Source organism: Bubalus bubalis, chromosome 3, assembly GCF_019923935.1.
Source record: "Bubalus bubalis isolate 160015118507 breed Murrah chromosome 3, NDDB_SH_1, whole genome shotgun sequence".
Classification (NCBI taxonomy): Eukaryota; Metazoa; Chordata; class Mammalia; order Artiodactyla; family Bovidae; genus Bubalus; species Bubalus bubalis.
The window spans coordinates 22,463,373-22,527,630 of NC_059159.1; the positions used below are offsets into that span (position 1 = coordinate 22,463,373).

The window sequence follows — 64,258 nt, forward strand, 5'->3', positions numbered from 1 at the left end:
GGGTGATGGAGAGAAGGTCACAGGTCCACCAGCAGCGATTGTAGCAGTTTACGGATCTTGGCAGTTATAAATACCAGCTATTCAGAGCTCCGGGGAGGAAAAGGGGACTTGGAAAGACGCCTCTTGATAACAAACCTGTCCCCTTCCCCACCTCAGTCCCAAAGTAGTTTCTCCCCTCTGTCTTTCACTCTAGGCTTTCGAGGAGAGAAAGAGGAACTGCCAAGCCTCTTTGTCTCTCAGATGAGGCTGCCTGCAGAGCCCAACCACCCTCAGGCCCAGTTATCGTCCTTACTGAACAAAGCTGCCCCACGTACAACCTAGAAAAGCGCGGCATGGGCAAAGAGACCAGCTGGGGCCTCCGGTTGGTAAGAGTGACTCTTCTGCCCAAGGACGTGAACAAGGGCCTGGCACAGGCACGTGAATGAAGGTGCACTGGTTTGGTAGGACCTGAGGTGACAAGGTGACAAGGTAGACTGAGGCGGCCTCCTCCTTCCTCAGGGAGCAGCTGGTGGGGGCAGACCTGGGGCAAACCTTATCTGCCTGACTCTCCATCTCAGGGCGGAAGGTGAATACCAGAAGTGGACTTCTGACAGTGAGGGCTACATTCTCACTTCTTCCACGCAAGGCCACTGAGAATAAAGATTCCATTCCCAGGCTTCCTTGTGGAGGGAAGGCCAATGATATGCGAGCAGGTGGGTCACGTGGCAGCCTCTCGGGACTTTTTACATGTTCTTGCGCCTGTTGCTGCCACCTCATCGCTTTATCCTTCCGCTGCCTGGAATATGATTGATAGATTCTGTGAATCCTGCAGGAGGGGGCTACACCCCAGGAGGGGTTTGGAAGGAGCCGACTGCCCCCTACTTAGGACTTTGGGGTGCAGAGCTGCTCTGCCAGTGCTGAATAGCCCCCACCGTCCTTTTATGTGAGAAACAAGGTTCCCTCTGGTTTGAGCCATTGTTTAGTATCTTTGCTCTTAGAGCCAAATCTCATCTTAAGTAATTATAGAGCTAAGGGAAGAAGTAAGGCTGGACAGGGAAGCAGGTCCCAGCTGGTGATAAATCACAGAGCCTGAGGGGTCTATGGTGAACCAAAGGCTGAGGACAGAGGAGAGGAGGCAGAGAGCTGGGGCGACCAGTGACCAGAAGATCATCTGGTCTGGAGGCTTTTCAGACCAGCCTGGGGACCGGCTCAGAAACGGCACAGCTCTGCGGGGGAGGGGCTGCAGCGGATTTGAAGGGAGTAATCAAGGAGAAGCGGCCGTGCCCCCTGCCTCTCACCCACTCTTCCTTCCTGCTCTGTTTGAGCTGGGGCAGATTTTCACCATTAACCGATTTTGGAGTTTTCTTTTCTACCCAAGACTGAACAATCTGATTGCCGATCTCAGACTGGATATTCACTTAAGTGATCACAAGCCCTGGAGGAGATCAGAGGGAACAACGGAGCCGTGGGACCCAGCAGCGTCATCCTCTTGAGGCAGAGAAGATCTGCACCCTCTACAACGCTTCCACCCCAATTCACTTATTCAGCCACCACACAGATCTACTAAAGTGCCAGGAACTGTCTAGGCATTGAGGGCAGGACAGTATATAAAGCACCAAAAGTTTCTGCCCTCCTGGAGCTTCCATGCTAATAAAGGAGACAGATGCCACACAGAATAAATAAGAAAAATATAAAGTATGTTATGAAGTGGTCAGTGCAAAGGAAATAAAGCTCAGAAAGGAGATAGGAAGTCAGGGGTTAAATTCCAGTTAGGGCAGCTAGGAAAGGCCTTACTAAAAGGCAGCATTTATGTAAAGATTTTTTTAAATGTTAGAGGGACACAGTGGAGAGAAAATATAGTTGTGGGTTGCCGATGTCATGGGTATTAATTTACCAACATGAGTGTGCCTGCCTATGTGTGTTCATGTGTGAGGGACATCATGTGTGATGGACATCATGTGTGATGGACATGGGAAGTTGTTCCACAGTCCAGCGGACCAGGGTGAGGTGTCTGGGATGGAGACCAAGTGTGAGCCAGTCTGAGCCCAGCCCCAGACCGCAAGTTGGGCCAAGAATGGGGCCAAGTGCCACCAGCTCTGGGCAGCATCAGTGACACCTCCTCCCAGGCTGGCACTATCTGAGAAGGAGGATGGGCCCCAGAGATTGCTGAGTCTCCTGTGTCTGGCCCTGCAATATCAAGGGCTGGGCACAGTGCAGGGGAACCACGGCTCCATGGCTCCCCCTGCCACCTCTGCCATTTTCCACTCTCCACAGGCAGATGCATCTGCTCTGATGAGGATTTTTCCAGGCTGGGCTGGTGGGCTGACCCGGCAGTGGCCATGAGGTCAGGGCAGGGACTATTCCAGGGGCGATGAGGTGTGTCCCTGGGCCCCCATGGCTGGGGGCAGGAGTCATGGGTCAGGGAGCAGCTTTGCCAGGAGCAGATGGAGGTAGGGAATGGGGAGGTCACCAGTGCTCCCAGCCCACATCCTGTTTTTGGAATGGGCCCCAGCATATGCTTTCCTTTGGACTTGATCCAGGCTGGTGTCTCCCCACCCAGGCCCAGGCCCTAGGGAACCCCAGCACTCCGGAGCATTAACCTAGGGTTTTTCCAGGCAGGGCTGGGCCGGAGCCACTGTGGGTGAAGGCCACATTTCCCACCCCTTCTTGAAATCGGACCAGGGGTCCCCATCAGCACATGGAAAACCAGACAGGCCCCATGGCTGGAGAGGAGAGAAAGTGTCACCAAAGAGGTGAGTCCTGGCATAGCTGCCGCCAGCCCCACACAAAGCCCTAGGGACTGTCAGGCCCTGGGAAATCCAGGCAGGCTGGAACCGGAACACATCTACCATGAGCTTCAGAACGTGGGCTCCAAACCAGTGAGGCCAGGACCCTCTCTTTCTTACTGCGTGACTGTGCCTTAGACCCTCTGAGTCTCAGCTTCCCATCCTTGTCAGGAGGATGAAATGAGCTAATTCTTACGATGAGTGGGGCCTGGGGCCCGACCCAGAGCAACTGCATAGGCGAAGGAGGAGAATGGTGTGGGCCCAGGCTCCTGGAAAGGCAGAGAAGACAAATGAGCACTTAAGCTGGGAGTGTCCCCTCCATGGCTGCTCAGGTCACCCTTGGTCATCCTAACTGCCCTTCTCTATGGGACAGCTTCTCCGGCAACCTAGAGCAGTAGAAGGTGGCTCAGTTCAAAGCCTTGTGAGGGAAAAGAAACCTTTCTTTTACTTTTCACATTATAAAATGACACGCTCATTACAGTAAATCTGGAAGTTACAGAAAAGCAGGAAGGAAGCAAAAGCTTTTATTTAAGTCCCAAGGCCAGAACACCCTTGAAACCCTAATGTTTTTCCAAAAGAGAAATTTTTCTGGGCTTGGGTTTTTTGTTTTCTGTGACATGGTTGGGACCTCAGCATTAAGATGCAGAGCTGGAAGGGAACTTGGGGATCAGCTGGCCCAGGCTCCTCAGCTGACAAGCCAGGAGACTCTGGCCCAGAAGAACTAAGGGACTTGTAATATCAGAGCTTGAAGAAGAGTTAGCAAGTGTCTGCTGCTGCTTAAAATACCAGTGCCACCAATATCAGCATCAAACCCCACGCCAGCCCTGAAGACCACCTTCAGGGGGGATAGTCCCTTGATAGTGGATCTAAGCCTTCCAGTTAGGAGAGTCTGTTGGAGATGGGCTTCCTTCAGCAGGGATGTAGCTCTGGGTAACCCCTTTCCTCATTTCCAGTGGGGGACTCAGCCCTGGGAAGGGGGTGGGGGTGGGGGGATGAGGGGATGTGAAGGGAAGGCTGGCAGAGTCCAGCAAGGGGCGTGGCCCTGGGTCTGTTCCCAGGGGTGGAGCCAGTCAACAGGGTCACCCTGTCCCTTTAAGAGAAGGGGGAGCACTGGCCCCTCTCAGCCATCCTGTCTTGTCATCCATCCTGGCCAAATCCAAAAGGGAAAATGAAAGAGGGACCAGGAGGAACAGGTCCCAACCATCTCCCAAGGTTCTTCACTCGGCTTTGACATCCCAGCGCCAGCTGCAGCGTGAGTGGTTACGGGTGAGGGTCTGGGGGCCTGTGGGAGCTGTGAGGGGGGTATTGGGGAAGCTGGAAGCAGAGGGACACCAGGGAGGAGATGGGAAGAGTGGGCCAGCATTCCCACCGCACAGATGGTAGGGGACACCTAGGACAATGGATCCTGATGGAAGTGGGGATCCTTCCCTTTGTGTCCACTCCCCAATTCTGAGAGGAGTTCACTGCAGTAAAAAAAAAAAAAAAAAAAAAGGAGGGAGGCAAGAGAAATGGTGGGCGGAGAAAGAAGAAGGTGAATCCTTCTGGGTCTGCTGGCTCCATTTCACCCAGAAGTACCAAATTGGGTCAGAGCCTTGGGTTCAGGGCACCACTCTTGCCCACAGAAAGCATCCTGGAGCACACGAGGGCACTGCTGGGTTTCTGGTTCCACACATGTAGTCAGGGGCCGGCAGGGCTCATGTCCGACGTCTTTTCCCTCCAACCTGGACTCGGAGGAGCAGGAGCGCAGGATCCAACCCAGCAGTTCCATGGGTGTCTGACCAGAGCACCGGGGCGGAGCTCCTCCCCAGCGCCCGAAGTTGAGACTCATCTGAGTCCCCCTAAGCTAAGCCCTTTGTTCCCTCAAAGTCCCTGCTAAAGCCAGGTCTGGCTGAGCCCCTGGCTCACCTCGAAGTTAGAGGCGGTCCAGCTGATTCCACCCCGATGGGCGGGCGCGGAGGGTTGGGACCCTGATCCTTCGGCCTTTTAACTGCCCGCCCCGCGTCTATCTCCAGCGCCATGGGGGAGTGGGCGTTCCTCGGCTCGCTGCTGGACGCCGTGCAGCTGCAGTCGCCGCTCTTGGGCCGCCTGTGGCTGGTGGTCATGCTGATCTTCCGCATCCTGGTGCTGGCCACGGTGGGCGGCGCCGTGTTCGAGGACGAGCAGGAGGAGTTTGTGTGTAACACGCTGCAGCCTGGCTGTCGCCAGACCTGCTACGACCGTGCCTTCCCCGTCTCCCACTACCGCTTCTGGCTCTTCCACATCCTGCTGCTGTCGGCGCCCCCGGTGCTCTTCGTCATCTACTCGGTGCACCGGGCCAGCAAGGAGCCGGGCGGCGCGGACGGCGGGGCGGGGGCCCCGGGGCGCCCGGGGGACCGCCGCGCGCGCCGCTGCTACCTGCTGAGCGTGGCGCTGCGCCTGCTGGCTGAGCTGGCCTTCCTAGCGGGCCAGGCGCTGCTCTACGGCTTCCGCGTGGCCCCGCACTTCGTGTGCGCAGGTCCCCCGTGCCCGCACACCGTGGACTGCTTCGTGAGCCGGCCCACCGAGAAGACTGTCTTCGTGGTCTTCTACTTCGCGGTGGGGCTGCTCTCGGCGCTGCTCAGCGTGGCCGAGCTGGGCCACCTGCTCTGGAAGGACCGCTCGCGTGCCGGCCGCTGTCGCCAGGCCGCCGAGCGCGACAACCGCTGCAACCGCGCGCACGAGAAGGCGCAGCAGCTGCTCCAGCCGCTGCCGGCCCTGCCCACGCGGCGACCGGGCACCGACCCCTACGCCCCACCGGCTTATGCGCACGGGGCGCCTGCCGGTGACAGCGAGGGCGGCAGCGGCCGCAGCAAGGCGTCGCTGGCCACCATCCGTCAGGACCTGGCCATCTAGAACTGCCTGGGGCAGGAGGTGAGGCCAGAGGCCGGACCCCACCATCCCGGAGCAAGAAATGTCTCCTCACCCACTGTTGGCAGGGTTTCCTGCCCCAGCAGATGACACGCAGGGCGCATGGCCCTCCAGGCAGCACCCACACTTCCCAGCGGAGCTAGGGACATTGAATCAACTAAGGCCTGTCCTTGGTGCCCTACTCCAGGCGGAAAGGAAGGAGGCCAGGGAGGCTGAGAGAAGGTGGACCAGAGGAGGGCAGAGTCAGTGGAGAGTGGATGTTCTGGAGGAGCCCTGGGTGTTTTACTGGAAAGGAAAACACAGCTGTGATACCAGCATCCCCCGGGCCCTCTCCTTGTTCAGATTGAGGTGTAGCCTCTGCTAAGGCTCTCTGTGTACATGCACAAACACGGGTACACACATTTGGTGTGAGCATAGGTGCCCTCGCATGTGTAAAACCTGTGTAAGCACTTTGTGTGTGTGTATGCATGCATATATATCCTGTGTGAGCTCTGGATGTGCACACGTGTGCATATGCACATGTCCATCTTGTGCAGGCTTTCTGCACACACGTGTACCTACCCCTGTGTGCATTCTGCATCTGTGCGTGTGACGGTGTGTCCTGTGTGAGTTGTGTGTGTGATCTGTGACATGCCCGGTGTGGGTGGCCAGGATCCAGGGCAAGCAGCAGCCATGGTGGGTCCTCCCATTCTCAGGAAGATCTCCCCTCCTGATCGAGCCCGCGCAGGAGGGGCGCTGGAGGGGAGGCAGTCCTTCACCCTGGGCAGGCCTCAGTCCAGGTACCATCTGCACTCTCAACTTTGTGGCCTGGGCATGGTGGCTGGGCCCTTCTTTCATGAAGACAGAGTGGGGCTGGGGCTGGGGTCAGAGGGCAGGACTCTTTTCTAGCTTCCTCCTCCTCACCCTGCCGCTGTTACCCCAGCCCATAAACATCCTCCTGGCCCTGCATTTTCTTCCTTCACTTCTTCCCTCACTCCAACCCTCTGGAAATACAAGGAACTGTCTACAGGGCTGCCTCCTATTCATTCCTGCCTCTCCTCTGCCCCTATCAGCTTCCTCCTTCACCACACCCATGGGGATGCTGTCCATAAGCAGCCAGCACCTAAGTGAAGGGCTTCTCTGGTGGCTCGTACAGTGAAGAATCTGCCTGGAATGCAGGATACCTGGGTTCGATCCCTGGACCAGGAAGATCCCCTGGAGAAGAAAATGGCAACCCACTCCTGGCAAATCCCATGGACAGAAGAGCCCCGTGGGCTACAGTCCACGGGGTTGCAAAGAGTCGGACACTACTGAGCAATGAACACACACACACCCCTAAGTGAAAAATCCAGGGGTCACCATCTAACCACACCTCTGGACCATCACCAGACTCTGCTGAGCAGGCTGCCAGGGCCCCACTCTGCACGATTGTCTTCTATGCCTCTGGTCATTCCCTATCCTCCATTCCTTCATGCCTCTTCCTCAGCTTTCCTGCCTGGACTGCACATAAGCAGAGGGAAGAGTCTTTCCAAACAGGTACCCCTGCTTACTCTTTGGGGCTCCCCTGTCCTCAGGTAAGTCAAGCATCTGAGCGAGGCTTCTGAATCCCCCACGTCTGGCCCTGTTGCATCAGGTCTTCTCCAGCCCCTTCACCTCAGCTCCTCCAAAGTTTCCATGCTCCAAACTGATCTAAACTTTCTGTTCCTACCAAGCTGTACCAGATTTGCTTCTAAATGTTTCAACTGGCTGTTCCTTTGCCTAGAGCAGCCTCCCTCTCTGCCGACCCCCTTCCTCTAGTTAACTCTTCCCTGCCTTTTGGTCTCATTTGGGAAGAAAATGGATGCCTTCCTGGACAGACAGACCAACCCCACAAAACCAGAGCTAAGGCCCCAAGGCAGCACTTCTGTTGGACGCATAGCTCTGTCCTCCTTGCAGGCCCATAGTAGGTGCTTGGTAAACTCGCGCTGGGGGGCTTCCCAGGTGGCGCTAATGGTAAAGAACCGGCCCGCCAATGCAGGAGACATAAGAGACATGGGATCAATCCCTGGATCGGGAAGATACCCTGGAGGAGGGCATGGCAACCTACTTCAGTATTCTTGCCTGGAAAATCTCATGTAAAGAGGAGCCTGGTGGGCTACAGTCCAAAATGTTGCACAGAGTCGGACACGACTGACGTGACTTAGCACGCACACACACAAACTTTTGTTGGACGTGTTCTCCAGGCCCGAACACTTATCCACGCTCACAGAGTGTGCCGCCGTCTCTCTGCCCAGGGTGAGTTCTGTGTCTGCCTCCCAGACCCTTCCGCACAGACTCAGACATGAGTGTCCAACTGTTTCCCATGTATATTCATTCAACAAATACTTTTGAGCACATACTATATGCCAGGCACTGTTCTGCAGAAAGAGGACGCGAGCCACCTATGTCATTCCAAGTTTTCCATTAGTCACATTACAAAATGAAAGGAAACAGGTGAAATTCATTTTCGTAATGTATTTTGTTTAACCCAATACATCTAAAATATCATTTCAAACATCAGTGTCAAAAAAAAATCACAGAGATGCTTTACATGTTTCATTTTGTGCAAAGTCTGGTGTGTGTTCTGTGCTTGAAACCCTTCTCAATTTGGACCACCCACATAGCTCAGGTTCGGCTGTCATCTGTGACAAGTGGCTGCTGTATTAGCAGATCCTCGTGTGAAACTTGCCCTCTCAAAGCTCACATTCTGGTGGAGAAGGCAGACAATGAACACAGACTGTGCTACCAGCCAGGGTAAGAGTCAAGGAGAGAGCGCGGCCCCTGGGGAGTGTCGGGGAGAAGAACTAGCAACAGTCTAGCTGGACGTCTCTCCAGGAAGAGCATTCACGTTGGAGGAAATGGCAAGAGCAAAGGTCCTGAGGCAGGAATAAGCTGAAAGTGTTGGAGCCCCGAGAAGAGACTGGTGTGGCAGGAGTGGAATGAGGGGGCAGAGGGGGTCACCAGTAACTGAGATGGCATCTCAGCTTCCTTAGCTCTCACTTCAGTTGCTGGGGCCCAGGCACCCCGGCCATCTCCATCTGCTGTTGCCATAGCCTGTCTTCTGCCCGCCTTCCGCATCCTGTCAAGCATCTGATCCTCTCGTTTCTCCACCTAAGCATTTCCTCCCTTCGTCACCTGTTTAGAAGCTGCCCAGGAGCAGCCGTCACCGATGGCCTGGTGTATGCCCTCCCTCAGCCTCTGCTCCGGCCCCTGTGATTCTAACCTGAACACTTCACTCACCAGCTTCAAACCCTTCACTGCCGGGGCCCTCAGGATCCAGTCCCACTCCTGAACTAGCTTTGTCCTGATTCTGTCCCAGCCTCTACACCCTCATCTCTTTAAATTTATTTTTTTAATGGAAGGATAATCGCTTTACAGAATGGCATTGGTTTCTGCCAAACGTCAACATGAATCAGCCATAGGTATACATGTGTCCTCTCCCTCCTGAACCTCCTTCCCACCTTCGTCCCCATCCCACCCCTCTAGGTTGTTTCAGAGCCCGGTCTGAGTTCCCTGAGTCATATAGCAAACTCCCATTGGCTCTCTAGTTTACATATGGTAATTGTTTCCATGTCACTCTCTCCATGCATCCCGCGCTCTCCTTCCTCTTCCCCCCAGTTGTGTCTGCAAGTCTGTCCTCTGCGTTTCCATTGCTGCCCTGTAAATAATTTCATTGGTACCACCCTCCTAGATTCCATATATATGCGTTAATACATGATATTTGTTTTTCTCTTCACTGTGTATAATAGGCTCTAGGTTCATCCACCTCATTAGAACTGATTCAAATGCATTCCTTTTTATCAGCCTCACCTCTTTTACCACTTCAACCAAAGCCCAAAATGGTTAAAACACAGAGCTGGGGATAATGGCTGAGCCCAGAAGCTTTTATTACCTCTGCATCCCACCTAGCTAACTCGTCCCCTTACAGATTTAGGTGGGCAGCGGGGGTACCTCTTTCAGGAAGCTGTCTCAGCCCTGCTCCAGGTCTGGTTAAATGTCTGAGTCTTGGGTTCCCGTAGGCAAAGCACATGTCAGCCATTGATGACCAAACTCCACAGCAGTGGTTCTCAACTTGGGGCGATTTTGCCCCCTAGGGGACATTCGGCAATGTCTGGAGACATTGATGGCCCCTCACGACAAATAATTCCCAGTGCAAAATGTCCCTTGTACCATGGATGAAAACCGCTCTATGGTGATGCACTGCGAACCATCCAGAGCTTCCTCAGACCCCAAAGGTTCTCAGCAGCAAAGTCACTATCCCAGGGTGGGCGCTCTGTATGTTTGGGGGTCACTGACTTAGTCATCACAAGGAGGGGGATCCTGCTGGCATTTGGTGAGCAGGGGCTAGGAATACCAGTGTCCCCCCACAATAAAGAATTGTCACACACCCCTTTAGAATGTCCCACTGACATTTACATAGTGAAAAACCTCTTTATAATTACCTGAGCCGGAAACTTGACTCTGTTTTACATACAAAATATTGAGGGTTTAGTTTGTTTGTTTGTTTTTTCACATGGTTGTATTATTCATTATCTGTTTTTATTTCAACATACACCCATATTCTTTAACTTTCCTGGGCTTCCTATACAGAATAACTTCTGACCTTCTTCTTTTAGATCCAAATATTTGTTAAAAATAGAAGCAAACACAGAACTGTGTCCTATTGTCTGGTGATTGTGCCCATGCATTGACATATTGAAATTCACAGTTCAGTTCAGTTCAGTTCAGTTGCTCAGATCAGATCAGATCAGATCAGTCGCTCAGTCGTGTCCGACTCTTTGCAACCCCATGAATCGCAGCACGCCAGGCCTCCCTGTCCATCACCAACTCCCGGAGTTCAATGAGTCTCATGTCCATCGAGTCAGTGATGCCATCCAGCCATCTCATCCTCTGTCGTCCCCTTCTCCTCCTGCCCCCAATCCCTCCCAGCATCAGAGTCTTTTCCAATGAGTCAACTCTTCGCATGAGGTGGCCAAAGTACTGGAGTTTCAGCTTTAGCATCATTCCTTCCAAAGAAATCCCAGGGCTGATGTCCTTCAGAATAGACTGGTTGGATCTCCTTGCAGTCCTAGGGACTCTCAAGAGTCTTCTCCAACACCACAGTTCTAAAGCATCAATTCTTCGGCGCTCAGCCTTCTTCACAGTCCAACTCTCACATCCATACATGACCACAGGAAAAACCATAGCCTTGACTAGACGGACCTTTGTTGGCAAAGTAATGTCTCTGCTTTTGAATATGCTGTCTAGGTTGGTCATAACTTTCCTTCCAAGGAGTAAGTGTCTTTTAATTTCATGGCTGCAGTCACCATCTGCAGTGATTTTGGACCCCCAAAAAATAAAGTCTGACACTGTTTCCACTGTTTCCCCATCTATTTCCCATAAAATGGTGGGATTGGATGCCATGATCTTCATTTTCTGAATGTTGAGCTTTAAGCCAACTTTTTCACTCTCCACTTTCACTTTCATCAAGAGGCTTTTGAGTTCCTCTTCACTTTCTGCCATAAGGGTGGTGTCATCTGCATATCTGAGGTTATTGAGATTTCTCCCGGCAATCTTGATTCCAGTTTGTGTTTCTTCCAGTCCAGCGTTTCTCATGATGTACTCTGCATATAAGTTAAATAAACAGGGTGACAATATACAGCCTTGACGAACTCCTTTTCCTATTTGGAACCAGGCTGTTGTTCCATGTCCAATTCTAACTGTTGCTTCCTGACCTGCATACAGATTTCTCAAGAGGCAGATCAGGTGTTCTAGTATTCCCATCTCTTTCAGAATTTTCCAGTTTATTGTGATCCACACAGTCAAAGGCTTTGGCATAGTCAATAAAGCAGAAATAGATGTTTTTCTGGAACTCTCTTGCTTTTTCTATGATCCAGCGGATGTTGGCAATTTGATTTCTGGTTCCTCTGCCTTTTCTAAAACCAGCTTGAACATCAGGAAGTTCACGGTCCACATATTGCTGAAGCCTGGATTGGAGCATTTTGAGCATTACTTTACTAGCGTGTGAGAGGAGTGCAATTGTGCGGTAGTTTGAGCATTCTTTGGCATTGCCTTTCTTTGGGATTGGAATGAAAACTGACCTTTTCCAGTCCTGTAGCCACTGCTGAGTTTTCCAAATTTGCTGGCACATTGAGTGCAGCACTTTCACAGCATCATCTTTCAGGATTTGGAATAACTCAACTGGAATTCCATCACCTCCACTAGCTTTGCTCGTAGTGATGCTTTCTAAGGCCCACTTGACTTCACATTCCAGGATGTCTGGCTCTAGGTCAGTGATCACACCATCGTGATTATCTGGGTCGTGAAGATCTTTTTTGTACAGTTCTTCTGTGTATTCTTGCAACCTCTTCTTAATATCTTCTGCTTCTGTTAGGTCCATACCATTTCTGTCCTTTATCGAGCTCATCTTTGCATGAAATGTTCCTTTGGTATCTCTGATTTTCTTGAAGAGATCCCTAGTCTTTCCCATTCTGTTGTTTTCCTCTATTTCTTTGCATTGATTGCTGAAGAAGGCTTTCTTATCTCTTCTTGCTATTCTTCGGAACTCTGCATTCAGATGTTTATATCTTTCCTTTTCTCCTTTGCTTTTCGCTTCTCTTCTTTTCACAGCTATTTGTAAGGCCTCCCCAGACAGACATTTTGCTTTTTTGCATTTCTTTTCCATGGGGATGGTCTTGCTCCCTGTCTCCTGTACAATGTCACGAACCTCATTCCATAGTTCATCAGGCACTCTATCTATCAGATCTAGGTCCTTAAATCTATTTCTCACTTCCACTGTATAATCATAAGGGATTTGATTTAGGTCATACCTGAATGGTCTAGTGGTTTTCCCTACTTTCTTCAATTTAAGTCTGAATTTGGCAATAAGGAGTTCATGGTCTGAGCCACAGTCAGCTCCTGGTCTTGTTTTTGCTGACTGTATAGAGCTTCTCCATCTTTGGCTGCAAAGAATATAATCAATCTGATTTTGGTGTTGACCATCTGGTGATGTCCATGTATAGAGTCTTCTCTAGTGTTGTTGGAAGAGGGTGTTTGTTATGACCAGTGCATTTTCTTGGCAAAACTCAATTAGTCTTTGCCCTGCTTCATTCTGTATTCCAAGGCCAAATTTGCCTGTTACTCCAGGTGTTTCTTGACTTCCTACTTTTGCATTCCAGTCCCCTATAATGAAAAGGACATCTTTTTTGGGTGTTAGTTCTAAAAGGTCTTGAAGGTCTTCATAGAACCGTTCAACGTCAGCTTCTTCAGCGTTACTGTTTGGGGCATAGACTTGGATTACTATGATATTGAATGGTTTGCCTTGGAAAGTAACACAGATCATTCTGTCATTTTTGAGATTGCATCCAAGTACTGCATTTCGGACTCTTTTGTTGACCATGATGGCCACTCCATTTCTTCTGAGGGATTCCTGCCCGCAGTAGTAGATATAATGGTCATCTGAGTTAAATTCACCCATTCCAGTCCATTTTAGTTCGCTGATTCCTAGAATGTCGACATTCACTCTTGCCGTCTCTTGTTTGACCACTTCCAATTTGCCTTGATTCATGGACCTGACATTCCAGGTTCCTATGCAATATTGCTCTTTACAGCATCGGACCTTACTTCTATCACCAGTCACATCCACAGCTGGGTATTATTTTTGCTTTGGCTCCATCCCTTCATTCTTTCTGGAGTTATTTCTCCACTGATCTCCAGTAGCATATTGGGCACCTATTGACCTGGGGGAGTTTCTCTTTCAGTATCCTATCATTTTGCCTTTTCATACTGTTCCTGGGGTTCTCAAGGCAAGAATACTGAAGTGGCTTGCCATTCCCTTCTCCAGTGGACCACATTCCGCCAAATCTCTCCACCATGACCCGCCCGTCCTGGGTTGCCCCACGGGCATGGCTTAGTTTCATTGAGTTAGACAAGGCTGTGGTCCTAGTGTGATTAGATTGACTAGTTTTCTGTGAGTATGGTTTCAGTGTGTTTGCCCTCTGATGCCCTCTTGCAACACCTGTCTTACTTGGGTTGCTCAGTCATGTCCAACTCTGCCACCCCATGGACTGCAGCACACCAGGCTTCCCTATCCATCACCAACTACAGGAGCTTTCCTTTACCGGACGGTGTGACAGCATGGTGATTTTTTTAAAGCATGTGTTTGGTATGTTATATTAAATTTCTGTCTAGTTCATAAAGAAACCTGATGGGAAGTGTTAGAAAATATTTGCTAGAGGAAGAGAACCTCTGTCCCACTCCAACCTAGGCCAGACTGTGACATAAGTGAGAAGCTGGCGCCACCTGATGGCTGAGGTAGAAATGGCAGATGGTCCCCCACAGAAGAGACTTCCCACACAGGAATCTCATCCTGCAGGGGCGCCTGCTAACCTTCCCCAAACACAGCCTCTCCTGCCAATTCCCTAGACCTCCCCCAGGCCTCGGTGCTTGACGCGTCAAGGGCTTCAGAGATCCAGGAAAGAGCTCTGGCTGAGAGGTGGGAGCCCTACTGTTGCTCAGCTGTAAGTCGTGTCCAACAGCATGCCAGGCTTCCCTGTCCTTCACTGTCTCCGAGTTTGCTCAGATTCATGTCCATTGAGTTGGCGATGCCATCCAACCATCTCATCCTCTGTTGCCCCCTTCTCCTCCTGTCTTCAATCTTTCCCAGCATCAGGGTTTTTTCCACTGAGTTGGCTCTTTGCATCAGGTGGCCAAAGTAGTGGAGCTTCAGCTTCAGCATCAGTCCTTCCAATGAATATTCAGGATTGATTTTCTTTAGGATTGATTGGTTTGATCTCCGAGTCCAAGGAACTCTCAAGAATCTTCTCCAAAAAAAAAAAAGAATCTTCTCCAGCACTACAGTATCAGTTCTTTGGTATTCAGCCTTCTTTACAGCCTGTCTCACATCTGTGCATGACTCCTGGAAAAACCATAGCTTTGACTACACAGACCTTTGTCCACAAAGTGATGTCTCTGCTTTTCAATACACTGTGTAGGTTTATCATACTTTTCTTCCAAGGAGCAAGCGTCTTTTAATTTCATGGCTGCAGTCACTGTCCACAGTGATTTTGGAGCCCAAGAAAATAAAACCTGTCAGTTTCCATTTTTTTCCCCATCTATTTGCCATGAAGTGATAGGAGCCTTTACTACTGTTCCCTGATCTGCCACTTATTTGTTGGGTGACCCTGGGCAAGGGCACTGCCCTCTCTGGACCTTGATGTCTAGTGTGAGGGGGTTAAAACTGGTTTCTAAGGACCCTCAAGGCCTATCACACTCCACTCTCTCAATCAGGAGCATCCAGGTGCCCTGTCACCTGCCTGTCCCCTGTGCCTCCTGTCCACAGAGGTGACGTTAGGGGTGGGACAGGGACAGTTCTTCCTGGAGGTGGAAGAACAAGTGGTCCAGCCTCCCAGGTTCCATCCCAATCCTGAGTTCTTCTTAGATTGCAGTGAGCGAGCCCCTGGCCCAAGTCCCCCAGGCCAACTGCCACTCTTGCTGTGAAGGTCATCAATGGTCACTAAAGATAGAACTCTGCCACTAAATGATTTGGCTCTGACTCAAGCTCTAGCTTTCCAAGGGCTAGGGACTCTCAGAGAGCTGAGGTGGCTTTCTCTTTCGGGCTGGGGACTCCCTGAAGGCTGAGGCGGTCTCTCCCTCCCACCTCTCTACATGGGTCCCTGACAGGCTGTGAGACCCCTAGACCAAGAGCTTCCTAAGGGCAGGCCTGTCTCCTCCCAGTGTCTCCAAAGCTCTGAGCACAGCAAGGCAGGTCCCGAAGGCAGCTTGGGCCCCAGTCCCTGCCCGGACACCAAGAGAAGGCGGCAAGGCAGCGAGGCTCTGAGGCGCGTGTAGAATAAATATAACTTTATTCTTTATCCAGTAGATCTCAGTGGCAAGTCCAACAGTAACAGGTGCACCAGCGGGCTCTGAGGGGGATGAGACCCCCAACCCCAGGGCAAGGAGGGCAGGGCAGAGCCAGCTCCCCCAGCCCCAGGGGAGCAGGGGTGACGTGAGGGGACCCCCTGTAGGCCCGTCCTGCGGGGCAAGGAGGGGGCACGGGTGTGGGGTGAGGTGGCAGGTCAGGGAAATGGAGGAACTCAGGCCATGTGTCTGTCGGCCTGTCTGTCCACTGTGTGTGTGTGTGGGTGTGTCTGTGTGTGTCCGGGGGCCCTGTGGGCAGTGCTGGTGGCCATGAGGCTGGAGGGCAGGGGAGCTCAGACGCCCTGGCCAGCCCCTTCATGGGAAGGGGAGCGCTGGAGGGCTTCGATGACGTGGGCTCTGATGGGGAAGCAGAGGACACAGGGCGGATAGACACACGCCTGGAGGTCCTGAGGCCCCGGTGCTCTGCCCCCAGGCCCATCCCGGGGGTGAGCCACTCCTCCCAGGGGTTGCCAGGAAACTGTCCTTGCCCAGTGGTTAGGCAGAGAGAGAGAGGAGAGGGCAGGCCTTGGAAAGTTAGTACTTCACAGTTTTAAAGAGAAAACTGAGGAGGAAATGGCTGGGGAGGGGGCCTTGGGGGGCACAGGGACTTGGAGAGACAGGGGAAGCCCCTTTCAAGCCACTCCCCTCCCCCAGGGCCCATCCCCCCCTCCAGCTCTGAATCCAGCTCCCCCCAATACACAGCACACTTCAGTATAAATGTGCTTAAAATGAAAATTCTTATTTAAAAAAATCAAAACCAGAAAAAAAAAATTAAAATAAAAACAAAACCAGCGAGAATTAATACCTGGGGGTTGGTATGGCAGAGTATGTACAGGGGATCCCCCCACCCCGGCCCACCCCCTCTGTCACCAACCGAGGCAGGGGGGGTTCCCCAACCGGGGGGCAATGGCTTGCAAGTTCTGAGGATGGGGGAGCCAGGTCCTGGCGTTTGCTGGTGATGAAGATGTGGCGAGGTGGGCAGAAGGGTGTCTTGATGAACACAAAGCCCCCAGGCCCCATCCTGAGGCCCGGGACCAGGGGTCCTCACTCAGTCCATGGCCACAGCCCTGACGTCAGCCCAGGCTCCAAGAGCGGGCAGTCCATCGCAGGCCCGGGCCTCTGTCCGAAGAGTCGCCGCCACCTCCTCCCTCCAGCCCCCCGGGCAAGGGAGGGCAGGTGGGGCGCAGGGCTGGTGGGGGTTGCATGGTTGGTAGAAAGGCAGAGAAAAGCCAGGGCACGGGGTGAGGGCTGTGTCCATGGGGCAAGGGCAGTCACGGGGAGTGGGTGGCCGGGCTGCTTCTGTTTGAGCTGGGGCTGAGGCTGGGGCTACAGCTGCCGGGCGGGGGAGCCAGGCCACCCCCGTCCCGACCCCCACTCCCCGCTTGTCCGCTCAGAGTGTCCAGGCCCTCTGAGTTCTCCAGCATTTCCTGGATGAGAGGTGGCATAGAGCCCGGGATCTCCATCTTCAGCGTGATCACCCGCTCAGCCCCTGCAGGAAAGGAGGGACAGAGGTCAGAAGTGTGGCCACCTTGCTCCTCTAGCCCTGCATGCAAGCGTGGCCCCAGGAGGGAGTGTGTAAGGGGTAGGAGGATCCACAGTACCAGTATCAGCTCCCACCACACACCGAACCCTGCGCTCAGTTTCCTGACATAAGCCAGCTCTCCTAAGCCCCCACAGCTGAAGGGCAGCAGGGCAAAGTGCCTCCCAACTCTGGCTCTGGGGTCACTGGGCTTGATGCCAGGCCCTTCCTACGTGCTGCTGACTCTCCTACTGACATCTCAAGACAGCTCTGTAAACGTTATCCCTGCTCTGCAGATGGGTAACTGAGGCTCAGAGCCGTTGTGTGACCCGCTCAAGGACACACGACAGTCTGGTTCCAGAGCCATGCCCTGAACTAGCATGCCAAGATGACACTGCCATCTTGGGGCTCACAGGCAGGGAGGTCACCTGGGCACGGTGAGGTCCAGGTGAGTGGGGCATCACAAGGACACAAAGATGTGGGGTACTGGCTCAGACACAGGAGGCCTGACTCTGGACATGGATGGCAGACACACAGGGAGAGAGCCTCACCCTTAGCACTGATGCTCCGCAGGTCTGTGATCTTCATCAGCATCTTGGGGAACATGTGTGGGCGGCTGGGCCTCCGTTTCCGCACATAGACCTTCAGTGCCTCAAGCAGCGGCTCCTGCAGCATGTCCACCCTGTCTGGCTGCTCCAGGTCCTGCCGGTCTGAAGCAGCAGAGAAGCCCTCTGTCTGGTGAGGAACACAGCTGCGGGCCCCATCGTGACCACCAGGGGGCGCACCTGTCCAGGCCTTGGGCAGAGGATCTTTGCTCCTCAGGCCTCCCCACCTGGCCCTACTGCTGCTGCTGCTAAGTCGCTTCAGTCGTGTCCGACTCTGTGCGACCCCATAGACGGCAGCCCAACAGGCTCCCCCGTCCCTGGGATTCTCCAGGCAAGAATAGTGGAATGGGTTGCCATTTCCTTCTCCAATGCATGAAAGTGAAAAGTCAAAGTGAAGTCGCTCAGTTGTGTCCGACTCTTAGCGACCCCATGGTCTGCAGCCTACCAGGCTCCTCCGTCCATGGGATTTTCCCGGCAAGAGTACTGGAGTGGGCTGCCATTGCCTTAGAGGCTCTCAAATGTGAGCAAAGAAGGGCTGGGGCACAAGGGTGTCCGAAAGCTCGCCCTGAGAGCCCAGTTCATGGAGGTCACACCCCTGAACACAGGCAGTGCCATCTTAAGCAGAGCCAGGTCTCCCACTCGAGCTGGTTATTCTGGACACCAGCCCAATATGGCAGAACTCATGACAATAAAATAATAACAGCAGCCAGCATTTATACTGGGTCTTACTCTGGGCACACTGTGCCTTATTTATTACCTCCTAATCCTCCCATCAACTTTATGAGGTGGAGATATTACTGCCCCCATTTTACAGAAATGGAGGCTCAGAGAAGTTCAGCGGCCTGCTGAAGGTCACATGTTGTCCAGGATTTGAACCTGGGTGGTCTGACCTCCAAGTCCTCACTCTTAAGCCCCCTGGAAGGAGCACTGCCTGGAAATAGGGAACCAGAGCTCAGGTCTCCATCACTGTTCCCTTGCCCTGTGGCCACAGACCAGACCCTGCTCCACTGGGACTTCATTTTCCTGTCTGACAGGGGCCTTTCTGATCAAATGATCCCCCAGCTTCTCCCTGGGAGAGGCTCCGCAAGCCACACCACCACCCCTGGGCCTGGCCCCCAGACCCAGGCCCACAGCCCACCTCCACAGATGAGGCAGATGGCGCTGAGCAACCCAGTCTCAGCGTCATCCATCTCCAGGGGCAGCAGCTGGTTGGCGAAGGCGAAGACCAGGTCCGTGAGTGGGCCAAAGCCGGCGTTGTGCATCTGGGTCCGGTTCAGGGTCAGCCCGTCCGAGAAAGTCATTGTGTCCTGCTCGGGCGTGTACCTCGTGCAGATCCTCAGGATCTGGGTGCAGAGGGTTCTCAAGTTCAGGAACTCACATCCACCAGCACTTCCGGCACCAGCATCCCCCCCCAGGACCACCTGGCCGGCAGCCAGACCACTGCTGTTCTACAGAACCTTCTGTGCGACACAGTAGCCACCAGTCACACTGGTGACCGCTGGGCACTTGAAACATGCTGAGTGCAACTGAGAAACTGAATTTAATTTTAATTAATTTCAATTTAAAACAGCCATACATGGCCAGCGGCTACTGTATTAGACAGTGCAGATCTACAGCATCCTGCCTCCACACAGAGAATTAAGAGGGAAACAAAACATTTCCAGGAAGGCCAAAACCAAAGTGGATTTCAGTCTATGGTTCCCAGGACTGGGGACAGAACAAGAGCTCAGTAAATATACCTCATCTTCAGCTCTCTCAAACCCTGACCCTGCCTCTTGCATCTCCCTTCCACCAGGAAGAGCAGCTTGGTCACACCCCAGGTTCCCGACCTTGGAGGTGCCCGAGAAGGAACAGGAGGGCTGAGGAAGACAGGGAGGACAAGCCTCCCTCCAGCCTTGGAGTTGACAATCTCATCTGCCCCCATCCTGCCTCAAGTCCAGCCCACCCTCTGGCCCCACCAAATGCCCTGCAGTCCCCTGAATCCCACTGGTCCCACGCCAGCAGGCCTTTCACAGACCGTTCTACACACCTCTAGAGGACACCTCCTCTGGGGCTCTTCCCTAGGGCCCAGCAGTGTGGCTCTCTGTCCTGCAGGGAGGGGACAGCCCTCCCCCATCTGCAGCCAGCACTTATCACAGTTTTGCAACCTCTGTTTACCTATCTGTTGCCTCCACCAATGGAAGATTCTCGAGAGGGGACAGTGGTGTGTTCACCTCTGTTCTGACACCCAGTTCAAGGCCTGGCCACACAGGGTCCCAGGTGAACCTTTATTAGACTGAATAGATGGGAAGATGGGTGGGTGGACGGAAGCACTGAATCAAAGATGGGCTGAGGGTGGATGAATGAGAGTAGAGGTGAATGGGTGCACACCCGGGTGCTGGGTGGCTAAGCAGACAGGTAGACACTCGGGGGAGAGGAAGGGTGGCTGTTCGGGTGGGTGGGCGGGCATTTGGACAGGTCGACTCCAGAGGGATTTTTAGGAAAGTGGTTATTGAAGCGGCAAGACATCCTCCAAGAACACAAAGGTGCAGACCCTCACCAGGATATCCAGGCAGGCAGCCTTGAGGAGGGTGATCTGGTCCGCAATGGTGAGGGTGGTGAAGCCGGGCAGTTGCTTGGCGAACTCCACAGTCTTAATGATGCATTTGGTGGAGAGTTCACTGAACTTGTCCCAGAGGTCAATGTCCAGAGAGACACGCTGTTCTGAGCTGTTGTTCTGGGAGGATGGGGGAGGGGGGGAGTGGGAGGAGAGTGAGGGCCTTCCCCTGGTGGCACCCTTCTGGGCCTGGCTCTACCTGCCCCCACCCGCAGGCCTGCCCTCTACCGGCCTTCACTTCCTGAGAGGCGGGGAAGGGGTGGAACAGGCAGCCCAAGCAGGGTTGTGGAGGGGCAGGCCTGAAGAAGCAGGGGTGCCCCTGGGGGGCTGTACCGAAGTGTATTTGCCCAGCTGGGGGGAGGGGAGGGGCAGGCCTGACAGCTGAAGGGGTATGAGGTTGCGGGGGAGCGGGCCATACCGTAGTGTATTTGCCCAGTTGGCAGAGAGCAGGGAAGGTCTCCTGATGCGCTTTGCGCACCTTCTCGATGAGCTCCCCCACCTCCGGCGTCAACGTGTAGCTCTCGGAGCACTCGGGCTTGGGCACCTCCTTCTTCTTCTTGTTCCGGTCATTTCTCACGGCTGTGGAGGGCCCAGGCCTCACAGTGAGAGGGCAGGTGGGGTCAGCGGTCCATCCCCCAAGCCGTCCAACCCCAGCCCAAGCTCCTCCCACCAGACTGAGAGCTGCGGAGGCCACCGGGTGTGGTCAGGCACGCACGCAAAAGTGCACACGCACGTGAGTGCACAGACAGGCGGGACATCCACACACAGCCGGTCCCTCGGCCCCCCTCTGCGGTGCCCACCCGGCCCACACGCCGAGGCCTGCCCCAGGGCCTGTGACCACAGCATGCATGCCCCAGACCAGCTCGCTCTCCCGGCGTCTACTCCAGCTCACTCTCCAGGGTGAAAGCCTGTGCGCAGGGTGTCCCAGGTCTGTGTTCTCAGCCTCCCCGCCCCCTGCTACTCCGGCCTGCAGGGAGAACCGACCCAGCCCTCCCGGCAGTGTTTGGGATGGGCTCAGAGCAGCTCCCTGGGCGGGCAGACACGGAGGAGGGCTCCCCAGCCCGAGAGTGGGGGGCCGGGTGGCAGAATCTCTCGGCCCATTAGCCGGGGGAGCTGACAAATCACCGGGGGCGCTGAGCCGCACACACCACTCGGCTTTAAAGAAGCGATGGGGTCGTTACCAGCCGATTATCCCAGACACACAATCATTCACAGGGCCAGTGGTGGCGGCTGCTGACGCTGGAGGAAGAGAGGGTGGGGGGTGGGGGACCCAGGGAGGGGGTAGCAGGGTGGGGGGGGGAGCTGGCATAATTTGGAGATCACTCATGTCGATTCTGCAAATTCAATAAAGTGCAAGGGAGAGAAGGGAGAGGGAGAGGGAGAGAGGGGGGATAATTTGGGAAGAGAAAATTGCAGCTGTGACAAGACGTTTATCATTCGGAAGCTTTAATTCTATTGAAATGGCAGCTGCTCAGCTCCGGGGCACAGAGCAGCCAGAGAGGAGAAGGAGGGAGGGGAAGGGGGAGTTGGCAGTGGGAGGGAGAGGGGGCCCCACCCTGGTCCCCCTGCCATGAAAAGCTCTGGGATCGGAAGGTGGCAGAAGCAGAGGAGGAGGTGTTGGGCCCTGCGGGGAAGGGTCCCAGGCCTGCAGGTCCCAAGTTGTCACCTGCTCTGCAGCGTGGAGCCACCACTTCCTACACTACAGAACAACACAGCCCTTCCTCCTGAGGCAGGAGGTGGCTGGGTACTTCAGGGTTCCTCTACTCCTGTCGCCCCACCATGTCCCCTCCCCACTTCCTTCTTCCACTGCCCTGCCCACAAAGGGCTAGAGGGTCCGGCAGCCCCCTCCCCCACCCCATCCCCCAAGGCTCGGGCTCCATGGCAACGGCCACGCAGACAAGGAGGCGTCTGTCAGCGTCATTTATCTCTGACATCATCAATCACCGGTCACCAAGGCAACACCCATGATTCAACACAAGAGGGTCTCCCTGTCCAGCCCTCCTTCTTTCCCTCCATCGGGCCTCAGCTGAGCCCAAACTGGAAACCCCCATTCCTCTGGGACTGGAGAAGTCCCAATTCGCTCTTCCAACTCCAGGTCCCAGGCTCCACCAGACAAAGGCTCTTAGATCCCGGTGCCTGGAGCAACCCTCAACACATGCACACAAATACCCAGCAGCACCCCTGTCCTCAGATGCATGATCGGGTGGGGGACTCAGGGATGCTTCTGAGCCCCGCCCCAGAGCCAGTCAGAGCCTGGAAGCAAGCTGGCAGGGGCAGACACGTGCATACACGTGAGCAAGCACACACAGCCTGCCTCACACGAACAGGAAGGGCTGTCCGCCCATGGACACACAGATGGTGAGACAGACAGGTCCGTGCAGCTATACGTGAACTGTCCTCAACCATGAACCAGGGCACAGCATCACGGCAAGGTCCATTTGCACCCACACGTTCACCCACATGCCCCTGCTCCTCTGGCTTTAGGGGCCAGGAGCTCACACCCTGCCCGTGCATGGGGCGGCCCCGTCGGTGGCACTCACACTCCTTGGACATGCCCACTTCGAAGCACTTCTGCAGCCGGCAGTACTGGCAACGGTTCCGGGTCACCTTGTTGATGATGCAGTTCTTGTCCCGGTGACACGTGTACACCATGTTCTTCTGGATGCTGCGGCGGAAGAAGCCCTGGGTACAGAGAGCAGGGAGTCAGGTCAGCCACACCCACAGTCGAGCAGTGCTGGCCTGTAGCCGCAGTTCGAGGGCCGAGGGTCAGGCGACTGCTGTCCCCAAGCCTTTAGCCACCCCCTACCCGAGAAGGCCAAAGAAGACGGAGAGAAGGGTACGCCTACAAGTATCCCCCGGAAGAATCTGAGTATCTGCCTCCACACTGGGGTGGAGAAAGGGCTTCCCCCACCCTGCACACATAGACCTGGGTTCCCTGCTCCTGGGGAAGGGGACCGCAGGCTGCAGGTGGGTCAGGAAAAGCAGCAGACGGGGCTAGATGGGAGCGAGACAGAGCTCTAGAACCCACAGCCCCGGACTCAGAGTGCAAGAAAAGGAGACAAGCAGGAGGGGCCAGAGAGATACACACACAGGCTGGCCTGGCCTGACAGGTGGAGACATGAGTGCTCACAGGCAAGGCAGCAAGACACACGTTCACTAACCAGGCAGATGAGCACAGATCACAGGGTGACTAGGTTGGGCAGAGGCTGCCCATGTGGGCTAACAGCGAGACGGACAGACGCCTGACCAGGGCAGACCACAAACAGCTGGTCTGGACAGGACAGGCAAGACACAGAGAGTCCAAGGCCTTGTAATTTTTGCCCTTGACCTCTGCCCCACACCTGATGGCCACTCCACACTGAGGGGGAGCGTAGGGCCCCAAGCCCCGAAGCTGTGCAGCTTCTGATCCCCAATCCCTGGAGAAAAAACAGGTACAGACAGACTCAAGCCCTGGGGAGAGGAAGCGGGAAGGCCATGCCCACAGCTTCCGGAAAGGTGGCAGTCCCTCCTGCACCCTGGAGCCTAACGTGGGCATGTGGAAATCCAGCCAGAAGCTGGGGAGCCCCAGCCCAGGCACCTGAAGGAGAGGCCAAGGCAAGGCGCCTGCTCCTGACGGCCTCCTGCCAGGCTGCCATGGCGAGGTGCGGGCAGGCCACCAGGGGCAGGCCTCCTGGGTCCCCAGCCAAGAGCCAGTCGGTAGCCAGTTCACCATGGCAACACGGGCAGCGGGAGCAGAGCGGGTGTGAGCCCTGCCAGCTGGAGGATGGAGATGCTGGGGGAAAGAGTCAGGGCTGGAGGAAGACCTCCGGTTTGGGGGACCCCTGCTCATCTATGGTAAGGAGGTTCTGCTGAAGGCTTCCTCTCCTCCAAGGCTACTGCCACCTTCCACACAGAAGTTAGAGCAGCAGCTTTAGGGACACCCCCACTGCCGGTACAGTCCCCAGACCCGGCGGTGGGAACATCCCACTTTAGCTAATCAGGACTGTCCTTCCCCACGACCCCCTGGACTCACCTTGCAGCCTTCACAGGCGCTGACCCCATAGTGGTAGCCGGAGGATTTGTCTTGACAGACAAAGCAAGGCTTGTAGATGCGGGGGAGGGGAGGTGGTGAGGGGGGGCTGGGCACGATCTCTTCAGAACTGCTGCTCTGGGTCTCAATGGCTAGAGAAAGGAGAAGGACCATTAGAGACCCAGGCCACCACCCTCAGCACAGTGCCCACCTGGCCTCCAGGTCTCGCCCAGGAACCTCTCCCAGCTGCCCCAGGGCTGCCAGATGTCAAACTCTGGGGCAGGGGCAGTCTTGGGAAAGCTGGCACTTCCCACAGCCAGACTGCCAATGATGCCTCCAGCACCCCATCAGTCCTGCCTACTTCCCCAGGACCCCACCTTCAAAACCAGAAACATCACATAATAAACCATCTGATGTGGCTATACTGGGCGGGTGCCAGGTGTAGGTATCAGCACGGGTCCACAGCCCTGGACCCTGGGCGCCGGGTCCCACCTCCCCCAAGTGAGGAAGGGGTTAAGGCCTGAAGGAGGGAGGGGCCAGGACACAAGCTGGGGGCAGAGGAAACTGGGGTCAACAGGATATTCAAAGTTGGCCACTCCCCCACCCCTTCTGCTTCCGCTCCCCTCTCCACCCCCACTACCAGCAGCGACAGCCCCTCCTCCGCCCAAGCAATCCCCAGGCCAGGGATCCAAGGCTGGGTGCAGTCACAAATGCTGGGGTACAACAGGCAGGGACTCCCTCAGAGAAGCAGGGGGACCCTGTAGAGACAGAGGGAAGAGTCCCTGTGGGCCCCGGAAGCCCATGGCTCTGAGTGCACCCTGGCTGGGGGGAAAAGCATGACAAAGGGGGTCTGTTCCCATCAATGCTCTGTCTGTCTGGCCATAGAGTCCATAGTATGTCCGGGTTACTGTCCCCCTCCCCTCCTGTTATTCAGCTCCAAGAGGGCAGCCAGGAGGGTGACCCCGCCAGCAGGGGCAGCCCCCGCTAGTGGAATCCTCCCCAGTGCCTGGCCCCATGCCCATCACCCAGGCAGAACAGGGCAGGGCTAGGTGGGGGCTGTCTGTGCCCCAAGCAAGGGCAGCTGTGGGTGCACTGTACTAGATGGGAACTGTGACCCGGTCACCCCCAGATTCCCAAGGGGCCAGTGGCAGCCTCCTGAGGCCTTCGCCAAGTCCACTGGTCCAAGGCCAAGGATGCCTCCCTGAGCAGATAGATCCCTGCCTCCTCCCACACCCCAGACTCCTACCTAGCCTCACCCCAAACCCCAGCACACAAGGTTCTGGAATTCAGCGGGGCCCAGAGTTCCTGTCCAAGCACCTCATAGCGGCTCATGTGGCCCCAAAATCCAAGCACAGAGAAAAGAAGCACTCAGATGGGGGGCTGGCAAGCTGCAGGCTACCACCCTCCCCCCTTACCTGCAGACACAACCAGAGACTGCCAGGCGGCGGATGACAGGGAACCAGGCCAACAACCTTGGCAAGGCTTTCCTGGCTCTTAGTTGGGCCCGGGCATCACTTTCCTGGTCAGCCAGCTGACCAGCACTGCTATGGCCCCACATCCCTGTCCCTGCCCAGAGAGCAGCCTGCAGCAAAGGATCAGTGGATGCTCACACCACACCCCCAGAGATCCAGACTCTGCTGACCCTCCCCCACTACTCTGCTCCTCACCCCAAATCGAACTGTCCTGGCCTGGTTTTCCCCCACCTCACTCTCCCGGAGGCCAGACAAGCAAATCAGACAGGCGAGAGGCCTGAGAACAGCTGCTGGGGGGGGGAGCAGGGTTGGGGGGCCTGGGTGAGGCCAGGAGGCAGAGGGGTAAGTGACAAAGGAGCCCTTTGTTGTGCTAACTTTTTCCAAGACGTAAAAGGAGTAACAATAGACAATCCAGACTAGTGGGGGGGGGTGTTGTCAAGGACAAGGGGATGTGGGGGGGACCGTGGCCTAGAATCCCAGTCAGCGTTCCAACAAACAGGGAACCCAATAAGCAGGGACTGGAGGCACTGACCTACCCCCCTCCCATCCGCTCCTATCCAGTCTTTGCCCTGGGCCCACCCTCCCCCAAGTCTCAAAGCTCTCCAATGGACCAGAAGGCAGGGGGAGAAAGGACAGAGGGAGCTCTGGGTTCAGAGTGGGCTGGAGAAAGGGGAGGTGCACGGACGCACAGGGGGTGCCCGGGTGAAGGACAGACAGCTCCGAGGCCAGGGACTGCCTGGAGGGCCAAAGGCTTGTAGAAATTTGGAGCTAAGGCAAAGTCCAGAGGCTGTTTATGAAACTGGAAGAATGTGCTTTTTTAAACTGTGCTTTTTGGCAGGATGGGGGGTGGGGGCAAGATGACCCAAGGTGGGGGTACAGTTTGGTTTCAGTGAGGCCTCCTTTCGGCCCACCCCATAGCAGCGGGCTGCCTCTGGGGCCGAACTCTGCTCTGCACCCTCTACCCCCAGCACACCCCCACCTGTCACCCAGGTAACAGCTTGGAGGTTTCCCACTGTGCCCTTTGAACCCAGAGCCCCAGCCCAGTCCCCACCTCCCAGGAGTGCAGCCAGCAGCCTCAGAGGAACAGGGGACACTCTGGGACCCTCCCACCCTCTGCAAGAGTTAGCTTGAACTCTGCACACCTGGGGGAGTAAGGACTGCCACGACCTGGCCCCTCCCCAGAGGCCCCAGCACAAAATCTCTCCTCTTCCTACAGAAAGACGGCACGGGAGAAGCACCACACCTTCTCGGGCTCAAAGTTCCAGCGCGTGGTGGAGGGCTGGCACCGGCCCAGGAAGCCAGGCGTCCCCTCCCTCCCGCGCTGCCCCGCCCCCGGCGGGCAGGAGGCGCAGAGCGCTCCGGAGTCCCCAGCGCCCCAGAGCCGCTCGCAGGCGCACAAGGGGCCGGTTTCCTGGAGGAGATCAGCAGGAAATCAGCCGGGCCCCCGGCCAGCGGCTCCCCTCCCAATCCAGCTGGCGCCCGGTCCTCTGCAGCTCCCCTCGCAGCCCCCGGGGAGGGCAGAGGAGGGGGCGCCGGGTCCCGCCCTGCCTCCACCCCGGAGAAGGGTGGGGGTGGCTCTGGGTGCAGTGCCGGGGCCGGGGCGGAAGAAGGCCCCTACCCAGCGGCCGCCGATAACCATCTCTCCCCCTCCCCCCACTAAGGGCATCCACGTGCTTCACATTCTTGGACGTCTGGGAGCGGGCGGAGGCAAGAGCCGCGAGATTGGTGGGGGACAGATGGAGAGCCACTTCCTCTGTACCCCTTATCCTCTGGCGCCCCAAATCGGGGGCTGTGGCGAGGAAGGCAAGGTCCCCAGGGTCCTGCAGGATCGGAAGGTCTCTTCCCACAGCCCACCTGCTGTCTCTTCCCACCGCTGGTGGAGGTGGCAGGAGGGAATGGAGAATTTGGTGGAGAGGGCCCCGAAGGCTCCTGTCATCAAAGGCCACACTGGTGGGTTGGGTAATGACCCCATGTGCTCTAGACTCGCTCAGGTCACCACCCCCAGCCTCCAGGTCCTTCCTGTGCCCCACAACCACCCCCAAAGCCCCCCTCCCAGCCTACACAGCCTTGGGGGCTGAGCCCACTGCCACACACCCACACTCCGACCACTGGGACAGGGCAGCTCAGGCCTCTGGCTCCACACCGCCCCATGTCCTCCACCTCCCTGTTGCCTGCTGGACTCCAGGCTCCCTGGGACCTTGTCTGGCCAGTTTGGGGTCAGGAAGAGCTGAGCTGCCCCCAAGGGCTGGAGCCCAAGGTCTCAGATCCTCGCTCCTCCCCAGACCTCTGGCAAAGGCGGCCGAGACTGTGGAGGGAGGGACCAGGGCAGCCATACCCCTAGTGACCCCACTCTGGAGGGGGGACACCGTCCTCCGGTTCTGCGAGGTCAGGAAGAAGGGTCCTGGTATATGTCACACTTCTTGCATGTCCCCTTCTCCCTAAAGTCCACCCATGAACACCCCTCCCTCCCTCCCACCATCTGCAGCCTACCAGGCAATCTGCCCCAGAGGCAAAGGTCAGGGGGCAGGACGATAGAAGCTGGGGGTGAGGTGGTTCTAAGAGGGGCAGAGATGGGCGTCGCCCCACCTCAGGTCACTCTTCCTACGGCAAAGGTGTTGGGGGCTGCCCTTCAACCTCCTGCAGCCCGCCAGGCCCCCAGAGACCCACTCCACCCCTCCTCCCTGGCAGGCTGGAGGGAGGCAGCCAGTCCTGGAGTGGGGGGAGAAGCCCCAGGGAAGAGCTGAGCCCAGAGAGGACAAAACCAGAGCCAAGTAACAATAACCCCCTGAGCGCCATTCTCGCCCTCAGGTACACTACCTCACTGCTGGGTATAAACACGTCCAGGTGTGCACCCCTGGCACTCATGGCTCCCGCCAAAGCACAGAGCCCCTCCCTTCCAGAGAAGCCTGAACCCAGACAGGGGACAGCCAGCAGAGGAGGTGCCAGGACTCCAGGATTCTCGTGGGCGGCCCTAGTAGGGACAGCCCAGAGCCTGCCCCCATCCCCAGGTGAAAACAGGGAAACAAAAGGACACGCTGGGTTGGGAGGGGACACATTCCTCACTTCCAGAGCAGCTCCAGACCCACAAAAAATCAAGCTCAGCCTCCAGAGGACAAACCGTGTTAGGATTACGGGGAGAGGGAACCCTTCCCACCAGATTAACTTCCCCTCTCCACTCCTGGTACAGCCAAGTATCCAGGACCAAGGCTACCCTCAGATGGACAGGTGGCCTGCCCCAAGGTCTAAGGGTCGGGTAGGGTGGCCGACGGGTATCTGATGGAGTTGCCCCTTCTTTCAGCATCCCACTGCCAACACCAAAGACACAGAGCGCTCCCCTGACACCCACCCAGACGGCACAAGGGCAAGAGCTGGGGTCATCAGCTGCTGCCCAGGAGGGACTGTCCCCCAGGCTTTGGCAGGGGTGGGATCAGAGGAGGCGGCCCCTCCTCCGAGAAGCAGACAAGCCCACTTTACGACCTTCACCCCACCCTCCTGGATGGCAGAAAGAACCACTCAGCTGTGAAGCTACTGGATTCCAAGCAAGGCGATATAAACTGGGGACAAGGGACTTCACTTCCCCTGCAAGAAGTGGAAGGAGAGATGAACAAACGTTTCCTGAAAAGAGGAGCCCCCAAAGTTCCTCTGTCGGAACACAACAGAAATAAGCGCCCAGGATTACTTGGGGGGAGTCCAATTGTCCAACAAGGGCACCCGACTTTCAGCAAGAGAGTCAAGGGAAAGTTAAGGGTCAGAGACAAGATCACCTCACCACGTCCCCAGTCCGCACCCCCTACTAGCAGCGGAAGCCCCACAGTCCGCCCCCACCCCCAGCTCCCACAATAGGAGGGGAAGGCCGATACCTACAGTGGTTTGAGCCATTCCAAAGCGGAGTCCGGAGCGGAGTGGAGTAGGGGCCGGGAGCAGGGAGCCCCTTCTCCGGAAGCAAACAGGCCCGGTTCTGGTTATAAAAATCCACCACCAGGAAGGGATTGGGGGTGGGGGTGAGCCCCCCCACGTCCACACTCTCGTACATCTTCCCCGCGAATACAAGAGGTCCGGGCGGGGAAGTCCTGCGCGCCGCCTCCCTCACTCAGTCGGCGGCGCCATCCAAGAGCTGCTGGGGGCGAGGGGCACGTCCCCCTCGCCCCGACTGGTGACCCGGGCCGGGGGCCACCTTCTGCCCGAAGTCCCGCGTCCAAATCAGCCGGCCGCCCTGCGAGTCCCAGGTGAAAGCAGGCAAGTTGTGTGTACTGGGGGAGGAGGGGAGTCCGCCGACTGCCCTCGGGAACGCCCGGCCGAGGCCCGGGAACTCCGCAGCTTCACCTCGAGGGGGCTCCCGTCGCGAGTCTCATGGTGTCCGAGGCAGCGTCCCGCGGCTCCCCAAGCGCGCCGGCCGGGGGCGGGATCGGCGCGGGGCGGGGGGTGACCGAGCACTTCCTCCTCCCCACCCCGGGGCTCCCGGGCTTCTCCCGGGCGAGGATTCGGGTGAGGTGGGGACCGCGCGGCTCCGCCTCCACCAGGCCCGGGGCGGGCGCCCGGCACTCGGTCTCCCGCAGTGCGCGCCGAGGTCCCCCCACCCCGGCCTGCGCGCCCCGTCCCCTGCGGTCCCACCCCCTTTCCTCCGCCCCGTCCCGTCCAGGCGCCGCCCCTGCCTTAACCCTTTCCCAGCGGGTCCGGTTGCAGCAGACGCCAAGCCGGGAACTGAGAGGGAGAGGCGGGGTGTGGAAGGATATTGCGGGGAGCCCGGGCAGGGGGAGGAGAGAAGAGCAGACGGAAGGGGGAAAAGGCTCAAGAGCAGGAGTGCGCGGAGTACGGACAGAGACTGTGTACCGGGAGAGGAGGGGGCTCCACCAGGACGGAAGAGGGACGGGCGTCTCCCCCATCCCAGTTCCGGCTCCCAGCCTCCCCCGTGGTTGGGTCAGTCCCCGGCCCGGTGAAGCTACGGCGAGGGAGGTGGTAGGCAGGAGGAGGGGGGTGGTCCCGGTGTCCTCCCCCAACACACCCCCCCACCCAGCCCGGGCCTCATTTGCCTAATGCAATGCGGCTGAACTCTCTCTGAACTCGCCTGGCGGCGCCTCACCTCCGGGTGACCCACCCACCGCTGCCCGTGACATCACCCGCTCGCCAGCCTGCCCGCGGGGCTCGCCCACCAGCCCCCTGCCCTGTTGGGCCGCTCCCCGGGAGACGCCGGGAGTGGCGGCCGGAGACGAAGGGCCAGGGTGCTTGTGGCCAAGTGTGAGCGCCTTGCAGGGTGTCCCGGGTGTGACATTGTGCGGCACCGTGTGAGAATGAGACACCCGGCTTGTGTCATTGTCTGTGACATCATGTGTGACTCCGGCCACCCGCCCGACGGAACCCGAGGCTGCAGCTCCGGCGCTTTGGCAGAAATGCTTGTGCTGAGGGGGGCTCTCCCTCCACGCTCTGCGTGCTTAGGTCGAGCAAAGCCCCGCCCAGGGTGTCTCCCAGAGGCGGAACCACCCTGGGCCCCCCACCGCACCGCCCAGCCCTGGAGTGAGAAAAGGAGGGGCTGATGCCTTCCAGCTGACCACTTCCTCCCGGAAGCCCTCGGGAGGCCTGTTTCACTGGAAGAAAGGCCTAGGTTGGGTAGGTCCAGGGAAGTGGGGGGATGCCCTGGGAGAGGAGGACATCTTATTGCCCCCTCTGGCCCTGCAGCCGAGTTCCTCATTTTAAAAAGGGATAGAATTTACGTGCTTCCCAAGGATATTGTTCCAAAAGCCAGGTTTCTAAATTATGTGGTCAGGTAATCCTCACAGCCACTCCAAGAGATAAACACTATTATTCCTGTTATACAAATAAAGAAACTAAGCTCTCAGCAAGCTTAGATGGGTTGTCCAAGATCACACTGCTAATATAGAGTATTTGAACTTTCTGCCATCAAAGCCCATATTCCCACCATGCCAAGCCAATGCAAGGAAAACTATTTTCTGATCACCTCCTAGGTGGATACCATGGGGAGCCTGCCTTTTTAGACCTTAAGGTGAAACAGCCATTTAGCAAATAATCACACATATATGTTTGTTATTGCATATATATATATAATTGCAAGCTAACTGGTATTATGACACAAGTAAGCACATAAAAAACAAATAAGCTTGAGGGAGAATTAATGTAGGCACCTAATTTAGGTTGGAGGGTCAAAGCAGAGACCTAAAGAAAAAGTAGAAGTTTAAAAATTAGTTAGGCAAAGAGCAGGAAGGAGTGGAGTTCCAGTAAGAGCCTATGCAAGGCTCCTGGGGTTATAAAAGTCAGAGAGTTTACTCAAGGAACTATCAGAGGACTAAAGTAGGTGGCATATACAACTCAAGAGGAAAAGGAGCACAAGACCAGGCTGTAGAGGTGGGCTGAGACCAGACCAGGTGGGCTTGATGAATTTTATCTCAAATGCAGGGAGAGACCACTGAAAGGTTCCAAGCAGAGGAGAGGCAAGATCTGATTTAGTGTTACAAATCAGCTTTAACCTTGTGAAGCTGTGTGGAGAATGGATGGTAGGAGGGCAAGAGAGACCAGTTAGAACAGTCCAGGAAGCACACAGTGGTTAGCACAGCCCAGGAAACTCCCTGGTGGCTCAGAGGTTAAAGCGTCTGCCTCCAATGTGGGAGACCAAGTTTCGATCCCTGGGTCGGGAAGATCCCCTGGAGAAGGAAATGGTACAGTATTCTTGCCTGGAGAATCCCATGGACGGAGAAGCCTGGTAGGCTACAGTCCACGGGGTCGCAAAGAGTTGGACACGACTGAACGACTTCACCTTCATCTTCAGGAAACTGCCAGTGGTGATAAGTGAGTGAAAGTTGCCCAGTCGTGTCTGACTCTGTGCGACCCCATGGACTATACAGTTCGGCCCAGAATACTGGAGCGGGTCGCCTTTCCCTTCTCCAGGGTATCTTCCCAACCCAGGGATCAAACCCAGGTCGCCCGCCAGTGGTAATAAAGGAAACTAATCAGTGTGTGGCTTGTGCTACAGCAAAGTTCCAGGACTGCAAAGTAGCAAAGTCTACTGGGCTAGGGGACAGGTGGGTATGGGGCTCCAAAGTGAGGTCTCACCTAAGTGAGGTGTCTGGGCTGCAGAAGGAATGCTGGGACCTAGAGCACAGATGCAAGCCTTGGCTGGGGATGAGACTGCTGGGGAAGAGGGCAGATTGCTTCCAAGGCCCTTGGTATCTTTCCTCCCAGTGACAGATCCATGGCACCAGTTATGTGCCAGGCCTTGCGTTCTCAGCTTTGAGGTGCTCAAGGATCAGGGACTGTCCCTGCCACCAAAGACCTGGTGATCGGGAAGAGATCTCCCAGATGATTACAGCTCATGGTGGGTATCAGGTGGAGAGGAGTCCCTTTGTGGAAGAGAGATGAGTTTTACAGAAGAAAAAATAAGGACCTGCGGGCATTCAAAGGAGGTGGGGGGGTTGGGTGGAGAGTCGGCGAGGAAGAGGGAACATCTGTGAAGGTTTCTGGGAAGAGGAGGTATTCAAGATGTTCCTTGAAGGATGGATAGGATTTCTGGAGCTGGAGAAAGGGAGAAGTCGGGGTGAGATGCCTGTTCTGGGCAACAGCAAGGTCATGGGGCAGGTCAGAGTAGAACACAGTGTCCTGGGGCAATGGGAGAAGAGGGAAAAAGGAAAGTTCCGGCAGGTTCTGGCTGGCCGCTGGGGGTAGTAGGGAAGGTAGGAGGGCCTAGTGGCAGGTCTGGGGCCTCTGTCCTCTGCCACATCCCCCATAACTCCTCCAGCACTGTGCTTAGCAGGCCCTCATCAGGTGTGGGCTGAAATGAACTGGCCCCCAATTACCCCCCAGGCACGGCTCCCTCTGGTCCCCAACCCCATCTAGAGGGGATAACAAACAGGAAATAATGAGGCCCAGGGGCCGGACAGACATCAGGTCCCAGTACAGGGTGCCATCCCCCAAGACAATACCAGCTCTACCCCCTGACCCTGTCATCACTCATCTTACAGGGTACTTGAAGCTCGCCCAGGCCCTCACCAGCAAGCAGGTCACCATGGCCTCCTAGCAGCCTGCCCAGCAAGGAACGGATTAGGAGTCTTGATTTAAAGAGGAAACAGACTCAAGAGAGGTTGAGTGACCTGCCCCCGGCCGCACAGGAAGAGCTGTCCTTTAAGACTTCTGCCAAAGGGGCCTTGGTCCATGGGCTGAGGTTCTCTGCAACTCAGAAGTAAGAATGGGGAGGAGAGGACCTCTATTTCTGATCTAGCCAGGGCTGAGGGCCTCTGGTCTACCCTGGGAGGTCCGGCTCCATGGGCTATGCCCCACCTTTGAAAAGGGAGAGGAGGAAGAAGGCGTTGTGGGCACCACCCCAAAGTGATTTGGAGAAGGGAAACATTTCCTCTTTCCACAGACACTACCCCTCAAAGGGTGGTCAGGCCTGCACTGGCACATCCCCATGGGCACAGGGCCCTTGGCATGGGCACACACTATGTCTCAGGTCTGGGCCAGCCTAGAGGTCAGGCTTCCTTCCTGGAGTCCCCTCCCCCAGCCCATGCTGGGATCCGGCCCTGAGGGGGTCTGTGCACTGAGGTGAGGGGGGCCCCATTTTAATTCAAAACCCCATCCAACAGTCTTTCAGCTGATTCTGCATTTTGGACCCCAGGAAGGGCACTGCTAGCAGTTCCCCCGCCCCCTGGGCTGTCTCTCCTATTGTCCAGGGAAAGAGTGGGCAGAAGAGGGAGTGGCAGAGGAGAGGAAGTCTCCCCAGGCTCCCCCAGACCCTAGAGCCACTCCCCCGTTTCTAGGCATACATAGCAAATGTGTGGATGGAAACGAAAAGTCTGGACCCGGTCTTTCGGGGCTCCCATCCCCAGCTCCCCTCCCGGTGGCTTCCAACTTCCCTGCCCCCACTCCACAAATGGAAACAAAATAAGAATAAGAATGTGGCTTTTACACTGTGTTCCTCCAGAGTCTGTCTGGAGGTGGGGGGAGGGTGCCCGCTGAGCTCTGCAAACTCCCGGGGCTGCAGTGGGCTGATTGGGGGCGGGGATGGGTGTGAACAGATTGTATCCGCAGCTTCCAGGACAGGATGGAGGTCTGGCCCGGGCCTCTTATCGCTCTTTCCCTCCAGCCTTCAGGATCAAAAAACAGAAGAGGGGGCGTGGCTAGGGGGAGGCCTTCCCTACGCCCCCTGCTGGGTAAAGGCAGGAGGACTAGAAGCAGAAGCGGGGCTTCTTCCTACCTTCAGCCAGGGAAAAGGGGGTTTCACCATGGCCCTGATCCGCCGCCTAGACTCCTCATACCCAGGGCGCCCCACCATACCCTCCCGGGGCTGCCTATCTGGATGGCAGACAACAGCCCAGCTGTAGGGTCACTCAGCTCAGCCACATAACCACCAGCGCTGTTTCCACATGTGTAAATGGAGATAATATCCTCTCCCGGATTGTCGGGATTAAGATTTGTAAAACAGAGATAAGGTCCCAGGCACACAGTAGGTGCTCCACAGATGTTAGCATTCCATTCTCTCCAGCTCCCACCCAGAAAAGGGTCACGATCCCTTTCCCCTGTCATAACACCCAGGTACCACGGCCACGAGACAGCGATGAGCGCATGCAAGGCGAGGAGCAGAGTGCATTACCTCGGCGATCTTGCCTAACCTCAGCCGTCTGAGGGAGGTTCTGCTTAGATCCCTGTTTTACAGACGAGGAAACACGCTCGGAGAGGTTGTCACACTTAGTAAATGGCAAAGCCAGAACTCAAGCTACACAGCCTACTCCACAGCAACCCCTCCCACCCCATGGAATTCCCAGGGCAAGCAATAAAAAAAGGCAGGTGCGTTTCCTCTCCAGCCTAGACTAGCGATAAGAAATAGAGACGCTTCCCCCTCCAAACACACAACACAATCACAGACCCCTCCCCCTTACCCATTCGGTGCCCTAAGTCACCTCCCCCTCCAGCACACAAACACATTGACACCCCTCCCGGGTCTGGATCTGATTTTCCTCAAACACACTCTGACCCTCTCACCCAGTACTTTTAAGCCATTGACCCCCTCCCCAGCAAACCCAACCTTGACCTCCCCACCCCTAAAACACACCCAACCCTCACCTCCCTCCCCAAGCACACACAACCCCGACCCTCCCCACAAGGCACACAGAATCCCAAGCCTCCACAGTAAATACCAGTCCTCAAGAGACCAAGCCCCCAGGGCTGGTTTGGAGGAGGAGATCTTATACCATCCCTGGAACTTCCCACTCTGGCTTCCCGGGAGAGGGAGAGGACAGCAGGACAAATACTCACCCCTAGCCACTGACCTAGAGAACAGTTCTGTCCTTCCACAGGCCACTGAGTCTCTGAAGCACACCCAGGGTCCAGCCTCCCCCCGCCCTAACTTGGTGAGAGGGATGGAAGGGTGGAGGGGGCATTATCCAAACACCTTTGTTGGTGGCAAATGGGAGAAGGGGGCCTCCTGTGCCAGGCTGCCTGCAGAAAGGGTGGCAGGGGACCACAGCATATAATCACTCCTGGTGGGGATGGGGGCCACAGCTGTCCACCCTCCTGGGAAATGCCTGGCCCCCAGCACCAGCTCTCAGGTGCAGGGAGCGAGGCTGCCTCCAGGTCTGAACTTTGATCTGTCATGCTGCACTACCCAGAGCTGAAAGCCAGGGTTACCAGGTCCCGCAGCCTTCCACGAGAAAGAGGGAGATGCCTGGCTCCCTCGGGGTGGATGGAGAGGTTTCTGACCTAAGGGGAAGGAAGGTCAGGGAGAAGCTCAGAAGCTGGGGGTCTGGGTAAGCAGAGGTGTTGTTGTTTACTAGGAAGAGGCAGGGAAACCCACTGGCTCACAGAGGGAGGGGGGCAGGAAGGGGCATTGCTTAACTAGAAATGTGGGCACCCCACCCTGGGGGAAGAAGGTTACCAGGGTGGGAGGTGGGGTACCCGGAAACCCTCCCCACCCACCTCGAAGAAAGAGGAAGAAGCTTGCAACATTCAAAAAGGAGAGCAAAACACTTGCTTGTCCGGCACAAGATAGGGGTCAGGCCAGCCCACCGTGAGCCAGGCCCCAGGGGGACAGTGTCCAGGGCCCTGTTCCCAATCACCTGGGGAAGAGCAAGTGGTCCACCAGCACCAGGCTGAGCGCCCTCAGTTTCTCCCTCCCTAAAACCCCACCCTGGCGGGAAGCAAACACTCCAGTTCCTGGAACTGGGATGTGAACTCCAGTTCCCACACAGATCCCAGGTACCACAGACCCACCCGCCCCTTCTCCAGCATCCCCTAACTCAGAGACTGGCCCAGCATCTCCAAACTCAGAGACTGGCCTCTCCCATCACCAAACACAGACTAAAGACCAGGCCAGAATCGTTCTGACTCCCAGGTCACAATGCTGCACGCTGTGCCCCCTCCATGGGAGGAAACAGAAGGTGGAGGTTTGAGGAGGCAGCATCCGCCTGCCCCCTGCCCCGGGGCCCAGAGAGTAGGGACCTAAAGGAGCACAGACTTACAGCCCCTGCTCTCAGCGGCTGGTGGGGCTGGAGAGGGAGGGGGCCACCGTGCAAGCCAGAGGAGGCGAGCCAGGAAGCAGTGGTGGCGGTGGGCAGCCGGCCAGTGCGGGCAGCGAGGCGCCCAGCCAGGGCCTGCCCCAGGGACGAAGAGACTCCCTGGCTCTGGGGAGAGTGTGCTGCCCCCACGCTGGGAAGGGGGCACTGACCCAGCCCAGCCAGGCGCACAGGGCAGCGGTGCCAGGCAGCTTGCCAGTGGCGTGGGAGAGGCGGTGGGTGCCCGGGGCAGGGTGTTCAGTCCCTGCCCGCCAGGAGAGGTGGGACACGTTTCCCAGGTCAACAGCTGACCGGCCAGGCCAGCCTGCCGTCCATGGCCCCCTTCTACGGCTTCCACCCCCTCCCGCCCCAGGCCAGGCCCCGGCTCCCTCCTCCCCCAAACCCTGGCCTGGCGCCCAGCTGGGCCCTGGGGGCCAGAGTTACTGTAAGCGGCCTGGCAGGACCGAGGCCTGGACTCTGCCAGCTGGCCTCAGTGCCGCCACCTCCCACTACCTGGCTCGGCCAGCCAGGGAAGGGTACCGAGACCCCCACCCAGCCAACAGGCGACCCCCCGTGGCAGACGGCGGAGGCGGAGAGAAAACACAGGCCCTGCCAAGAGCAGGCCTGTGCCCAGAGCCAGAGTCCAGGCCTGTGTCCCCTCCCCGGACTCTCCCCCCATCACCAGGCTGCCTGTGGGGCCCTCCCCTGCCCCGGCCCCTCCCCACAAAGGGAAGGACCATGCAGCCTGGCCAGCGGTGAGGGGAGGGGGTGCTCCTCCCAGTCCCTTCTCTCAGAGGCACTGGATGGGGTGGGCTGGAGGTGGGGTGCTGTTCTCAGTAGACCAGCCATCCCCACCAAATGTCGAGAGGTTTGTTTACCCGCCTCCAGCCTCCTTGTCCAGTGCTTGGAGCTATTTATAAGGCCCTCAAAGGCAGAGCACAGGAGGGGGCGTGAGGGGCCAGAGGACAGCACTGTCTCAGCTCTCCACACTCCAGGCCACCCCCCAACAACCAAACACAACCACGGTGACTAGCCTACTGGCCTTTCATCCTCAAGCCCCCTTATCCAGCAGGTCCCCCTTGTCTGGAGGAGACCTGGCTGCTGAGGAAGAGATGTGCCCAGAGGCCCAGCCTCGGGCCTGCCACCCTCCACGGCCCCCTCCCACAGTGCTCCCTGACCCCACTTACTGGCTGGGGATGGCGTGCTATAGCCGCTCACTGGAAGCTGGTGCTGGAGAGTGGTCAGAGCGCCTGGCGGGGAGAGTCCACCCAGCATGGGGGGGAAGAAGAAGGCGTAGGGGGGCACCGGGTACCCATTGAGGTGCCCTCCCCCAGGTGTTGGGCAGGAGCTGCTGTTGCTGGCCATGCCAGGCGGCCACAGTCAGAAGCGCAGGCAGACAGTCTGGCGGGCTTCAGGCCGCCTCTCCTCGGGGCATGGGGCCTGGGCCCAGAGGGGGCTCGGGCGGTCAGCCCACCCCCCCTTCCGTCCCGGAGCTGCAGTCCAAGGCCAGCAGGCTAATCTCAGGCTCCTGGCACCCCCACTCTAGGGGGGGCCGGTGGGCTGGGGGACGTCCTAAGAGCCAGTCCTTTGGTCAAGCGGTTCTGCGAGCTGGCACTTTCCCGGGAAGGTCCAGAGCGGGCCTTCAGGATGCCGAAAAGGAAGCCTCTCCTGGGTGGGCCCCGGCTAGGCGGCTGTGGGGGCCATGTCCCGTGATGCTGCAGAGAGAGAAAAGACAGGTGAGTGGGCACCAAGGAGCGGGCTCACGGGCATTCCCCGTGGAGCTCCCCAACCTGGGCGGCCGGAGATTTTCCCGTGGCACCCGGCTGAGCAGACAGCTGGCACCATGCCTGGCTGGCAGAGACAGCCTGGGAGTAGGGCCCAGACACTGCTGGGGGTGGCAGGACAGCACAGCCAGGCTGGGGAGATGGGGACAGAGCCCAGAGCGAGGAGGGCCTCTCACCCACAGTCCTGAGAGCAAAGCGTCCACGCTGCCATGCCACCCCGGAGGATTCCTGCAGCAGAGAAAGGCAGCTGGCCCTCCTTCCCCCAAAGCAGGTTACCTGAGGTCAAGACACAGAGAACGTGTGCTTGAGAGGAGGAGGGAGGGGGAGGAAAAGCCGCTTCCCTAAAGCATTGGCACTTCTCAGAAAAATGACTCCTAAGCCAGGGGGCCTTGCTTACACCACTTCCCCCCCAAATCCAAGCCCAAGCACCCCAGATGGGTTTGTCCCACAGACCCAGGGAGGAGGCCCGTTTACATACCTACAAATAGGGAAATGGGAGCTGAGACTCCTGAGTGTCACCTCCATTGCCTAACAGCATGATGGGCTGGGGGTGAAGAGTGTGCCAGGGGACTGCCTAGCATGGAAGCCCCCAACTCCCCTCGCCCACCATGAAGGAGCAAGGGAAACTGAGCTCAGACTTCACCCACATGCTCTGCCTGCGGAAGCAAGCTCCCTGGAGGGAGTGGGAGGTGAGCAGAAGATGAGAGCCCAGATGCCCCCACCACCATCAGTGTATACACAGATCCACACCCTGTTTGAACAGCTGGGGCCTGAGGATACACAAAGATAACACCACAGGTAGCAAGAGACAGAGGTGAACCCAGAAATTCCACAACACAGTGAGACAGACAGGCAGCAACAAGAGCAAAGAAAGAGACAGAGAGGAAGGGAAGCATCCACGAGAGGGCTAGGAGGATATGTATAAACAGTATCAATAACCATGCATGTATTTATATATGAGTGTGTGTGTGTGTGTGTGTGTACACACACATACACATACCTGTGACACATATGAAAAAGAAAAGAGAAACATGGCTAATCAAAGCCACAATGAGATACCATTTTGCATCCACCAAGATGGCTATAATCAAAAAGACTGATATTAACAAGCAGGTGAGGATGTGGAGAAATTGAACCTTCATACATAGTTGGCAGGAATGTAAAATGGTACAGCTGCTTTGGAAAACAGGCTGGCAGTTCTTTAGGAGGTTAAACAGAGTAATATGACCCAGCAATTCCACTTCTAGGTATCTACCCAAGAGAAGGTAAAACATTAAGTCCACACAAAAACCTGTACATGGATACGAACCTTCATACCAACACTCCTCTTAGCCAAAAGAGTAGAACCCACCCAAACGTCCATCAACAGATGAACAGATAAATAAAATGCTGTACATCCATACAATGGAATAGTATTCTGCCATAAAAGGAACAAGACACTGCGACTTCCCTTGTGGTCCGTGCTCCCAATGCAGGCAGCCTGGGCTTGATCCCTGGTCAGGGAACTAGATCCCACATGCTGCAACTAAGAGCTCCCAGGCCGCAGCTGAAGATCCCACACAAGGCAATGAAGATTAAGGATCTCGAGTGCTGCCACCGAGACCTGGCACAGCCAAATAAATAAATGAATATTTTTTAAAAAGGGACAAAGTCCTGATATATAGTACATCATGGGTAAACCGTGAAAACATCCTACTAGTTGTAAAAGACCACCTGTTGTATGATTCCCTTTATATGAAATGTCCAAAACAGGCAAATCTAAAAAGGCAGAAAGTAGCTTGTGGTTAGTTACGGGGTGTGGGGAGGGGTGTGGGTGTGGGTTTGAGGGAAATGGGAAGTGACTGCTGAATGGTATGGGGGCTCTTTCTGGAGTGATGAAAAATTTCTACAAGTGAATGTGGTGATGGTTGCACAACTCTGTGACTCTAGTAAAGCCACTCAATTGTACACTTTATAGGTGAATTTCATGGTGTACGAATTACATCTCCATAAAGCTGTTAAGGGGAGGAAGGGAAGAGAAAAGAGAAGAAAAGAAAACAGGGCCACAGAGACTCAAAATAAGGATGGCCTCCAACCCCTTCCTCTCCAAGCTCAGGCCATAATACCATGTTCCAAGCTCCAGGCTCCAGGCTCAGACCTGGAGTCCAGGGGACACGCACATGGCCAGCATTTGGCCAAGAACGATGCCTGAGATGGAGGAGTTCTGCCAAGGCCACTGTGGACGAGGCCAGGACTTCTGGGCCCAGCTGGGCGAGCCACCCAGCCTGTGACTGTGTGGGGCTGAGGGGGGAGGTGGGGACAGGTACTTGCAAGGGAGGGGGCAGCTCCCCAGGAGTGAAATCTGGACCTTGTTAATGACCATGATTTTTACTGTCACTAATTATGACCTCCTTAGGGCCTCTCTTACTCCTGAATGAGGTGCCTCCTTCCTTCCCCAGGCCCCCGCCGATTCCCTCCCAGGCAGAGAGGCTGACGTCAGAGGAACAGGGGCCCCACCCATTGGGCCAGCTGCCGCCCTGGCCCCCCTACACACCCCTGAGGGGCCCCACACAAGGGGAACTCGAGCCAGCACGAGAAGGAGGGGCTGGCTGAGCCTCAGTAGTGTTGATAGTCAGACCCTCACACACACACACACACACACACACACACACACACACACGCAGGCACTTACACGCAGAGTTCTAGGGAAAGCTTCCAGTGGGCAAGGGCACGTTTGCACACCCAGCCTGTGTGCGTGCAGACACACACGTGGCACATAAGGAGGGGGAACCCAGATACACGATCCCCCACACCTAGGCTCCACACACAATGAAGCTGGCTCCAGGTCTGCATGCATGGCCCAGGACACAGCTCCTCACAGACACACAACCATAGCCTCACGGTTTCCCAAACTGTACTTTCCCTGGTCCTCACCCAGCCAGGCTGGCCTCTGCACCTGCCTCCCTGTGGGCCAGCCCCCCAACAGCAGCAGGGTCCACAAACACAGAGAAACACTCCAGTGGATTCAGGTCCACAGGGGGGCCTACCTCCCGAGGTGAAGCCCAGGAAGCCATTCACTCCAGACTCCAGGCCTCCTGACCCAGCTTTTGGAGGGTGGGGGCGGATTCAGTCTGGACCCTCTGGAGCCCACCCTTAACCCCAAAAGAGACTAACAGCCACCTTAATATGCCTCAACTCTGCCCCTGAGAAGTTTGAAACTGGACCATACTTCAAACCTCACTCACAGATACACACCCCAGGGAGAGGCTGGAAGGCGTCCCCCACCCCCATCAGAGCTTCACCAAAGGAGCTCAGCCTGCAAACTTCAATGCAAAGTTACTCAACTCCCTGGGGAAGGCCTTGAGTCAAGGGAGGGGGTAAAGGTCACAGAAATGGGCCAAGGGCCAGGCTGGCCAGAGAACAGGGATGGGCAAGGGCAGGGATGAGGCGGGGTGGGGCCAAAGAGCACAGGCCTGGCCTCAATAGGTTTCTCTGGAACCATGACCACCCTCGGGGAGATGCCTGGGCCCTGGCCCCAGGCACCCAGGGGTGGAGAAGACACTGTCAGAGAATTGAAACCAGCACCAAAGAAAGGGAAAACAAATTACCCACATCCAACCTCCACCCTGTGCCTGCCACCTCCACTGCCCACGGGCACCCTCCCTCGAGGGAGGGAAAAACCACAGGCCCTCACCTCCCATACACCTAGCTCAGCCTCAGCACGGCACAAAGGGGTGGGGGGAGGGCTGGAGCACTGACCACCAGCCAGGCACCCCTGACCGCTGGGGACTCCCCCGCCCTCAAAGGTGCCAGGATCCCTTCCCCAGCGTCAGGAGTCCCAGCCACCCATTCCTTAGGTCCCCAGAGTCTCACATCTAGAGAGAGACAAAAGTTGGCCAAGCTGTGAAGACAGCAGAAAGAACCAAAGGTTTTGAAGGGTCAAATCTCAGCTCTGCCACTCTGGGTGACCTTAGACAAGTCACTTAACCTCTCTAAGCATCTGTTTACTCGCCTGTGAACTGCCTACCTCAACAACTGGCTGTGTGATTTCAGAGATAAAAGTCCTGGAAAGTACCTAGCACGGTGCCTGGCACACAGGAGGTGCTGGGCAACGGGGTCCCCCGCTTCCCCGTCTGCCAGCGCCTCCTCAGCGCCTCCCTGGCCCATGTGTCTGCGCTCCCCTCCTTCTCCCCAGCCAGGGCTAGTATCTGCTGACGGGGCTGGGCGGGAAAATTACCCATTTTCCAGGGTCTGTTTCCCCCCTAGACCAAGGAGCGGAATGTAGGGAGAGGAATACTCGGGGTGTGGGTGGAGGCCTGACCACAACCCTTTCCCAAATTCCCTTCTTTCGTTTCATAAACCAAAAAAGGGAAACCTTTGGATTTGGGGAGCGGAGGAGGGGAAGAGAAATAGTCGATTTATTCCCCTGCCCTCAGGGAAGAGGAGCCAGGGGTCCCCAAACCCAGCCGGCCTTGCCCTCCTTTTCATCTACTTCTCCTCTCTGTTCCCAAGTTCCCCCACAACTAAGGCTCCTAAGGAATAGAGGCCAGGCAGTTCTGGATGGGCTGAGAGAGAAGGGGATAAGGATTGAGGAGCTTAAAAGAAGGGGGGACAGGGGCTTTCCTAAGCATTCTAGACAGTCAATGAATCATATGCAAATGACACCCAAAGCTCAAGCTCAACTTGGGGGTGGGGGGCAGGGAGTCCAGCCCTGGCAGAAGCAAAGACCCAGCCTCTCTGGACCCCCTTCCCCTGCCAGGAGCTGGCAGGGCAGGGCAGGGCGGGAAAGGGCAGATTTCAAAGCAGAACAGTGGGCTGGAACTATTTATAAACTTTCCAGGAAAACACACACACACACATACACACACAAAGCCACAACTTCTCCCCCTCCCCCATACTTCTCAGATCAGCAAAGTAATGAACATTACTCCTTTTTCGCCCTTTTCCAGGGGCCCCTCTCTCTTCCCGGCCATGCGCGTCCTCTGTTTACCTTTTGCTCACCCGGCTCTAGGCTGCAGGAAGCCGGCAAGACCAGCCTCATTATGAAAGAGACCACCCCAGGCAGGGCAGAGGAGGATCGGCTGGGTGAGGCTGGGACAGGTGGAGGGCATCTCTTCCCCCACCAGTCCTCAGAAGCCCAGGCTTGCCTCGCCAGAGCTAGGAATTGTTTGAAAACCTGCCCCAAGCGCTTGCAAGGCACATCACTGGAGACAGTCAGGGGAGACCTGAAGTCCAGAGGCTGACCTCAGGATGCTACCACTGCCCCACCCGACCCCTGTCTCAAGTTGCAGCACTTACTCCCAAAAAGTGGGTCTCATGTCTCCCCAACTTGTACCCCCCGGCCCAAGCTTCTGCCCCAGCCCCACTGGGCTGCCTGATGTCCACAGGCCATGCTCCCCATGTGACTGAATCCCAGGCAGAAGGCAATTGGATAACTCAAGCCCAGGACAGGCCAGGTCTGCAAGGAGGAAGTGGGGGGGCGTCTCTGCCGGTCAGGGCAGTGTCCCAACTCTTGCACCCCTAGGGACCGCACCCCAGAGGCCCCTAGGAGATGTGACCGGGGCCTCCAAAGCCCAGGGTGACTGGGAGACCCATTCAGAATCAGAGCTGAAGCCTCCCACCCAGTCTTCTCTCGGAGCAGAGATCAGGTGAAAGGGCAGGGGGCAGCTGAGGCCTCAAGGAGAGGGACTGGCCTACAGGGAAGGAAGAAAACAGGAAGAGGAAGAGATGAGGCTGCTGAGGCCACAGCCAGACCACAGGAGTGTGTGGACCACACAGAGGCAGCTCTGTCCCGGTGGAGGACCAAAGGGGCACAGGCAAAAGGGGACCCCCCCAGCTTGGAAACCACCGCCTTGTCTTCACAACCAGCCTGGCATGGGGCTTTCCCCACCCCCACCTTGGCAGCTGCCCCCTCACCACTGTCTCCCCTCTCCGCAGGGCAGGAAGTACAACCATCACAATGTGGGGGGCAGGGGGAGGTAGGGGTGAACACAGAGAGCAGAAGGTGTGTGTGTGGGTGTGTGCGTGCGTGTGTGCAGGTATAGGTGTTGTGTAGGTGTAAGGCTAAAGCAATCTACCCTGCTAACTCCTCAGCCCTGCCCCAGCCCTGGGAGTGCCAATTCTGAATCTGAGGGCAGACAGACTGTCAGCAGCACACAGCGCTACGAGCCCCCCTCTCAGCGTCCCTCCCTAGGGACCGCACTGCAGGGAAGCCGGGAACGCCCCCACTCCTGCCTCAGGATATCCTTTTGGCTCTGACCCCAGACCAGGCCTGAGTCAGACTGTGCCCCGCCCCATACCCCTCTATCCAGCAACCCCCCAGGAACTTCCTACTCCACACTCGCCTACTCGGTTGGGGTTGGAACTAGAGGGAATCTCTTCCCCCACTTTAGCCCCCGCCGAACAGAGAAGCCCACCAGGGGGTGGGGCAGATGGTCACAAAGTCCCACGACCTGCCCCTTCAGCTGAGGGCCCGTGGGATCAGGGAGAAGTGGATGCAGGCTGTGTGCAGAGGCGAGAGGAGGCACTGCAGAGCACCACCTCCCCACCCCCAAATCACACAAAACCGGGGATCCTGCCAGGCCCCTCCCTACTCCAGCCTGGACCCCAAGAAGCCGCAGGAACTCCCTGGGGAAAGCAGTTTCCATGAGAACACAGGATGGGAGAAGGTTCCGAAGGGAAAGGGGACAGGAGCAGACGTTCCTAGAACGGGAGTCTTTCTAGGCCAGTGGGACCCCCAGGTGGAGGTCTGCACCACTAGTCAGACTCAGTCAGCCACAGCCAAGCGCAGCCAGACGTGGTCAGTCTCCTCGACACTCAGTCTGACTGGGTGGCTGCGACTCCTTCCCACAGACAGAAGTCTGGGGGGCCCTGGGGGATCTGGGGCATCAGAGACCACACACACTCAGCCTGAAACAGCCCCCTGGGCAGGCCCCCTCCATCCCCCACCCCAAGTGTGGGCCTAGAGGGAGGGGCAGTTCGCTCCCCACAGGAGCCAGGGTAGTGCCCAAGGCGGCCATCTCCATGGCAACCAACAACAAACATCCCGGGAACCACAGTGGGACAGGAAGTGACAGTCACGTGACGGGAAGACATTTTTTTTTTTCCCAGTGGGGGGGTGATGAAGCTTGTTAGCAGCCCCCCGCCCCAGGGGAATCAGCGGTCCCCTAAGTTTACCCCACTTGGAACTGGAGGGAAGAGGGGCAGCTGGGAAGGTGCACCCCCACACTGCAGTGTGCGCAGTTGGTCGCAGGGCTGATGGGCCCTCCCTCCCCGCCTGCCACTCATGGTTCTCCCCGCTGGGTCCCCCTCCCTTCCACTTCCTGCCGTGACTGGAGATCAGAGAACTCCCCACCACAGCTTCCCCTTCTCAAGTCTCGATTCCTGGGCTGAAGGTTTCACTGTGGGGTGAGGGACACAAGGAAGGAGGGCTGGGGACCTGCGGCAGGACCCGGGGGACAGGAGCTCCAGGGGAGGGGCTGGGAGGGAGCTACTCCAAGGGAGGTGTGTACACACAGGCGCACCAAGAGTGGGTCACCGTGACATACCACCAGGCGCAGTGACACAGACTGCCTGACCTCAGGCAGCTCTGGGTGGAGGGGAGCAGAGCCACTGGATCTGGCACACCCCACTCCACCCTGGTCCTGAGCCTCCAGGTTCATCTCAGGCGTCTACTGGCCTCCAGGCAGGCAAGGTCCCAATGGTGCCCAGCCCACACCACCTCTCCCCTGCCTTCTGTGCTGAGGAATCCCCCTCCCAGCTCCAAGGTGCCCGCCCAGACGAGGGCACCTTGGCCGGAGGTGGGGGGAATGGAACCTCCCGCCACCCCCCTCCCCTTCTCTGCAGATGTCCCAGACTATATTTAGCCCAAACCGGGCGGCCAGCCAGACCCAGACTCCCCACTGGCCCGGAGCTGAGCTCCCAGTTTTTATGCAATTAAAACATTAACAGAGAACCACCCCCATCCACATACCCCACCACCACCCCCCGAGTCCAGCCAGAGCAGCAGAGCTCAGAAAATTTGAACATGGGCAGCCCAGCTCTGCAGCCAGGGAAGGGGGTGGGGGTCATCGGGCAAATAGCAATAAATTCATCCCCTTGCCCATCTCCCAGGCCCTACCCCCACATGCAGGACAGGCACATCATCCATGAGATCAGGTTGACACTTGGGAGGGGAGGGGAGGCTTTCCTGGTTCCGGGGCTGGGGCCGGAACGGAAAGGCTACCCAGTGGGTGGGGGGGTTGCCTGGCTGCAGAAATTCCACCTGTCATTTTGCAGCCCCCCTCCCCAGCCAGCTCCAGTTACAGGGCTGGGGGTTGGCAACAGGTGCTGGCCAGGCTGGCAGCAGACTAATCCCCACTCGCTCCCCAGGCTGACAGTGGTGCCTGGAGGTCCAGGCAGGGGCCCTGGCCGGCAGGATGCTGGGTAGAAGAAGGAGGCATTGCTGCCTGGGGGCGGGGTGGGGGGAGCCCAGACCCCTCCTGTAAGACCTGGACTCCTGGACTCTGCGTGCTGGAAGGTCTGGCGAAGGCAAGGAAACCTTAGTTCCATAGCACCTATTTCATTTCCCCAAGATGCCAGGCGGGCGGGCTAGAGTGTGGGAGGTCTGTCTGCCTGCCTCTTCCTCCTCCTCCTCTCCAAATTCCAGGAACAGGCAAGGGAGGCTCCAGTTGCGGAGAGAGCGAGCGAGCAGGCGGTCCCAGCTGAGAGGGAGGAGGGGCTGGGACTGGAGCGGGAGGCAAGATCCAGACGAAGCAAGAGACACCCACACCCAAGCCAGACGGGACAGGCACACCGACACTGACACGTTCTCACACTCTGGGCCCACTCCTCGTGTGCCGCCCACTGCGCAGGGACACCCAGACTCCCGCAGCCAGTCCTGCCAATCTCCAGAACACTCCCTGGACACACACAGAGATCCGGGACTTCGCCCCCACCCCACATCCCCCCACAGACTCTGTGGGCTCCACACAGCAGCCAGAGGGTGGAGAGGGGAACAGAGGGAGGAAAGACAGCAGGCGTCAGAGAGGACGTGTGGCCAAAACCCTGGGAATTGGGGTATCAGTTGCCACACTCCGTTCCCAAAACCCAGTAAGTCAAGACAACTCTGGCCATCTTGCCAGGGACCCTGCCAGCTTCCCACACTCCCCAAACCACCACCACTGGGAAGGGTGTGGGGTGCTGGGCGAGAGGAGATTTACTCATCGCATTGGGGTGGGGGGGAGGATAGGATTACCTTCCCCAGACGCCCATCACCCCTGAACCCAGACAGTGCTCCTAAATGGAAGCCAGAGTCCCAAACTCACCCGCTCATACAGCCCAGTCAGGGTCCTGCCCTGTCCATGCCACCCAGAGAATAGGGAACAGGGCACTAAGGTTTTATCTGGGGGCAGGCCCCACCCTGTCACAGAATTCTGAGGACCACCCACCTAAGACCCTCTAGTCTGATCAAGGAGAGGGGAGAGGGTTGGGGGGGGGGGTGCTCCCTGAGGGCAGACAGAGCCAGGTTCCAAGGACCAAATGATTTAGAGGAAGGGGAGCTTAATTAACTGGGGTCTGGGTCAATACCCCCAAAACAGATCCCAAGGGCCACTCAGACGATGCCCTTTCCCCCCACAATAGACAGGGTGGCAGGAACCACGTCATGGCACATGTGGGTGACTGTGCCCAGCGGGGGAGGCATGGGGGTGATTAGGATGGGGCTGCCCACAGCTAGCTTCCTGCCAGGCGGCCACATGGTTAGGAGTAGGAGGGGGACCAGGGAGGTTTCCCGGAGTGGTAATAGGGGCATTTAGGGCCAACCTGAAGGGCGGAGATATGGGGGCTATAAAAGGAGGCAGCCAGGATCAAGTTGCTCCAAGCCCAGGGTCTTCTCAGAACTGCCCCTGCATCTGCACTGCCCTTACCAGTCTGGCGAGGAAAGTCCTGAGGTGCCCACCTCATGTACACTCATTCACACACTCCAAATCCAAGATCCTCCACTCCCACAGACCTACTCAAGTCTGATACCAGTGACCCCTCTGTCTCAGGACCGGCATGGCCCAGACTCCAGGCAGAACTGATGTCCGAGTCCCTCCCAGTGCACCAACATCTTTCATAGTCACAAACTCCCTGACTCCACAACCACCCCCCCCCGCCCCCTCCAGCTCCAAAGACTCTTTTATCCCCTCCCCCAGACTCATCTCCACCCCTCACAGGGGAAGCCCCAAGGCTCCAAGCCACCCCCACTGCAACCTGGGGCTTCCCCTGCCCAGCCTCCTCATCAAGCACAAGGCCTCGGAGGAGAGTTTGGGGCTTGAGCCCATTTCCTAGCAAGACCTGACGACCTTACTGAACCACTTCCCCAGAACAACCCTGCCCTGTGACCAGTGAAGGGAATGAGAGACATCTCTGAATCTCCTAACTGGGCAACTGGAGGAGGGATGGCAGTCAGGAGTAGAAGTGAGGGTTGGGGGTGAGCCCGCAGTGGGTGGAGGTGGGGGGGAGTCTCCATCTGAGAACATACACACACATACATGTGCACACATCTTGCAAGTAGAAGACAATCTGGTTACAGAAAAGGGAGCTGGCATTAGGTGGGGGCCAAGGGTACCCCCCTCCATGCCAGCATATGTACAACCTATCCAAGGTAGGATGAACGGTAGAGACGTGACTCCAAGACTGGGGGGATTTTCTTATCTGATTTTCACATGAGTTAGTCCCCATCCCCAGCCTGGCACAATGGAGGCATGGCCCCCTTCTCAGGGAGTAGCCTGACAATAAGGCAATGCCCGGAGAGGAGAAGGGGCACTGCCAAGCAGACTTTCCAGCGCCCCCCCTCCCACATACACATCTGGCTCGCAGCTTCCTCGCTTTCTGGGTGGCACCAGGTCCCAGACACCCTCAGTAGAGCAAAGACGACCAATCTGTGCCTTCCTCCCTACGCCCTCAAATGCTTCCACAACCCCACAGTGCCACCAGATTCAGAGACATCCCTCCCTTGGCTGCACTGGCTCCTGTCCCCAGTTCTGACGGCTCCCCGCACTCCACGGGGGACACCAGCTGAATGGGCCCCGCCCCCCAACCGGCTGCCTCTGGTGGGGGTGGGCCCCAGGGCTGATTCTCCCCAAACCACAGGGCGGCTCAGATAACAGGAGAAAAAGGAGGGGGCTAGTCCGTTGGGCATCCGATCTCTCCCCAAACAGGTTTCAGAGTCTTTTTGTTTTACTTGTTTGTGAAAAGAAAAGCGAGAGAAGGCAGGAGTTCCCAGCGTGGGTTCTGCCACAGCTCGGCCGCCGGAGACACGCGCGGCAGACGGCCCCAGACATCTCCCGGCTGCGCGCGAAGACACCGGAGCAGACAGACGCACAGACGGGGCTCCCCCACCCTGAGCACGGCGGCGGGTTGGGAAGCCCAGGAAACCCCAGGTTCCCGTCGGAACTCGCCCGGCACCGGGTCCCCGCCCGCGGGTTCTATCAGGAACAGGCCAAGGGGCCCCGATGTCTGCGCGAGCCGGAGGCTCTCCAAAATCCCCAGGGGAGAGGTTACCTCGCAGTAGGGGGAAGCAATCCGTCCGGGTCACCCGCGGGCACAGCGTATGCCCTGACCCTGAGCCTTGGAGTCACGCGGCGTCAGGGGTTGCGGGGTCCAGGGAGAGGAGCGGTTTGGGGGACCATGGCTCAGGGGCGCGGGGCTAAAGCAGCGGCCATGGCGAGTCACGTGCGGAGGCTGAAACTTTACCCGGAGCCCCAGACTGGGGGGGGCAGAGGGTACCGAGCAGCGGGGAGGCCCTCACCCTCGGGCCCGCCCCCGCCCGCCCACCGACCAATCACTAGCTAGGGGCGGGCACACAGGATCACGCACCCCCCTCCCCCCCATAGACCCAGGGAAAGGGCGAGTCTTAAAGGAGCCGCGCCTAGCAGAAAGCTCGACCGTGGGAATCTGGGAGAATCCCTCCCTCTGCCCCAAAAGAAGAGATTGAGAGCCAGAAGTGGAGTTCTGCGCAAAGAATGCAATGAGGATTCAGTGGAGAAAGGACTGCCGTGTGCGGTATCACACTCCCTTCCCCCCAACCACACACACCCACACTCAGGGGCGAGGATCACGAGCACACACCCTTCACACCTATACCTGGGTTAGACAGGCGGCGACGTAATTTGGAAACACATACAGAGATTCTGGCCCTAGCGGTCAAGGCTCTGACCCCTTTCATTATAATCTTTCTCCTGGAGCCCTCTGAAAATGAGAGCTGTGTGATCTTGAGCGAGTCGCTTCCTTTCTCTAAATCTCAATTTTCTCACTGGCAAAAAAGGAGTGCAAAGGCATGTAGACCACCTCCAAGCACGGCCCCCTCCTCTTCCCTAAACACCTTTCCAACTTGAGTGGATCGGAGGAACTCTGGCCCAACCCAACCTTTCAGCAACCCCCAGAACCCTTCCCCCAAAAGAACAGCGATTCTCAGGGGTATTCCAAGACCCGAGCTGGGGGCGCCCAGGAGCACCCCTACATTCTCAGACTCAAGCTTCTCTCTCCTGGTCCAGGCTGGAGGAGACAGGAAAACTCGCATTATTGGGGCAGAATCTGAGTCACTCTCCCTCTGCAGAGACCCCAGTCCCCGACACAGCCACAAGCCCCCTCCTAGCCTGCTGCTCCGTTTGAGAGGACCATCTGCCCACTCTAGCCGTCTACGGCGGGAGGGAGGGGCGGGGGGCGGACAGAAAGAGGAATCAGTAAGTGAACACCTCCCTCCAGGTCCTCGGTCAGAGAAGTGGCCACAAGTGCCCCCACAGGACTTCCCACTGTAAGGGGAAGTGCCCACTCCTAGGCCTCCTGTGAGGAGACAGCATGACCCGGCTGGCAGAGCTCTCAAACCCACCGGCCCGACAGTCCCCGCTTTTTAGACGAGGAACCCCAGTCTGCGATGAGTGGACACTAGGTTTAATCCCCGATCGCCCAGCACAGGTAGCCAGATGGGTCTAGGACTGAGGGATCTCATTGTCTCTCTCCAGTTTTGGGCCCCCAGCCTGTTTGAGGTAGGACAAGCAGGGTCGGCAGGACACTGTGCCCTGAGGTCCGGTGGCGCGGGGAGAGAGCGTCCGGGTGACGCTTCCCCAGGCCCCTTCCCGCCCGCTGGGCCGGGCTGTCTCCCGCTCCCGTCTGGATTTCCGTCCGCCGGTGCGAACCAGCCCCTCCCGCCCTGTCCCGGCCAGATCCATCCGCAAACATGCGCTCAGCGGGCAGGAATGCGCCAATGGCTCCCAGATGTGCTCGCCGACGCTTAACCCCTTGTCCCCCAACTCCCCCCCTCAAAAAAAGGCCTTCTAGCTAGAGTCCAGCCAGCAGCAGGGGGCGCCGCTCAGGGAGGGGACTCAGTCCCAGCAGCCCCCCCAGCTCGCACAGTCTCCTCCTAGATTCCACCAGTCTAGATTCTGCCAGGTTTCCTTCCCACGGAGGCCAGAGGGGAAAGATCGCGGACACTAAAATGCATCGTGCACTTCGCGCACAGGCATACTGCCTCCCAAGAAGGGGGGTGTACATAAAGTACACCTGCCAGCACATGGGGTCAGGTTCACTCGCGCACATGGGGATGCAGGTGTGCAAATGCACACTCAGGACATCCAAATATGCACAAGCATGTGCACGTTAGCACACACACATATGCACACATATGTATACACACAGAATTTGCACATACAAGACAGGCATTTATGCACCCACAAGGTCATGAAGCAGAGGGGAGGCACACTCCTGAAAAGACAGAACAGGAGACCCACATGCAGATGAGGGTAGAAATTCATGCACCCACAAACCTGCTCCCCACAGAGGGCAGACACTCACGCACAGAAAATTGACATCCATGTGTACAAGCACACAGCCGCACACTTTAGGGCACTACCTCATTGCTGAGTTGAACTCCAGCTCTGCAGGACCCACTCTAGGGTCCCCACCCCCACCCTCCAGGGACTCTCACGCAAGAAGGAGAAGCGCTCCGGGGCCAAAGGAGGGAGACAAGCCACAGTCCCAGGGACTCCTCACTCTAAAAAAGACGTCCCTTCTTGGGGCCTAGCCTTCCCCTCTGGCAGGCAGAGGAAATGGGCTGCAGGAGGAGCCTGAGCAGCTGATTTCCCAAGACAGGCATCCCTCTCCCAACTAGAGGAAATCTGAGAAAATCCAGATAGGTGTGGGGCCAGTGACAGCCTCAGTCAGACAAAGGAGATACAAAATAGCTGTGAAACACCCTGGGAGAGCCTACACTTCCAGCAAAACAAGGCCTCCCTTTCTCTGCCTGTGGGGAACTCGTGAAGAATATCATCACTGGTAATCTGAACAGAGGATGGGAAATACTGCCCCCGCAAGACCACCTGGATGCAGGTGGGGTGGAGATGTCTGCTGGAACCTGAACGGACCCCACCAGACTCCTCTCCCCCTCACTAGCTGCTCAGCTTATCCCCCGCAACGCCCCTCATGGCCCCACCCATCTCACTTTCACAGTCCTGGAGAGTCATCCAGGGCAAGGCTCCTGCTTGCATTGTACAGATGAGGAAACTGAGGCTCAGAATGGGAATGGCCCTGCTCAAGGTCATAGAGCTTGTCAGTGGCAGAGCTAAGAGCTGAGATTCAAACTCACAACCCCTCCTCAACCCCCCATTTATCCTGAATATATTTCCATGCAGCACCCTGCTCCCTCTTCCTTCATCCCCCAACAGAGCACAGGGCAGAAACACCAGCCTTGCCTGGCTCTGCAGATTTGTGGGTGGGGACAGGACACGCTAGAGAGAGATCACAGAAGATGCTGGGGGCTACATACATAGCCCCCCAACCTCACCCCCAAGCTCAGTGCCCACCTGCCCAGCAGGCACGGCCAGTGACTCAGCTGCATCCGGGGGAGATGCCAGGGCAGTGACTCACCTACCGAGAAGAGCTGAGCCTGGCACCTTGCCAGCCCCAGGACAGAAGTGACTTAGTCACCGAGACTGTGATACCCAGCAGGCACAGCCCAGGGATTGGGGACAGGGGCAGGCCATGTCCTCCATGGTTATCTGCATCCCTGATGAAGAACAGGCATCCTGGGGCAAGCCATGGCGCTACCCACCCCTGAACCCTTACTACTGCTCACACCCACCATGACAGGCCCTGCTTCTGTGCAGACAAGTTTTCTGAGACCCCTGGGCTGCCCTGCCCCTCCCCTGAATGAAGCCTGCCCCTTGCCCATCACTCACCACCCACTCTCCCCCCGGCCCCACCTCCTCCTGCCACCCAAGTTGTACCCAGGCTGTGAGTCTCCTTTAACGTGTCTTGGCAGCACCTCCTGCCCCCACAGCCCCTCTTCCCCTCGCCATACACACATACACTCATACACATTTCTGCCAGCCCTGCTTCTGCCAGCAGCTGCTGAAGTTGTTCAGCGGGAGGGGAATCGGGGTGCAGGGATTGAGTTACCAGAGGCTGATGGGGTGGGCTGTCACCCAATCCCTTCCCCAGCTCATCCTCCCCCCTGGATACAGCCTCCCTCACCCACCTGCTCCCCTCCCACCTCTGGCTGGCAGCCTACTGCCCTTTAAGCCCCTCTACCCCCACTCCACCCAAGCTAGAAAATAAATGTTCAAGGGTATTTGTCATGCGAAGACCAGCCCAGGATATGAGAGAGACAGAACAAGAGAGAAGACCGAGACAGACAGACAGAATCATTCCTGTGCCCAGGCTACAGGCACTAGGTGTGTGGATCTCTGTGTATGTTGAGCCAGAAAGGGACTGAGTAACTCCCCAAGTCTTGGGAGAGCTGATGGGGCCCAAGGGGAGCCGACAGGCTGAACAACCTCAATCCATTTGCACTATTGATTTCTCATACACTGCAGCCGGCCTGATGAGGGGGGATGATAAATCAGCCCCCCAGAGACATAGAAACTGAGTGGAGAGAGGGGGAGGGGCCCCCGCACCACAGTTGGAGGCCCACTGAGACCTGCTTGGTGGGGAGGAGGCGGGCTGAGTGGCAGGAGGCAGGGTGGGGAGTGGGTGTTGGATTAAAGCCTGTCTGGGACACCTCCTTCCAGCTGGATCTGAAGCTGATTGGAAGAAAGAAGGTGATGGACAGAAGCACCTTTAGCTCCCCAAGCAGGGCTCTGAACAACCCCAGAGGGTGCCCTTCACCCTCTGGTCTATGGAATAGCACCCCCTGCAGCTATGCAACATGCTGGCCCCTGGGATGAGGCTCAACTCAGGGACCACGTTTCTCCGCTGAACTTTCTCCCCCACCTCTGGGCCTCAGAGGGCTCACTTCTGACTGTGATCAGAAGCCAGTGGCAATCTCCCTGCTCCCACCCCCTTCCTTTGTTGGGTGGATTGGCAAACAACCCCTGTGACCTAGGCGTGGCAGGACGGGGGCTCACAAAGGGCTCTGTATCCTAGTCCTTGGTCGGTCCCCAACTCCTCCTGGGACTGTGGGCACGATCCCCCACCCTCGCTGGGTCCCTAAAATGGGGTTAGGCCGGATGCCCCTTTTCGAAGGTGTCTCCAAGCTCCCGGCGAGCCAGCCTGTGAGACTGTTGGAACCAGCCAGCACCTTGATTCACACCAGTGGCCACAGGCCACCTAAACAAACCCCAACCCTGACCTCCTTCCAGCCTGGACACAGACTCTCTCCACACACGGCGGAGACTTATAAACAAACCAAGCTGGGGTTTACCGAAGACCCTGCATAAACAAGCAGAGAGGGAAAGAGACCAGGAGCCTGGCCAGGCCCTACTTGCTGCCGGACAGACAGACAGATGAGGTAGCACAGCCCAGTTGGGGGAGGGGCTGTGACGAGAAAAACAAAGGGCGCAAGGGGCCTGGATTGGGGTTCCAAAGCAGCCAGTGACGGGCTGTATGTCCACGGGCAAATCACATCCCCTCTTTCCCTCTCTGTAGGGCAAACGGATGGGCCAGGTGCCTCCAAAGCCCCTTCTGGTTCTATTGGAATAGAGAGAGCCCTGGGGGTCCCCAGGACTCCCCGCCCAGTCCATCCCATCCTCTGGTCAGGACGCTCTTCTCAAGGCCCTACCCCTGCCCGCCACGCCTCCTCCTTGCTCTGTCTACTGCCCCCCTGGCCCTTCCTCACTCCTCCGCCTGCCGGCTTGCCCTCACCTTGGCCAAGCCCCTCTGCCTGCCCCGTGCTTTTCTGCACGTCCCTCCTGCCAGGGGACAGACCAACTAAAAATAGTCCCTGCAGCCTTTCTCGCCCACAGCTGCCCAAAGAGCAGGAAATGAGGGGGGCAGGGAGGCCCATGTCCTGCTCTCCCCCACAAACTCCCAGCCCCAAATCAGGTCCAGCCCTCCAGCCTGGGATGTGTGCCAACTTGGCCATCTCGGGGGCACCCCACACCCCTTCCCTAGAGGGAGGCCTGCCCATAAGTGCCTACAATCTGAGAGCTGTCCTCACCCCACAGGAGGGGGAGAGGAGGCCAGCGGTCTGGAGGGAAACCTTCCCAATTTCTGACAAATCAGTGCCAACCACACTGTGGGCACCGAGAGGGCAGGGCCTGGCTCCACGGACTGGTCTTTTGAGGGCAGAGGGAATCGGTGTGGGGAAGTCTGGGCTGGTTCTCTTCATCCTGGCCCAGCTGGAAGACAAAATAGTGCCCCAGCCTCAATTATGCTAATCCCCCATTCCCCTAAATGTGTGGGTGCAGACAGAGGGGTTTCGGTAGCCACCCCCAGATGCCATGGGGTAAAAAGCTTTAGAGGAGAGGTCTTGGCTCCCACACATAAAGATGGAAGCCTGGAGGCAAGAACAGGTCATGCCTGCCAGGCTGGGCATATGCTGCCCCCAAGCTGAGTCAGAGGCTGGGAGGGAGGAGCCGGACGCTGGGTGCCAGGGACTACAGAGCCTCCACCCCTATCCCACCTGGGACTCCTGACACCTCCAAGCCCTGGGAGAAGGCCCTCCCTGCGCAGGAGGAAGGAAACCAGCTTAGCGACTCTCTGGAGGCCTGCAGGGCAGCTCTGCACCAGGAGGCAGGCGGGAAACCCAGGAGTCTTGGCTCCTGGCCCAGGGAGGGAGTGAGAGAAATACCTCGGAGGGGAGGAAACAGCCTGGAGAAAGGCGCACACAAGTGCCCCCAGCAGCTCCCAGAGGTGACCCTCCAGGAGAAACTGGCCAGAGGGGCTGCAGGGGGAAAGTGAACACATTTCTGAACAAGAAGGGAGAAGAAGGCAGAGCCCCAGGGATGCAGGAAGCAGGGCAGGCCAGCCAGGCTCTCACCTGCTCTCCTCTCCTCCCATCAAAGCCTGTCAGAGTCTAAAGTGCTTATTAAGGGCATGAAATATCAGGGAGGTCCTAGGGGCCTACGTGTGTTCCCCCCTCATCTCCAGACCCCAGCCTGTTTGTTCCTGAGCTTCCCCTAGCACCCCTCCCCTGGGGCCCAGCCAAGTCAGGAGTCAGCAGGCCCAAGGTGGTGCCTGGGAGGCCTGGGCAGTGCCAGGGGCAGCCCTCATACCATCCTCCCACTGGCTTCCCTCCCGCCTGCTCTCGGCCGCCACACATATCTCAGCTGTCGAATCCGATTAGGGCTCCTGCCCAGTGAGCCGAACAAGGAGGCCACTGGGCAGGGGAGAGACAGGGACAAGGACGCTGAGCAGGAACGTTAGGAGGAAGGTGGAGACGGGGCTCAGGGGAGAAGGTGTGGAGCCCCAGAGGACCAGAGAGCTGGTAGCCAGCTATGACCCGCATTAGGGGAACTCTGCAACCCCTAGGGCAACAAGCTGGTTCCTCCATCCCAGAGATGGGCAAGGATGGGGGAAGGAAACTGAAGGCAGAGAGATGACCTAGATTAGAAAAAGAATCCCATCCTGGAACTCTATCCCTGCTCCCCCACCCTACCACACCCCCACCCACTACCATTTGCAGTGGGCTGTAGGATACATCGTCTAATGAGGTCTTTATGGCTGCATCCCTATCAGGCAAGCCGGGCTTGTTACTAATAGCCATTTTTATAAATTAAGAAACTAGAGGCTTAGAGACCTGTATAAATGCACGTAGTCAAATGAGCGAGCTGAGTCTCAAATTCAGGCCTGATTCTCAGTCTACTGCTCACAAGCAGAATTTACTTTCCTTCCTGGGTCAAGAGCAGAACTGAGTCTGAAGTCACTCCATTATCTACATTTTCCTCCAAAACCACCCCGTAGGGGATCTGGGGGATCATGGAGGAATACAGAACATACCCTACACCTAGATAGAGTGACCAGATAGAGGTGCGCCACCCACCCACCACACAGAGAGCTAGAGGGGTTCCCTCAAAGCGTGACCTGTCTCTTCCATGGCTCCCCAGCCATGGAAGCCTGCTACACCCAGAGGCAATACACACACTTATACACACGGTTACTCAGGCAAGTCATACACCCCTCCTGCCAACCCACCAAACCAGAACGAGATGCCCTAGATCTTCAGAGAACAAGGCCTGTCAGCCCCCCAGAAGAGGGACAAACAAGTCACCCCAAACACTAGGTATCATCCACCCCTCTCCCAGAGAGCCTGCAGGAGGGCAGAAGCCTCAGGGCAACGCCAGGAGCTCGAGCTCTGAAAGCCAAGGAGCCCAGGGAGCTGGCATGGCTGGGTGGCCTCCCTGATTTGGTCCACACCCCCTTCCCCAGCCATCTGGGCTGATTCTATTCTGGCCTGGGCCACACTCTGGTATCTCTCCCCTTCCATGCATATAGCCACCTCTATCCCAAGCTTATAGATCTTACAACCATATGGTCTATACACACACACACACACACACACACACACACACACACACACAGAGTGGGTGTGTGTGTGGGGGGGGGCGCTTTTCCATAGGTGTTGAGGTGTTGGCAAGGATGGGAAGGGCTCTAACCTGAAAGAACGTCCCCCCACCCCAGGGAAAGGTCACCCCCACACCCCTAAAAAAGCTCACAATCTCCACTACCCTCCCGCACAGCCTTTGGCCACTCCAACGTGCCATGAGCCTGGAAGCGGGCACTGGGTCTACAAGGAGAGTAGGGATTCGGGGGCAAAGTCCTGGGCTCTTAGGGCTGGAGGGGCGGGGAGGGAGGGCAGAGAGGAAGCAAGAGAGAAATCCCCAGGGAGTCTTGGCTTCCTCAGCGGTCTCCCGGTCCGGCTCCCGGTCACCTTAGCGTGCCAGTTCTCCCCTCGAGGTGAGGTGGGGGAAGGGGGATTAGGAAACACTGCAAAGGAGGGAGCGGGGTCTGGCGCCCGGGCAGACCTTACCCCCACTTTCCATTCTTAGCTGGAGAACGGGAATGCCTGAGGGGCGTGCAGCAAGGGCGCCGGTGGGCGCAGGGGCTCCGAGCTCCCAAGCACCCCTGTGTTCCCAGGCCCCCACCTCCCTGGACTACAGCGAGCCGTGGGGGAGGAGAGACGGGGAAAGCCTGAACTGCCGAGAGGGAAACGGCCGGATGAGAAGCGGAGAGGCCAGGCGGAAGGCAGCCGAGGCAGAATTGGGAAGGGGTGTTCGAGGTCCTACCTGTTCAGGTGCGTGCCGGCGGGGGGCGATGGGGTTCCCAGGAGAACCGGGGAAGCCCTCTCGGCTCGATTCAGGATTCCCCCCTGCTTCTGGGTTAGGCTGCTGCAAGAGGCACAGGTTCCCGTTGGGTCCTAAAGCCCACTCTCCAAACTCTCCCCGCCCTCTTCCACCAGCCGTGACTGGGTCAGCGGGTGCAGAGCTGAACCGATGGGGCAGAAAGAACTCACTGGTGAAAGAGGAGGTCTGAGTCATGGGCTGGGGACAGCCACAGTCCCCGGTGTCAAATACACAGCACATGGGAGATTTTAGTTGAGGATATTATGGGACAGAGTTAAAGAAAACATTGCTTCTGCCTGGCCTGAACGGATGGATTTGAGCTTTGGGACTGAAGGTGGGGTTAAGATGGCTTTTCTCACCTTTCCCAACTAGCCTGGGATCTGGGGAAGGGGGGTGTTCACTTTGGACAGGAGCTCACTTATACCCTCCCCCTCCTAGACAGAGCACAGTCTCCCCTAAATTATTCCTAAATGCCTAGGAGAAGGAGGTCATGCCAAGGGGAAAGAAGGCACTGATTTCTAGCAAGTGGAAAGGGCAGTATGACTTAGGTAGCAATTGGAAATTGGCATTTTTATACCCTTAGAATGAGGCCTGTGTGTCTGGAAGTGTGTTGGGCTGTGCAGATACACGTAGCCAGGTGAGAGGATAAGCCGGTGGGGCTGGGAGTCTTTGGGTTACATCCTTTGGCAGAAATGGCAACTGTCAGTGAAGGAAGGGGATGCAGAACCTAGGGGTCGACTCGGGCTCCCTACCCGGCCCTCAACTGGATCCTGAAGCTTTACCAGAATGAATATGTTAAAGGAGAGTATTTTCCCAGGTACTATTTAGGATAAATAGGGGGCAGGAGGGCCTCAGCATTAGATCAACTTCAAGGTTTTTGTTGTCTAGTTGCTCAGTCATGTCCGACTCTTTGTGACCCCATGGACTGTAGCCCACCAGGCTCCTCTGTCCCTGGGCTTCTCCAGGCAAGAGCACTGGAGTGGGTTGCCATTTCCTTCTCCAGGGAATCTTCCTGACCCAGGGATCAAATCCTGTATTTTGGCAGGTGGATTCTTTACCGCTGAGCCACCAGGGAAGCCCGTAACTTCAAGGTTACAGACCCAGTTTAGGACAGCCCAATTTCTCAAAGGGAGAACTCAGGGTTGGGGGCCAAGGTGGGCCAGGGAATGTGGAGGGAAGGCTGCAGAGGGCCTGGTAAACATTTTGCAAGGGGAGTTGCACACACCTCCAGCAGCAAAGCAGGGGAAACGTCACAGGGTGAAGGGCCAGGGGAAGTCAGGGACAGAGTCATGGAAGGGAGAGGGCACGGCCTCTTCCTAGAAGGGGGCGAGGGTGGCAGCACCGCCTCACCCGTGTCAGTCTGGCAGGAACTGGGGAGACGAGCTGGATGGCGGGTTGCGAGGGCCCCAGGGTGGAGCCGATGGGGTGAGCTCAGGTCAAGCCTTTCACCCTGATGTGCCTCAGTTCTCTCCCAGCTGTTAACCAGGGCTCTGGGTTCTTCCCAGGCAGTTAATGAGTGTTTACAGGAGCTTGGAGATCTTCAGATCTCAGCTGGGCCACCACTACAGTTATAAAGCTCAATAAGGGCTGAGTGTCATTGGGGAGGGGAAGGAGCAGAAGAGGGAAACAGACTCTCTTACAACCTAAGGATCAAGCCACGCTCAGAGAGCAGAGCCAGCCTCAGCTGCCACAGGATATCCTTGTGCCCAGGGATGGAGGTCACGTACCCTCATCCTTCTTACCACCACCAAAGGCTGGCCCGCAGCTAAGTGTGGGCAGAACCCAGACTACAGCTGGTCTTCATTAACTCCAGCTCTTTTTCACCCCCCACTGTGAACCCACAGCTTCTACAGGCCCAGGCTGGAGGGGCTGCCCTAGCCCGACCTCGCTGCTGACTCTGGGGTAGGGGACTGTACTGTAGGCCAAGCTACCAGCTGAAAATAAGGTCGAAGCAAGACTCGCTTTTCCCACTGGGAGAGAGCAGAGAGGAAAGAAAGGAGTGTGGGGGTGAGAGGGTGGAGGTGGGGGAATTTAGGGCAAACAGCAGGCAGTGAAGTCAACTGGATCTAGGCCCAGAAACCCCCACACCCTGGGGCCAAGTCTTACTCTAGCTCTGCTTTCAGCCCAGTCTTGGCTGGGCCCCAAACTAGGGAAGGCCCTGGCTGCCCCTTTCCGCCTCCCTACCCCCACCCTTATTAAATACACATTTTATCTCTCAGCATCTTCATTATCTTAACTGAAGGAGACAAGCAGTGGATGGCGGCGGCAGAGAGCGTCAGGAGAAGGGGGGCGGGTGTGGGGAGCAGGCGCACCCTTGTTGTAAAGTGCTGATGAAGCTCTTTCAGGCAGTGTGGGAAACAGAGGCGGGATCAAAGGCAGCGAGGCTGATTCAGAACTCAATTAGAGCTTTTTAAAAAAAGGAGCTGGCTCCCTCCTTTTGCCAGGCTTCAGACAGCCTTTACCCAGGCCCCTCGCACCCAATTAGCTTCTACTGCCAGCACCCTGGGGCCGGGGTTGAAAACCAAGGGGAGGCCAAAGGGCACAGCTTCTCTCCCTGCAGACCCACGCCTTCTGAGAAGGTGGAGACCTACTGCTGTGCATAACTTAAAAGGTCTCTGAGGGCACCTGATCTTTTCAGGAGGAACCTGAGATCACACCTTTTCCTCAAAAGTTAAAACAGCAGGACTCCAAAGGTGGGCTCCTCCCTAACCCCTTGCCAACTAGAGGCTGCGCAGCTTCTGGCCCATCTCTGGGGACACTAGGTAACATCCAGACAGACACCCCCTCCTCCCAGCCAGTGGGTGGGACTCTCTCCCTCAAAGCCAGGGGCTCCTGGGAGCAACATGGAAGTTGCCTCAAGCAAAATATCACATCAGAGGGAGCCATTGGAACGCATCCGTGAGGCTGAGAAGCCTCATGACACATGCCGCAGGATGGAGCGCCCCCTCTCCCTGCTCCACCTCCGTGCAGAAGCACCAGCCCCGGCTGCCTCCAAATCAGAACTGTCCTCAAGATGAAGGGGAGGAGGCGTCTTACTCCATCATGGATCTGTTCACTCAACAACTGTTAATGGAATACGCCCCTGGCCCCCGCAGGTCTCAGGCACTGAACTAGGTGCTGGGGACAGATACAAATGTTAAAAAAGCTCTCCACCTCGGCTCTGTTTTGGCCTCTCTCTCAGTAGTCAAGGTAACCTCTCCACAGATATTTTTAAAAAGCCCCAAGTCGTATCTCCTTCCTACTTCTCAGTTTTTATTGGTGTATCTTAAAAGGGCGCAATGAGGGGGAAGAAGGAAAGAGCTCTGCCAACTTTGGATCTCTGGGCAGCTTGGACCTCACACCCTCTTGCCAGTCATCCAGACACAGGCAGGTCTTCACTGAGCCAGAATTGTCAGTTGCAGCTCCAGGGTTGAAACTCAAACCAGTTTTATTGTGTCTGAGTGCGTTCCATGGCAATACCCACCAACACTCTATGGCAGCTTCCTCTCCCTCTGTGAAGAAATAAATAAACCAGGAGACAGACACACACACCCCACCACCTTCGAGGGGAAGAATGTAGGTCAGCATCTCTGCCACTACTCCATGTGAAACGGCCTATGCTCCTGGCAGAAACCAGTAACCACAAGCCCAGCCCAGCCCCCTAAAAATCCCACCGCCTTCCCAGAGCTCTCAGCTTCAGCGAGAAAAGGACTTTCTTCCTGCTCTCAGTCTGCTCCCCAGCTGTCTGAATTACATTTAAGACTCCGCTGACAAACATACATCAGCCTGTGCTCCCACAAGGGCAGCGGAAGCCAAGCAGGGACTCGAAGTCAGCTTCACGCATCGTTGACGGAACCAACCCTGTTCCAATTGCTGAAGTCTTAAGAGCAGCAATGACCTAGAAATTGACAGTGGGGGGAGAACCAAAGGGAAGGAAAACTAACCAGTACACAGAAAACCCGATTTCCTAATTCCAGGGGAAAGGGAGAGAGAGGAGGTAGATGGGGGAAGAAATTTGGCCTCTTTGAATCTGCAAATGCGACCTTGGCTCAGTGCCATAGAGGATACACAGCAGCCCCAGTGCGAGTCAAGCCATGTTCCTGACTCCAGCCCGACAGTTAAGAGGAAGGCGCCAAGCCTCAAACACAGGGAGGTGGGCAGGTCGCTCCTCTTTGGGCAGGATCCTACTGTGGACACAGAACAGACAGCAGCTGCCCACAGTGTGGAAACAGACTGTAAAGCAGTCACGTCTCTTAAGGCTGCAGCATCCAATAAAACGTAATTTAAATCAAGCCTCGCATCTGTTCTCAATCCCATTCAGTCTCTGCTTTCCATCAGCCTTCGGACAATCTCTGCAATTATGCTCGTTAACCCTTATAGCCCCGGACACTTTCCAAGCTGCGAGGTATAGACCTGTGCTCTCCCCTCGCAAACTGACCTCAGAGGAAACAAATGCTCTAGTGAAGGAGTGTGAGACAGTCAGACTCCTGTCTACAGACCACGCTCTGCTACACACACTAGCAGGTAGTGTTCATTTCAGAGGGCTCTCTCTGTGTGCCCTCCTTCTATCCTGTACCACCTGCCGCAGCCCAGATCATGTTGCAAGGAGACAGTGGGCAGCATGAATGAAACAGTGGCCAACTGATCATTTGTCCACATATCAAGTTCTCAAACCCAAGCCATGTCAGGAAGGCAGGAGGCAGAACTCAGGGAGCAGCACAGACTTGGTCACTGGCTGTCAGACCATTCCTATCACACA

General features: G+C 57.0%; 2 protein-coding genes across 6 annotated transcripts; one reads left to right on the forward strand and one right to left on the reverse strand.

Moving 5' to 3' along the window:
* The first annotated feature begins 3,364 nt into the window (after positions 1-3,364).
* Positions 3,365-7,687, forward strand: GJD3 (gap junction protein delta 3). Its single transcript, XM_025280169.3, has 2 exons — positions 3,365-4,017; positions 4,778-7,687. The coding sequence occupies exon 2, from the start codon at positions 4,782-4,784 to the stop codon at positions 5,634-5,636; it is 855 nt and encodes a 284-aa protein (XP_025135954.3). The 5' UTR covers positions 3,365-4,017; positions 4,778-4,781; the 3' UTR covers positions 5,637-7,687.
* Positions 7,688-15,473: 7,786 nt separating this feature from the next.
* RARA (retinoic acid receptor alpha) lies at positions 15,474-59,603 on the reverse strand. 5 transcript variants are annotated; one of them, XM_006068616.4, is made up of 9 exons: positions 59,464-59,603; positions 38,426-38,953; positions 24,278-24,426; positions 22,806-22,947; positions 20,684-20,844; positions 20,209-20,385; positions 18,808-19,012; positions 17,616-17,774; positions 15,474-17,034 (listed from the first exon to the last, which is right to left on the reverse strand). In XM_006068616.4, exons 2-9 carry the CDS (start codon positions 38,601-38,603, stop codon positions 16,817-16,819), a joined length of 1,389 nt encoding a protein of 462 aa, XP_006068678.1. In that variant the 5' UTR covers positions 38,604-38,953; positions 59,464-59,603; the 3' UTR covers positions 15,474-16,816. The 5 variants fall into 5 exon arrangements, with proteins under 5 accessions (XP_006068678.1, XP_006068677.1, XP_006068676.1 ...); XM_006068615.4 differs by lacking the exon at positions 59,464-59,603 and adding an exon at positions 50,528-50,744; XM_006068614.4 differs by lacking the exon at positions 59,464-59,603 and adding an exon at positions 39,199-39,298.
* Between the last annotated feature and the right edge of the window lie 4,655 nt (positions 59,604-64,258).

What these genes read in the sequence shown, in the direction of transcription:
- RARA (XM_006068616.4), bottom strand. Translation starts at nt 38,603, where the DNA reads ATGGCCAGCAACAGCAGCTCCTGCCCAACACCTGGGGGAGGGCACCTC. An exon ending in GCGCCTGTGAAGGCTGCAAG is followed by an intron (nt 22,948 to 24,277) that starts GTGAGTCCAGGG and finishes CTCTGTACCCAG; the next exon opens with GGCTTCTTCCGCCGCAGCAT. An exon ending in GCGGAGCATCAGTGCTAAGG is followed by an intron (nt 17,035 to 17,615) that starts GTGAGGCTCTCT and finishes CCTTTCCTGCAG; the next exon opens with GGGCTGAGCGGGTGATCACG.
- GJD3 (XM_025280169.3), top strand. Translation starts at nt 4,782, where the DNA reads ATGGGGGAGTGGGCGTTCCTCGGCTCGCTGCTGGACGCCGTGCAGCTG.